This window comes from Cibotium barometz, chromosome 9 (assembly GCF_041138505.1).
Source record: "Cibotium barometz isolate CiBa-2024 chromosome 9, ASM4113850v1, whole genome shotgun sequence".
Lineage (NCBI taxonomy): Eukaryota > Viridiplantae > Streptophyta > Polypodiopsida > Cyatheales > Cibotiaceae > Cibotium > Cibotium barometz.
The window spans coordinates 41,247,703-41,319,791 of NC_141054.1; the positions used below are offsets into that span (position 1 = coordinate 41,247,703).

General features: G+C 40.4%; 1 protein-coding gene across 2 annotated transcripts; it reads left to right on the forward strand.

Moving 5' to 3' along the window:
- Positions 1-30,204: 30,204 nt before the first annotated feature.
- On the forward strand, positions 30,205-47,696 carry LOC147635592 (Acyl-CoA N-acyltransferases (NAT) superfamily protein). 2 transcript variants are annotated; one of them, XM_086802969.1, is made up of 4 exons: positions 30,210-30,723; positions 46,541-46,599; positions 46,728-46,784; positions 46,865-47,696. In XM_086802969.1, the coding sequence occupies exons 1-4, from the start codon at positions 30,265-30,267 to the stop codon at positions 47,052-47,054; spliced, it is 765 nt and encodes a 254-aa protein (XP_086659095.1). In that variant the 5' UTR covers positions 30,210-30,264; the 3' UTR covers positions 47,055-47,696. The 2 variants fall into 2 exon arrangements, with proteins under 2 accessions (XP_086659094.1, XP_086659095.1); XM_086802968.1 differs by lacking the exons at positions 46,541-46,599; positions 46,728-46,784; positions 46,865-47,696 and adding an exon at positions 38,673-40,286 and having other exon boundaries at positions 30,205-30,723.
- The last annotated feature ends 24,393 nt before the right edge of the window (positions 47,697-72,089 follow it).

The window sequence follows — 72,089 nt, forward strand, 5'->3', positions numbered from 1 at the left end:
GTTGGTTGTCACCTCAGATGACAATTTTGAAGCAAATTTATTCACAATCGTAAACATCTACTACTGGCTTTCTACGTCAAAAAAACTTTTGAATTTCTCATCTTTGAGTTGATTTCATGAATCTTTTGATCATTGTAAAGTACTGTATACCATTTTTATTGCATTTGGACCAATTTTTTGGGCGTGGAAAACTCACGATACTCATGGTTGTGAACTTTTACTGGTTTTTCATGTTAAAAAAAGTTAGGAGTTTCTTCCCTTTAAAGTGATTTCCTGATTCATGTGATCTTCCTAACCTATTGGATACAATTTTTACACCTTTTAGAACACTTTTTTTTGGGCATGATAAAATGCCACCTGGGAGAAAGAAGCCGAATTGATGCGGGATTACCCCCACTTTGCGAGATGAGGAAGCACATCCTAGATAGTAGAAGGTTGTCCAGGAGAAGAGTTAAGTCACACGTTATGCACATAAGAGGCCTCAAGGTTGGAAGCATTGCCAATGGACACCTTCAAAAAGAGCTAGGCCAAATATCATGCAGAATGGAGCTGTCATGAGTCGTGTGAGTAGTGCACCCACTATTAACCACTCAATCCATAAGACATGAGGTGGCAAGAACAAATGATGCTATGTGGTGGTGGGAAGCTCCTCAATGCCGATGAAGAAGTCTCCTTGGTGGAAGAGGAACGGTTGTGGGCTTCTTTGCAAAACCACCTTATCTCTTCTTCTTGCAATAGTCAAGCTAAATGTGACCTTTGTTACCACAATAATAACAAGTAAGATTCTTATGTGAGCAAGATTTTTAGCAAGTTTAGAGTCAACTTTGTTGCTATTGTGGAACCCTTAGACTGCCATTTTCCTTTGACCTTGACCTAAAGAAGGGCTTGGCTCATTTCCTGCTCTATCCTGAAGCATGCCAAAAATACACCATACCTATTGATACTGGAATAAAGTCCATCTACAAAGACCAATCAAGGTAGTCAGTATAGATAAAGAGATGAAAGTCAATGTGGAAGCCATGGAATCCTCCTCTTGAATTCACAGCGGGAAAGGCTACAAGTAGGTACCCGGAGGCTACAAGTAGGTACCCAGAGGCTACCCACTCCTCCCTAAATGCTACTATCTATACTGACTACCCAATCAAGGTAGTCAGTATAGATAAAGAGATGAAAGTCAATGTGGAAGCCATGGAATCCTCCTCTTGAATTCACAGCGAGAAAGGCTACAAGTAGGTACTCGGAGGCTACAAGTAGGTACCCGGAGGCTACAAGTAGGTACCCGGAGGCTACCCACTCCTCCCTAAATGCTACTATGAGGTGAAAGAAAGATTTAGAGCTATACTCCTACTAGAGGTCAAGGCACACAGGTGAAGATGAAAGCTGACCCAATGCGCAATGAAGTAAGGGAGAGAAAGGCTAATGGAGCAAGTGCACGGTGCTACCACTAGTCCAAGGTAGGGATAGAATACAAACCGCAAAAAAAAAATGCGATTTGCATTAAGCTGCAGGGAGAGAGAGTTTGCATTAAGCTATAAGGAGAGAGAATTTGCATAAGCTATAGGGAGAGAGGGCTAGAAAAAAAAACAATGATTATAGTCTACTTGTAGAATGTAGAAGCAAAAACCTAAGAATCTCACCAATCTGATACCATGAGAGAATAGTTGAAGGCACCTCTTCTTTGGCTTGAGCTTGGCTTTTTGGATTGACTCTCTATGGCCACCCTAGAGTAAGCAATAGAATCATTGCATGGTCATGGTTCCTCTTATGAAAGCCAGCCCATGATCACACATCAATAGGCATAATCCGATAAGGCAGTTAGCCAAGCAATGCAGTCGTGGCTTCCTCCAAAAATCATAAACAAGATGATGGCCACATGTTGAGAAGCAGCAAACTTAAACTGTCTTTGATCACGAAAGATTAACATTGTAGGAGACAAGGGTAAACTAGGGAAAGCACACTAGGGAGAGGATAAACCTAGGAAGGAAACTAGGGAGGACAGGATAAACTAGGGAGAGGATAAACCCAGGAAGGAAACTATGTAAGAGAGGGTCTCGAGAGGGTAAACTAGGAAAAACTAAGTAAAGTAGAGAGGAGAGAGTAAACTAGGGGAAAAAAAGTGAACTAGAGACACGGGTGGCCGTGGTTGTCCCTAGTTTACTTCTTTTCAATCTAATGCACAAAAAATGGCAATGAGCGTAGAGCCATTGATACCGTTTGGCAGGAGCCTTAAAGACCCTGTGTGATATAGTGCTGAGGAGGTGCTACCAGATAATGCAGCCTACACACATGAGCTCGTGGTTTGATGCTGGCATCAAAGCCACTTATCTTAACAATTTCATTCCAATGGCCCATTAACAGCACGTGGATGGCATCTATAGACTTTTTGCAAAGGATGTGTTCACTATACGAAGGCTACTATTGCCATGTTTTTAATAGTAGAGTAGTGCAAGTTTAGCTTGCATAATTTTGATGACGTTTATAAATTTTGGCTAAGTTAGGGTGCTAATAGGATAGTGTGGTAATAGGGACAATAGGCTTGATCCTCCATGGCCCCGAGAACATGACAACAAACCACCAAGTAGTTTGCAAAAAACCACATCCCCTCCTTTAGATTGAGAAAAAGGTAAGGGACCTAAAGCACAATCGGCGCGCAGGTGAAGATGCATGCTCATTCCTTGCATGCAAAAGAATTGCCCTTCAAGTTGAGGAGAGGGATCAATCCGCACATGCATGCATTGTACAATCTAAGAAGGGTTCTCCTCATGTTAAAAGCCCCATGTCAAACTCGGATATGATTGCCAACAACAACTTTACTAGGCCCAAAGGAACATTCAACGTAAGATGAAAATTTGTCATCCTCACCATGAAAGAAAAGCCTAGGACAAGGCTACACCGTTGCCTACATAGGCATAGATACCCCAAAGAAAACCTCAAGGCACAGTCGTGGAAAGTGAGTGCATCCCCCCCAAGCCCAAATGCACTCACTTTCCAAAGAAAACCTCAAGGCACAACCCTAGGAAAGTGAGTGCATCCCCCCCAAGCCCAAATGCATTGCAAGGCAAGGAACTAGAGGCTCCACCAAGCTTGAAAAAAAGGACTAAGAAGAGGCTCATTTCCATGGCGTATGATGCCAAAAATGATGTGGGCCTAAGCATACATCTACCACCTTAAATAACATGGGTTGCATGTGTATATCCCGTTGCAAAAGAAAGGTCAATCTCCTAAGGAGGGCAAGGATCAAGCAGATGGGAGGATGCTCCCAAATCCTGATAAGTAGGCTTGGCATAAGCAAGTTATGTGTTGGTTTGGTGATAGAGAAGGGAAATTTCAGTGCAGCTTTAAGACATATCAAACAAGGCAACACGCTTGAGTAGAACTCCTTCAAGAATACGGCGGTCATAAGGTTAGAAGTATGATAAAAGAAGAATTTGTTGCCGATTACATGAAGACAGTGACAGGTAATTACGTGTCTAAGAAGGTAAAACCTTTAGACTGCATATAATTGCATATTGATGAGGGTTATGAAAAACATAGAAGTCACCTTGTCTCTTGCTCCTCTTCATTTGAGCCTAAGGGCCCTTTAATTATTTGTTAAGATAAAACATACTACTTTCTATGTGCAAAGTTGAAAAACATATAAGTCACCTTGTCTCTTGCTCCTCTTCATTTGAGCCTAAGGTCCCTTTAATTATTTGTTAAGATAAAACATACTACTTTCTATGTGCAAAGTTGAACTCGGGGACTACCGCCTTGGGTCCAACTTGTCATGGAAAAAATTGAAGAAGAAGAGTTTGAGGATGCTAATTCTTGGTGCATGCAGGACCATCCACCATTGCATATACATGATGTGCAAGAGGATGAGGCTCTTCATTGCATGGCAACTTTGAATGTTGGGCAATCTAGCAAGGTATGTACATGCTATGCATACTTTTGTTCATGTCTCATAATGACGGGGAAGAGGTTGGTCTATGCTGCATGAGGTAATATGATCATCATCCTTTTGCTTGTATATTAAAAGGAACACAAAAACCCTCTAAGGATGAAACTGCCCAATCAAGCGAGCATGCATGGTTAATGCATCACACCCATTTGCGTATCATATCACAACTCGGATCAGAAGTGGGTGACATTCATCATTATGTGTTTTGAATTTCAAATGGACGCGTTAATGTGGAACATATGGGAAATAATCATGTGAAAAACAGGGGTTCCATTGCTTAATGCAAGTAAGAGAGACTCTAAATTTCAGCCCTTCTCTTGATGGATTGCTTTCTTTCTTTTAATTGGTCTTAGTTTAATTCTTGAGCTAGTTTAGTCGTCATGATTTTACTTGGGAGAGACTAAAATGAACTGATTGTTAAGCTTTTTCTTCACCATCCATTATAGCTTGGATTAAGAGTTTGTGCACTTCTATTTGATTAGCATTTGTCCTAAGTTCCAAGCTTCTCTAAGTTGTAGGCTTCATTGTGGCTGGATTATGGTTGTCCTTGCCCTACGTTGATGGGTTTTTTTGTCTAGACTCTAGTTCCCAAGATACGTGCCCGCCCACACCTTAGGAATGAGAGTAAGCTCGTCAGGTATGGTTAGAACCTTAGAAATAAGGAGGCTTTTGCATGGCCACCTTCTAAAATAGAACTAGCTATTGTCAATTCCAGTTAAGTGAAGGAGGAGATTTTGCATAGGGGAATCAGGAGTAGTCAATGAAGACAGCTGAGGGAGAGGAGATAAGAGCCAGAGAAGTGGAGAGAAGTTGAGAGAGAGACAGGGGAATTGTGAAGAAGACATAAGAATAGAGTGAGGAAACTTGGGTCTGTCCAGAGCAGAGGGTGCAAAGGAAACAAAGGATCTTGTAGGAGGTTGAGATGCCCTAGGATCTCTAGGAGTGCAGCTCTATTAGAACTTGGATAAATCCAATGTGTTGCTCAATTATTTTTTGGTATGTTTGAAGGTGGAGACTTGCAAAAGGTGGTTGCAGTTTCTTTTGTGATTTGAAGAGTTGTTGTTGGGATATATTTGTGGAGGATCCCTCTGTTATCTTGGTGCTTTCTCTTTTTTGTTTGAACCTCATGTATCAGGGTTGTTGACATTAGCTCAGTTTCAACTATATGCAAAAGGCTTCAACCATACGAGTTCGAATTGTTGAGTTTTTTATACTCTAGTATGTGTTGTTTTGTTTGAGATTGTTGAGAGGAAACATGTGTGAATCAAGATCTAAAGTCTGTTGAGTCAGGTCTAAGTCAGATAGCATCAAGGTCAACTGAGTATCATAAGAAGTCAGCTGAGGGTGTAGAAGGGTAGATATGATTTTTTTTTGGTTGAAGGGATATGGTTTAGGGTTTGGTCAGACTGTCAGAGGTTAGTCAGCAGCAACAGTCAGTTTTGCATAGTAGAAGGGGAAGGTAATCTTGGTGGGATCTAAGGTATTTGAAGGGGTGGAAGTGTCAAAGAACACTGGAGTGGCGAGATCTGATTCAGAACTGAGCTAGCTGAGGTAGATAGGCTAGATTTCAGTTAGCATGAGGTCAGTAGGGGGTGCTAATAGGTTCAGTGAAGTTCTATGTGTGGCAAGTATTTGAAGGTAGCTGATGCTGAAGGACATTTTGGGAGCCTAGAGGACACATATCTGATTGGGGTTACCAGCAAGTATTTGATTTAGGTTACAGTCAGCAAATCAGTTGAGAGCCTTTTTGGTCACCTGGGTGTCAGAGGAGGTTAGCTGAAGAGTTAGGAGTGATCAAAGTTGTGGGAGGTCAAGTATGACCTGGGAGGATAGCTAGAGGAGTCAGTTGAATCAGTTTGAGGGGTTTTTAGGTGTCCGATTGTGTCAAGTGAAGGACACAGGATATCAATTGAGTAGATTGGTACTCTAGATTTGTGTTTTGTTGGTGTTGTGGTGCTAGTTTATAGTGTCCCTCCTACGATGGTGTGTTCGGACAAGCTATAGAGGGCAAACTCCCCCGACACATCATTGTTTTGGTGCCCCCATTGAGGAGGGCTTTAAAAGCACCCTTCAAATTACTTGTAGGCTTGGAAATTTCTATGCAGTTGAGATGGTTGCTATGATGACATATCCCGTGTTTTATGGCCATGCCGGTGAAGATCCAGAAGAATTCTTGACAGGGATGAAACTTACAACCTTCACCTTTGGTAAGGAGAGGGATGATGATAAGCTGACTTTGCTAACTATGCTGCTAAAAGGTGATGCCAAAAGATGGTTATAGACATGGAGAGCCCAGCCAAACAACCCAGGGGCAGACATATGAGGATATTAAGGTTTCTTTGTGGTGCAGCACTACAAGCAGAGTGAATCCCCTGATGCCTTATGGCATCAGTGAATCCCCTGATGCCTTATGGCATGAAATTCAAAACATAAAGCATAATTTATCTGATGTTTTTGACAGGTTTGTAGATCATTTTGAAGATTTGTGGGGAAGGTGGGACACTTCCTTGGGAGTAGAGAACCCACCAGTTCTTCTAAAGAAGGAAATGTTTATTCAATCTCTCTATGTAGGCTCGAGGGAGAAGATGGAACTAAAGAGACTAGGGACTTTTGAAGAAGCTTTGAGAATTGCCAGGGAAAAAGAATGGAAGTTGCAGAGGATGGATCAGAAGAAAAGGGAGGTCCAAGCTGGAGGAAGACCAGTCATACCCAGGGATAGAAGAGAAGAAGAAGGGAGAGTTGCTCTAGTGGTTCTAGTAGTAGTCACAGACCAGCTCATGTAGGGAATCACCTATCTAACTCAGTAGTAGTCTCACAGACCAGCTCTAGTGGTTCTAGTAGTCACAGACTAGCTCAACAGGGGAATCACCCACCATCTGACTCAGCAGATGGAGAACCTGAATTTGAATCTTATGCAAAGGGATGCTCCAAGGGTAGGAGATAGGGATGGTCCAAGAGGCAGGGAAAGAGGAGGACCTAATATGAATGTACAATGTTTCAACTGCATGGAGAAAGGCCATATTTCTTCTCACTGTCCTTATCTCAGGAGGATGGGAGGTGATATCTACCCTTATCCTAGGAGGATGGGAGGTGATATCTACCCTTTGCCACCTAGGAGAGAAGACATGTAGGATGCTAGGAGGGAAGAGGAGATACCAAACCAACAGGTACCACAGCCTCAACAACAGCCAAGAAATGGTCCCAGAGACAGGGAGAGATGAACTTGATTGGAGTGGATGAAGAGGCAGATATCTAAGCCAATAAGAGGACTAGAGGGACATAGGTTGAGGATGAGCCGAGACCTTCTAGAAGGAAGAAGGGAAAGCAGGTGGAAGATCATCTCAAGAAGGGTAAGAAAAAGACCAGATCCAAGAGACATAGTGGCATGCAGGACTTCCCCCTAGGTGCTCATGAGAGGAGGCTTATGATCTGATGAGAGATCTTTAGTAGAAAGGACCTAATTTGACTTGGCCCCAACTCTTACAATTATGCCCCAGAATTAGGAGAATGTGGAGTAAATTGGTCAGCACACCAGAAGCTCTAGGAAAGAGAAGAAGGATGGATGCCAGATTAATGTGGTGAAAGTGAAAGGGGATAAAGACTATTTGTAAATCATGGATGCTTTGGTGAATAACCACAGAGTTCCAAAAGTGTATATGGATGGTGGTGCATAGGTATGTGTGATGACATAGCAGACAATGGAAGCCTCGAGATTGAAGGTAGGTGCACCCTTTGAATTCAGAGTCAGAATGGCCAACATTTGAATTCAGAGTCAGAATGCACCCTTTGAATTCAGAGTCAGAATGGCCAACATTGCAAAGGTCAGATGTCTTGGGATTATGAGAAAACTATAGGTGAATGTACTCGGACAAGAGGCTGAAATGGATGTACATATGATGCCAACCAAGTCAGAAGCTTACCCACTTATCCTTGGGAGGCCATGGCTGATTGTTCTATGAGGGCAAGACAAGACTGCTGGGAGAGAACATTTGATTCTAGGGCTGGACCAACCTATAAGGAGGGAGATTAGGTATCATATGGCCAAGGGAAGGGAGCTGATTCAGGATAGAAATACATCACAGGAAGGGGATGATGCAACAAGCTCTATAGATGACTCAGAAAACTGAGAAAATTGAGGAAATTAGCTCAAAAAATGATTGGGGCGAGGTCCAATTGTTAGAGCTAGATTCATACCTTTGGTGCATGTCTGTGCAGCTATGTGTAGAGGAAGGAAAGAGGCTAAAGTCTGAAACTGAAGTGCAGCCAAGTAGGGAAGAGGCTTTGCAAAGGATGTTGACCGAGGACTTGTCTGAGACGGCGGAGAAGGGAGAGTATATGGGCATGCTACATAAATTTCCATATTTGTTTCTCTCTTCTTACAGATGGACTAGAGGAGTACCTGTAGTACAAAATCAAATCCAATTGAAGCCAGGAGCCAAGCTAGTTGTCTAGAGGCTAAGGAGGTTTGGGAATCATACAGCAACAAGTGCTAAAAGAAGAGGTAATCTGTTAAAGGCAGGGTTTAATTTCCATGTGGGCTTCCCCGATGGTCATTTCTCTAAAGAAGAATGGCAAATGGAGGGTGTGTGTGGATTTCAAACCCTTGAATGCTGTGACTAAAAGAGATCATTGTCCATTACCTTTCCAAGATGAGATTTTGGACAATGTTGTTAGACATGAGAGATACATTGTGTGGGATGGGTATTCAAGGTATTTTCAGATTTCTATTACTCTAGAGGACCAACAAAAAACAACTTTCATCTCCCCATGGGGATGCATGCCCTTTGGGCTGACAAATGCTCTAGCAACCTTTTAAAGATTCATGAACCTAGTGTTTGAGCCTTATCTAGGATCTTTCATCAGGGTTTTTATTGATGACTTTTTCATCTATAGTGGCAGGTGGATCCATTGTGAGAAGCTGGAACAAGCTCTCAAGAGAATTGATGATTTGGGAGGTCAATTGAATCCTGACAAGTGTGATTTGGCCCAAGTTAAGGTTTCTCTTATTGGCCATGTAGTATCTGAGAACGGGATTGAGGCTGATCCATAAAAAGTTAAAGTTTTTTGCTACTATTGGAGCCTCCCCAAGATGTGAAGCAGTTGCTAACCTTCACCCATAAGATGAGGTATCTTGCCAAGTTTATCTTCCTTTTGTCCCAAGGTCTGTACCCTGTGTAGTAGTATGCATCCCAAAGGGATCCTTTTAGTTGGCAGAACAAGGAGGAAGAGGCTTTCATGCAAGTGAAAGAAATTCTGAGTACCCTAACAGTGATTATGCCTCCTAAAATTGGGAGAGAGAGTTTTTGTGAACCCAAGTGTGGGTGAAGATGATGAGGGTGCAGTATTGTTGCAACAAGGGAAAGAGAATTCATACATGAGGCATGTGTACTTTTCTAGCACTAAGCACAAGGGGAGAGGACATATTCAGAGGCAAAGCAGGTCATGGTGGCTGTTATTTTTGCTCTTAAAAGATTTAGGTCCTATTTGCTCCCTAAGCCATTCACCATCCTGACCCATTATCGCCCTCATCTTATCCAATTTGATATCCCTTCCAGGAGGTTATCCAAAATGGTTGATAGAATTACAGGAGGTTCAGTTTACCTGTATGGTGGAGGACAACACCAGAGCTACATTGGCTGACATCTTGACATATAGGTAGAACCTGGTGGTATTAAAGGAGGAGACAATGTAGAGAAAAAAGTGACTAGATGGAAGGACCCAGAAGTTGGGCTACCAAATGCTTATACTTTGTTCTTCGATGAGGCTTTCAAGAGGAGCTCAGGAATGGCAAGCGGAGGCATTGTTCTACTAGATCCAAAGAGCAAAGAGGTATTTAAGGAGGGGATTAAACTGTAGGTACATACCAGCAATGAAGCTAAGTATGCAACTTTGGAATATGGACTTTAGCATTCCATAAAGAAGGGGAGGATCAGTAGGCTCATCATCAAATGGGATAGCCTACTGGTTATTAGGCAGCTTCAAGATGTTTGGAAGGCCAAAACCCCAAACTGAAGGAGTGGAATTTCTAGATAAAAAGGATGCTACATAGATTTCAAGAAGTGAAAATTCAGCATGTAAAGATGGAGTTGAATGAGGCTGCATGGGAGTTGGTGGGCAAGGACTTAGATGTACATGCCATTATTGTTGCCCACCCCAGTTATGTTGGAAGAGAAAACTCGCATGAGATAGATTTTTTACAGACAGGCCATGCACCTTTAGGTATATCCAAGAGACAGAAGTATGGATTCATAAGGAAAGCCTTGCAGTACATCATTATGAATGATCACTTGTACAGAAAGGGAAAGGATTTGATTTTGAGGAGAGTTCCTAGCAAGGAGGAGATTTTTGCCATTTTGGCCTCTTGCCATGAAGGTGTGTGTGGGGGCCATTTTTCCCTAAAGCTAACACTTAGGAAAATCTTAACAGCTGGATATGTTTGGCCTAGCTTAAGGAGGGATGTATATCATTGGTGCAGGAGCAGTGAGCCCTGTCAGAAGCAAGGCAAAATAGTTTTGCAGTATGAGCTGAGGAAGAGTATTGTGTCCTATGGAGCTTTTGAGAAGTGGGGATTGGATGCCATTGGTCCTTCGCCCACTATTGCTAGGGGGAAGACTTACATACTAACTGGAGTGGATTATCTCACAAGATGGGCTGATCACTGCTAAGGAGGTAGCCAAGTTTGTGTTTGAGGACATATGTGCTAGGTTTGGCATGCCTTTGGAGCTACTAGGGACCAGGATTTAGGGGAGAGATAGTACAAGAGCTAATGCAAAGATTACATATTACATATTACCCTCAGTGCAATGGACTAGTGGAGAGGTTTAATGGAGAGCTGTGCGCTATGCTAACCAAATGTTTGGAGGAGCATCCCAAATAGTGGGATCTGCATGTATCTTTAGCTTTGTGGGCTTATAGGACAGCAATCAGATCAGCCAACTAATTTCTCACCTTATCATCTTGTATTTGGGGAAAAAAGCCATGATCCCTACTGAGGTAGAGATACCTAGTTTGTAGTTACTTTTGAAGCATCAAGAAAGTGGCCAGGATCAGTATGTAGAGAGGTTGTTGGATCTTCAAGAATTGCAGTTGGCTAGAGAGGAAGCTCTAGATCATTACATTCAGCTAAGCAATCAGAGGGCTGAACATTTCAATCAAACTGTCTAGGTTGGATAATACCTTCCATACTAAGTTTCAGATCAAATGGGAGAGCCCCTTCAAGGTAGTGCACACATATGAGAATTTTACCTATCAATTGGCTAATTTGGATGATCAGTGGCATTCCAGGAGAGTAAATGGCTATAGGCTCAAGCCATACTGGTGCAAGATCATGACTATCCAGAAGGATTCAGTGGTGATGGACACCAGCTCGCATATTGATGCAGATGTTCCAGTTGATTTTGAAGATACTTCTTAGGATCTAGATATATTCTTCTCTGAGGAACAGCAGAATGTGGTTGAGCATTGAAAACGAAATCGTTCTCTAGGACAGCTTGTGGAACACTTGAGAAATTCAACACATAAATTCAACCATGAAAACACATGCTTTGCAGGTTTCAACAAAATCAAATAAATTGAACAAAAGCATAACAAACATAATACTTAGCTCAAGACAAACATGCTGGGTGCAATCTCCCCCCCCCTTGTGCGTGGCCTTCCACCCACACAAGAGTATTTTTATTAACTTCCAATCAAAAATAGGCCATAGCCCCCAAAAATATACAAAGTGTGCTTTTAGAGAGCACGACACTCTTCCACAACAAAAATAGAGTGTCCCGAAAATTAGGGCTAGGGTAAAGCCTTTAAGCTTTAATAAATTCACCATTATAAATGTATTTTTTCCAATGTATCAAAATGGAAAAATCAACTACTAAGGTTACAAGCTATGCTTGTAAAAATAAATATGATGTGCATAAGAAACATTCTCCTCAACATTATTCATCAATCCTCGTAATCTTCATCACCTGAAAATATAAGCCCAATTAATAATTAAATTAATCCCACAAATATTAAACAGGCACAAACCATCACCAACTCATGACTACCAGGCGTAAGTACCCCAGGAATCACCCTGCCATACAAACCTAACTGAAATAATCATAGACGGCCCTAAGCATACATCATATACCGCACGTATTAATATTTATAGTGGTGTCACCCACAATATTAACCTAGCCGGCATGACGCAAGAGTAACCTAGGCGTCCCCAAATTACTCAAGAGGGAAAAATAATATTCTTAAAGAGGACTTAAAATATATTCTCATGACATCCCTCTTGCTTGAGTTTGCAATTGCCCTCAATTGCGGGTTTGCTGGGTTTGAAAAGAACAAAGGATCTCAGGATAAGCTCGGAAAAATTTCTCGGGCATCCATTTTGCATCTTCTTGAGGATGGTTTTTGAATGTCAAAAGATATTTGATGTATTGGTTCCCAGTTCTTGTTGTTGTCGTCTCTTGATCAATAATAGCATCAGGAACTAAGACTTCTTCCTCTCCTTCAACAAGAGGTGGTTCCTCATAAATTGGGTGAGAAGGAAGTGTTCCTCGAAAGGGTTTCAAAAGATGAATATGGAAAGAGGTGTGGATATTCCAATTAGATGGCAACTCTAGTCTATAGGCCACATCGTTAATCTTTTCAATAATTTTAAATGGTCCATAGTATCTAGGTGCAAGTTTAACTGCAGGGAATTTTTCCACACTCTTCAATCGTCTCTTCTCAATTCTCAAAAGTACATAATCACCTTCTTGGAATGAAAAATCTTTACGCTTCCTATTTGCTTGAAATGTATACTTCTCTTGAGCTCTTGCAATACAATCATGCACTTCAGATAAAATGCGATCAAAGTCTCGAGTATATTGGTCAGTAGCTTCAATCTTATGGGAGAGTCTAGTAGTCGGAATAGGCAAAGCTCTACCATAGATAATCTCAAATGGTGCTCGATCATATAAGCAAATTGGAGTAGATGTATGTACTTATCCCATGAACTAGGTTGCTGGGAAACATAGGCTCTAATAAGCATATCCAAGATAGTGCTATTCGTGACTTCGGTCTGTCCATTTGATTCAGGATGAAAAGCCATAGAAAAATCTAACTTAGTGCCTAAGTTTGAGAAAAGAGCAATCCAAAAGTGACTACAAAATTTGGAATCTCTATCAGAAACTATCACTTTGGGTAGACCATGATGAACAAAGATTTGCTTGACAAATATGGTCGCAGCTTGCTAAGAAGTCAGTGTCTTTTTACATGGAATGAAATAGGCTTACTTACTAACCTGTCCACTATTGTCCAAATCATGTCATGATGACTGGAAGTAGTAGGAAAGCTTGTAATGAAGTCCATAGACACTTGTTCCCATGGTCGGTCTGGAATGGGTAAAGGCATAAGCAATCCCAAAGCTTTGCCTTTGTAGCTTTTAATTGATTGACAAATGTTACACTTAGCTACAAATTTTGCTACATCATTTTTCAAATGAGGCCAAAATAATTCTCGAGAAACTACTTGAAGTGTTGCGGAAACTCCTCTATGTCCCATGAATGGTGGTTGGTGCATCTCTTCCAAGACAAGTTGTCTATAGGGTTGAGTAACACATAATCTTTTCTCAAAGAAAAGATAGCCATCATTATGAGAATAATTTCCTTGAGGTGTCCAATTGTTTTCATGCAATTTGATCCATATCTCAGAAAAATCTGGATCTACTTCATAAGTTTCTTTCATAAGTACAAATGGTTCACTTTCAATAGCGAAAATGTTGTTGATATGTGGTCTTCTACTTAAAGCATCGGCAACAACATTTTCCTTTCTAGGTTTGTATTGAATCATGGGTTGGAAACTTTGTATGAAAGATGCCCATTTGATGTGCCTATCTGAAATAAGGGGTTGCGAAAGCAAATGCCTAATGCTTTGTTGATCAGTCTTGATAAGAAATTCTGAACCCATTAGGTAATGCTTCCAAATCTTCAAGGCATGCACAACTGCTGCTAATTCCTTGTCATATGTACTATAATTTGTTTCAGCAGGTTTTAGCTTTCGACTTTCATAGGCAATAGGAAGGTTGTCTTGCATAAGCACAGCACCAAAACCTTTGCCACTAGCATCAGTTACTACCACAAAGAATGGTCTTTGAAAGTCAGGTAGTGTAAGAACTGGTGCATGAGTTAATGCATCCTTGAGTACTAGAAAAGATTTATCTTGACTTTCGGTCCAATGGAAAAATGTAGTTTTCTTGAGAAGTTCCGTCAAAGGATGTGCAATATAAGCGAAATTCTTGACAAACTTTCTATAGTAACTACATAGACCTAGAAAAGATCTAAGGTCATAAATGTCTCGAGGTGTAGGCCAAGAGGCTATACACTCAATCTTCTTAGGATCCACATGGATTCCTTCAGCTGACACTATATGGCCTAAGTATTCAATCTCTTTTTGAAAGAAAGAACTCTTTTCAGGATTGACATACAATTCATTTTCTCTCAAAAGGTTAAACACTTGCTCCAAGTGTTGCTCATGCTCTTGACGATTCTCACTGAAAACAAGAATATCATCAAAGAACACCACAACAAAGCTTTGAAACTTTAGGAAAATGCGATTCATCATACGACTGAATGTAGCTGGAGCATTGTTCAAACCAAATGGCACAACCAAAAACTCATAATGGCCAGTCTGGGTTCTAAATGTAGTCTTGAATATGTCTGACTCAGTCATGCGTACTTGATGATAACCAGACTTTAAGTCAATCTTGCTATAGACCTTTGAACCTCTAAGCTTATCAAGTAAGTCATCTACCCTAGGGATAGGGTATATGTTCTTGATAGTGATTTTGTTCAATGCTCGGTAGTCAACACACATTCGGAAAGTTCCATTCTTCTTCTTAACAAGAAGGACTAGAGCTCCAAAGGGTGAACTACTAGGTCTAATAAGGCCTCTTTCTAACAAATCCTCGATTTGTTTTTGGATTTCTTTTTGCTCTGAACTGTTGACTCTATAAGGAGCTTTACAAGGTGGAGAGTTGCCTGGCAATAAGTCAATACTATGGTCTTCAGGCCTAGACTTAGGTAATCCTGGAGGTAAATCTTCCATAAAACAATCCCTGAATTTGGAGATATAAGGATCAAGTTTTGGACTTTTGGATGTGTTAAACTCAGCGCTAAGCTGGTTAACCCAAACCATATAAGTCTTCTCCCTTTTTCTAAGAGCTCGTTTTGCTTGAGTATGACTCAATAAAGGGCTCGTCTCTCCTTGAGTAGACATTGGAGGAAAATATTTTCATTGTCCTTCCTTACACAAATGCTATGTGTATCATAGTCTATAATAGGGTTGTACATATGTCTCCAAGGCATACCCAATATTACATCTACGCCTTGTAAAGGTGCAACTAAGAAATCCCTTTTTTCTGTTAAGGAATTGATGCTTAAAGTTAAACCTTTCACCTCTTGCATACAATTATACTTGGTTCCAGTAAATGCAACTTTAACTCTATAATGTGTAGGTGAAGGTTGAATGTTTAAAGCTCTAATTGCCTTTTCAGAAATAAAGTCATGAGTGCTACCATCGTCATGCAAAACAATGACTTCATGCTCATTAATGTTTCCTTTTATTTTGAGTAGCAAATGAGCTTGAGGCTTACCTTCTGCTTCATTGTCGTCCCCTTCAAGCATATTTACTCGTGCCGCAGGTGTCGGATTCTTTGTACGTTTTGGGCAATTTGGTGCTATATGTCCTTCTTTATGACATCAAAAACATTTGATTGGAGGACCTTTGGGCTTGCCACCATTGACTTTCTTTGAATTTGATTCACCTTTGACCATCTCCTTGCCTTTGTCAAACCCTAGCTTATGAAAATTTCTTGAAGCATGAAAAGGTTTAGAAAAAGGTTTAGAGTGGTTACTCTCAAATGACTTGGCCTCTCTAGGAAAACCATTTTTGCATTCGAAATTTGTTGCCAAAGATATAGTTATAGAAAGTGAATGAGGTTTAAACATATTCACATCGGCCCTAATTGTAGGCTTAAGGCCCGAAATGAATTTCCTCTTTTGGTCCTTCTCATTGACTTTCTCCACAACCTGTACCTGTAGTAATGTATTCCAAAACTTCTCCACATACTGAGACATGCTTTCTTTTTCAAGTTGATGCAATGTATCCCATTGATGCCTAACTTTAGATTTAAATTGTGAAGGTAAGAAATGCTTTTTCACTAGCCTTTGAAACCTTTTCCATGAATCCGGTTTGTCACGTCCTTGCTTGATGACGCTCCACCATAAAGCTGCGCTATCCACCATGTGATTAGCCGCACATTTGATCTTGTTCTTCTCGGAAAATTTCTCCCCCGAAAAGTAGTCATCCAATTGACTAAGCCATGCCAAAAGAACTCGAGCATCTTTCTTGCCATCATAATTCTGAAATGAAAAAGCTTTACGACTGATTTTAGAATCTTTCCGTGAATTTTGTGCTTGAAGTGTAGTATTGACAGCTCTTTGGATGATGTCGTCTTCGTCATCATAAGACGGCAAAGAATCACGCTTACGCCTTCGACTCGTGAGCTCTCGCTCCAATTCAATTCGCATCTCTCTCTCTTCTACAATTTGTTGTTGTAGAGATTGGAGTTGCTCTTGAATTGAAGGTAAAATAGGAAAATTTGCCATAGTGCTCATGTAAACAATGTAAATAAATAAAATTGATATTATTTGATGTATGTAAATAAAGCAAATGATTGTACTTATCTCAATTCTCCCGTAATTTGATTTGTGTTGAAACTGAACAAAGACTTTGGTTCAATGGTTGGGTCGAATTCCCTTCGTTTCGCACAAGTCCCGAGCAATTCCGAGTGATTTAGGAGACTTGGGCTAGTCGAAATGCTAAAGAAATAATTTTTTGCACCTTGAACACTGCTCAAACAGTTCTAAAAACTTGGCCAAACCTCTGTAATAATTTCTGAGAATTTTTAGAATTTTTCAGAAATTATTTTGGAATTTTTTGGTATTTATTTGGCCTTTTTAAGCCTCTTTGAGCCTTGAAAAATCAATTTTCTGCACCCAAAAATCTGAAAATTGCACTTCTTTGGAATTTTCCTTGAAATAGGAAAATAGGTAGTGTGAAAGCTCCAAAAGTTTATGTGACATGCATTGGGCTTGGGAAAAGTAGAATTGGGTTAAGATGAGGATTTGGGCTTAATTGAGATTAAGTAGTAGCTTAATTGATTTTTTTTTGTAATCTTCTTCTCACGTTTTTCGCCCGTGAGGCTACAAATCGGCGCCTCATATTTTGCTTGATTTTGGTTATTTTTCATGGCTAAATCTCACACAGCATGCAATCCGTCCATTATAGGTTGCTTCTACCAAAAACTGAGCAAATCACATGAGGTTTTTGGCTATGGGGAATCTATCTATACGGTTGGATTTGAAATTCATGAAGCTTTGAGGAAAACCACTTTTTGATAAAGAAGAATGGTTTTGGGAAGAGGTAAGTGGGTTTGAGAAGTAGAGCTAGTTTGAGAATTTGAATTTTTGGTTAAAGACCACAAACCCTTCTTTTGCCCATCGGTTAAAAGCCTGCAACTTTCTTGAGAGTTGTGTTGATGAAGACCTTTCCCACCTTTCCACAAATCTCCTAGCCCAAGCTCTGATACCACTGAAAACGGAATCGTTCTCTAGGATAGCTTGTGGAACACTTGAGAAATTCAACACATAAATTCAACCATGAAAACACACGCTTTGCAGGTTTCAACAAAATCAAATAAATTGAACAAAAGCATAACAAACATAATACTTAGCTCAAGACAAACATGCTGGGTGCAATCTTCCCCCCCTTGTGCGTGAGCTTCCCCCCACACAAGAGTATTTTTATTAGCTTCCAATCAAAAATAGGCCATAGCCCCCAAAAATATACAAAGTGTGCTTTTAGAGAGCACGACACTCTTCCACAACAAAAATAGAGTGTCCCAAAAATTGGGGCTAGGGTAAAGCCTTTAAGCTTTAATAAATTCACCATTATAAATGTATTTTTTCCAATGTATCAAAATGGAAAAATCAACTACTAAGGTTACAAGCTATGCTTGTAAAAATAAATATGATGCGCATAAGAAACATTCTCCTCAACATTATTCATCAATCCTCGTAATCTTCATCACCACCTGAAAATATAAGCCTAATTAATAATTAAATTAATCCCACAAATATTAAACAGGCACAAACCATCACCAACTCATGACTACCAGGCGGAAGTACCCCAGGAATCACCCTGCCATACAAACCTAACTGAAATAATCATAGACGGCCCCAAGCATACGTCATATACCGCACGTATTAATATTTATAGTGGTGTCACCCACGATATTAACCTAGCCGGCATGACGTAAGAGTAACCTAGGCGTCCCCAAATTACTCAAGAGGGAAAAATAATATTCTTAAAGAGGACTTAAAATATATTCTCATGACAAGCATGAACACTCTAACCAAGGAGAGTTGGGCAAATAATGATGTGTTTTTTGGTGTCTAGACTCTAGTGTCCAAGAAACATGCCCGCCCACATTTTAGGAATGAGAATAAGCCCATCAGGTATGGTTAGGACCTTAGAAATAAGGAGGCTTTTGCATGGCCACCTTCTAAAATAGAACTAGCTGTTCAATTCTAGTTAAGTGAAGGAGGCTTTTGCATGGCCACCTTCTAAAATAGAACTAGCTGTTCAATTCTAGTTAAGTGAAGGAGGAGCTTTTGCATGTGTAGGGGAATCAAGAGTAGTTGATGAAGACAGTTGAGGGAGAGGATGGGAGAGCCAGAGAAGTGGAGAGAAGTTGAGAGAGAGATGGGGGGATTCTGAACAAGCTATGTGGAAGCTTGTGAGAGTACATTTTTTGTTTGGGAAGAAGACACAGGAATAGAGTGAGGAAACTTGGGTCTATCGAGAGTAGAGGATGTAAAGGAAACATAGGATCTTGTAGGAGGTTTAGATTCCCTTGGATCTCTGGGAGCGCAACTCTATTAGAACTTGGATAAATCCAAGTTGTTAGCACTGCCTTTCTTGTTTGCCCTAGTTTACTTTTTGGGTTGGTTTTCTTGTTTACCTTGGTTTCTTGTCTTCCTTAGTTTACTTTCCAGGTTGGTTTACTTTTTTGCCCTGTTTTACTTCATCTAGGTATATAATATTTCTTCCTAGGCTAATTTACTTGTGGATGATTACCATGAGGTTATAAATTGCACTTTCTTAAATGCAAAATGTGGGCATGTCCCTAGATTCTGAATAGGTTAGCTAAGTTCACCCTGCATCTCCAAAGCTTTGATAGAAACTTAGACATAGACCTTTGTATGAATGTATGCTCTTATGTGCATGACTGGTGTGGGGTGTGGTGTGTGAGAGAGAGCAAGAATTCACTATTGTGCACTGATGACATTAGTGGGGATGTCATAGTAGTTTGTTTGCGCTGGTTGATTTTCCAGGCTAGTTTACTTTTTTGCCCTGATTTACTTCATCTAGGTATATAATATTGCTTTCTAGGCTAATTTACTTTTTCCGGGTTAGTTTACTTTTTTGCCCTGATTTACTTCATCTAGGTATATAATATTGCTTTCTAGGCTAATTTACTTGTGGATGACTACCATAAGGTTATAGATTGCACTTTGTTTTATGCGAAATGTGGTCATGTCCCTAGATTTTGAATTGGTTGACTAAGTTTACACTGCATCTCTAGAGCTTTGATAGAAACTTAGGCATAGAATTTTGTATGAAAGTATGCTCCTATGTGCATGATTGGCATGGGGTGTGTGTGAGAGAGAGAGCAAGAATTCACTATTGTCCACACCACTGATGACATTAGTGGGGATGTCATAGTAGCTTGTTTGCACTAGCTTACTTTCTAGGGCTAGTTTACTTTTTTGCCGTGGTTTACTTTATCTAGGTATATAATATTGCTTCTACTTTGGATGACTATCATGAGGTTATAAATTTCATTATCTTGGATGCAGAATGTGGGCATGTCCTTAGATTCTAAATAGGTTGGTTGAGTTTGCCCTGCATCTCTAGAGCTTTGATAGAAACTCAACCATAGACCTTTGTATGAATGTATGCTCTTATGTGCATGACCAGTGTATAGTGTGTGTGTGTGTGTGTGTGTGTGTGTGTGTGTGTGTGTGAGAGAGAGAGAGAGAGAGAGAGAGAGAGAGAGAGAGAGCAAGAATTCACAATTGGGCATTGATGACATTAGTGGGGATGTCATAGTAGCTTGTTTACCCTAGTTTACTTGTTTGCCTTGGTTTACTTTTTGGGCTGGTTTACTTTTTTGCCTTGGTTTACTTCATCTAGGTATATATAATATTGCTTCCTAGGCTAATCTACTTATGGATGGCTACCATGAGGTTATAAACTACACTTTATATGTAGAATGTGGGCATGTCCCTTGGTTTACTTCATCTAGGTATATATAATATTTCTTCCTGGGCTAGTTTACTTGTGGGGATGACTACCATAAGGTTATAAAATACACTTTCCTATATGGGGAATGTGGGCATGTCCCTAGATTCTGAATAGATTGGTTAAGTTTGCCATGCATCTCCGGAGCTTTGATAGAAACACAGACAGACCTTGTGTGCATGAGCAGTGTGAGGTCTGTGCATGTGAGCGCAAGAATTCACTAATGTGCATTGATGGCATTAGTGGCTATGGATATCATAGTAGCTAGTTTTCCCTAGTCTACTTGTTTGCGTTGGTTTACTTGTTTGCCCTACATCTTTAGAGCTTTGATAGAAACTCATACATATATAAATGTATTCTCTTGTGTGCGTGATCAGCGTGGATTGTGTGTGTTTGTGGGAGTATTGATTCCAGGGCTGCTGATTTACTTGTGAATGACTACCATGAGGTTATGTACTATACTTTCTTATATGCTAAATGTGGGCAGTTACATTTTTGGAAATTTTTACCAAGTTGTCCTGGTTTATGATTTTTTCTATGTTTGCACTTGCTAGCCATGTTTACAAGTGTGCCCTAGTTTATGTTTGTGGTTCACCTTTTTGTTGACAAGTATGGTGCCAAAGAGCACAAGAAAGGTAGGGAGTGAGTCACATGAACAAGAGAAGAAGCATGCACATTAGAAAAGGAATAGAGTAAGGGTACATTGGCAAAGGTTGATTTGTTTGGTCATTTGTAAAAGGTGAAGTCAAAGGTCAAAAAGGTAGCCCATGGAAAGTGGAAGGAAGGACATGTAGTGTGAACATTTATGGGGACAGATGGTTGGTACTAGGGTGCACGCATCTTGTGAGTTGGGAGCTCCATGAAGAATGTATTTTGATTAACTCTAATGGATGACACTGTGTGGTTTTCTTATGAGCATTACCATTGTGTTGTTTATATCTTGATTATCTTTTTGATCATCTTATTAGTCCTTAAACATGAGTTTAATCACGTCCTATGAGCCGCCCTAGATTTTTAACATGGTAGCAGAGCTTGGTTAGGCTAGCTCACTAGCAAGTGATTAAGAAGATTAGGATTCATTATTATAGGCCTAAGTGGTGCATGACCTTCCAACTTTAGCCCCTTGACCTTTCATTAGCTAACATTGCCTTTTCTTTAGCCAATGTCTCTTCATCTACCCCTAGACAAGGCGCCCTCTTCTGTGTCCCTTGGGCTTCCATTGTGCACCATTTAGTTCCCCTTTTACTTTAACTTTTATGCCTATGCCTCAATGCAAATTCATCAAGATATACAATTTCCTGCAAACCAATAAAATTGATGTTAGTATCAATCATGCAATGCATGGGAGAGGATGATTTTTTTTAATAATGGCCCCAAATTTGATATTTAGGGCCTCTAGGGCATGTAGACCCCACATGTATGAACCCATGTCCACCAGAGGCTAGGAAGTGCACTGTCCGAAGGCTCGCATGGGGAAGCCCTCATTTTTGCAAATTCAGGGCTTCCCACGCGAGCCTTTAGACAGTGCACTTCCCAGCCTTTGATGGGCATAGGATCATACATGTGGGGTCTACATACCCTAAAGGCCTTAAATATCAAATCTAGGGAGTAACTAGTAAAAAAAGATATCTTTTCTGCTTCGTCGAGCTCCTTCTGCGCAAGGGTGCCTCCAGATCTACTCCTGGAATGGGTCAACCATCGTTCGGCTGGACCACAGGTATCGCATGATGTGGTCAAGGTCCGAAGAGTTCATTCTGTAAGCGCTCGAACTCATCATATGAGATTTCATATTGAGGAGTTGCATCCTCAATCTGCTTCTGGATGGCAATGATAGCAGAGATATCATCTATACTACTTTCATAATATCTTCCTACCTCTTCAACCTGTGGTAGGGCTTCTGGTAATCAAAGTCCAAGAAATCATCTCACTGGCATCTCGCACAAGTATACTTTATAGTTCCTCCTCCCTCAAGTCCAATATCTCCAACACATCCTGCATGAGGAGGTACTCCACCCCTTTTAGTGTGTCATGTCAGTATCATAACATTTCTTCCTCCTTGAAAGAAAAGTTTTTGTCCTCGAAAACAAACTCAAGAAACCTTTTCTTCAATGTAGCCACTCTTTCCAAAGTTGATCCTTCTTTTGGTCTATCTTTCCACTTTACTAAACATTCTTTAAACATAGAATGTCTAGTTTTCTTTTCTCGATATGCGAGAATCTTTTCAAGATCATGTGGAAGAATAGGTGGTTCTATAAAATCCACTATTGCTTCTTTTCTAATGATATTGTCATTGTTTTCCATCTTGCGTTTCAGTCTACTCGCATGAAACACATGATATACTTTGGAGCCTTTAGGTAAAGCTACCTTGTAAGCTACACTTCCAAAAATTTTTAAGTATTGTATAAGTACCACAATACCTTGGACTTAATTTTGGAACTTTTTCACTTTTTAAAGTTTTCCATTTATTCAAAACTTATACATAGACTAAGTCACCTTCCTCAAAGCTAATTTGTCTTCCTTTATCTTTCTCATAAAAAATAGCACGATCTTGTGCTCTTTTAATATTAAATTTTACAATGTTTAGCATGTCTTGCATGTCTTTGAGAAAGTCTACAAATTTTTTTTTTGCTTATAACAAACATATGCTTTATTGATTTCTCAAAGACATAGGGAACTTAGCTTTATTGATTTGGCACTTAGGGCATTTTATAACATAATTTTGGATGTTCTTTAAACCTGCCCAATAAAACTATCTTTTAACAAGTGCATAGGTCTTAGAAATTCTCGGGTGCCCTATACTTGGATTGTCATGATGATAACAAGTACCCATTTACTGATGGAAAAAGAAATTTCCAACGATCTTTTTCACGTATTGACCCTTCTTTAAGTGATTCCTTTGAACTACTATCTATTTTAAGCGACACCCTTATATCACTAGCAGTGGTTGCATTTTCTTTACTCTCTATTGGAGAGTTATCTTTTTTAATCAAGTAATTCCAAACTACTTGATAGCTAGGGTCATTAGTAAATTTTCCTTTTAAGTGAGCCAACAACTCAAGTAAAACTTAACTCATTTATTATGGGTGCTTGACTTAGAGTATCTGCCACAACATTAAATTTTCCTTTTCTATATCCAATTTGAAAATCAATTTCTTGTAGGATTTCAGCCCATCTAGCTTTCCTACCTCTTAACTCCTTTTGAGTATTTAACCATTTAAGACTTTCATGGTCAAACAATATTTAAAAGTTAGCAGCATACAAATAATGACGCCACTTTTTAAGAGCATGCACAATTGCAAATAGTTCTTTTTCATAAGTTGAATAGTTACTTTAAGCTTTGTTCAATTTTACTTTCAAATAATTTAGAATTTTTAGCAAATAATTTTTTCCTCAATAATTGAAATACTTTTCTAAGGTGCTCAATATGTTCATAAATAAAAACCACCACAAATTTTCCTAAATAAGGATGAAGTATAGTGTTCATCATGGTCATAGAAATAACGGGAGCATTAGTTAGACCAAAAGGCATAACTAAAAACTCATAGTGCCTAAAATATGTCCTAAATGTTATTTTTGGCACATCTTCAATTCTAATTCTTACTTGATTTTCAATTCTAATTCTTACTTGATGATATCCATACCTTAAATCTAGCATAACTAAAAACTCATAATGCCCAAAAAAAAAAGTTATAAATGTTGTTTTTGGCGCATCTTCAATTCTAATTCTTACTTGATGATATCTAAACCTTAAATCTATCTTACTAAATATTTAGTACCTTTGAGTTGATCAAACAACTTATCTATCCTAGGAATAGGAAATTTATTTATTATTGCATTTAATCCATGAGATAATCTATGCACAAGCGCATAGATCCATCTTTTGTCTTCACCAATAATATTAGTGAAGTCTAGGGAGTCTTACTTGGCCTAATAAAGCCTTGTTCTAAATATTCAGCCAACTTCTTTTCAACTTCTTGTCTTCCAGTCAAACTTACTCTATAAGGTGACTTACTAATTGGCTTTGAATTCTTTAAAACTTCTATGGGATGATTTATTCCTCTATCCAAAGGTAAACCTTTTGGCAATGTTTTCAAAAAAACATCTTTAAATTCTTCTAATAAATTCTTCAAAGAAAAACTATCTACTTCACAAATACTTGAATCAAACTTTTCACAATGGTTTTGAAATCGAGGTATTGCATAATACAAAAAACGTTTGTTCTATTTCATTATCTTGATGAAGCTTTTGGAGCTTAATATTACATATCAAAAGAGAAGAGGGTACATTGTGCTCTCCTTGCAATGTAATAAATTTTCCTTTATGCTCAAATGTTAGCGTATTATGCTCAAATGTTAGTGTATTATGCAAATAGCTTCTCGAAAGTGTTTTCCCCAATGAAAACAATTCAAGTGTGCCCTATTTTTCCTTTAAGCTTATCATTACCATTCCCAGAAAGCTCTTGTCCTTGGGACTTAGAACAATTCCTTTTATCATGTCCCAGCTCAAGAGACAAGAGAAACAAAGTTTTTCTTTAACCGCTCTCTCAAAATCTTTCTTTTTTAGAAACTTTTAGGATTGGATTTTTGCTTTTTTGGAGGTTCTTACTTTTTAAAGAAAAACCCTGTCTTTTCTCAGAGCCAATTTTTTTTTTCACGAGGTTTATAAATTTTTTTAAATCTTTTTCTTTACAATTACAATTACCTATGGTATCGTCTATTTTTCTTTATAAATTTTATAGCCTCATCTAAGTTTTTAAACTCTTTGGAGCGAACTTCCTTCTTGTACTCCCTTTTTAGGCCTCTACTGAAGTGTCTTACTTTTTAAAAATTATGCATGCCCTTACGCTTTAAGATAATTTCTCTATAGCAAGCCATATATTGAGTGAGATTTAAATTTCTTTGTTTCATAGGACAATTATCCCACTCCTCCCAATTTTGATCTTCTTCATTTTCATGAAAATATTCCTTTAAGAATAATTCCTTGAATGAATCCCAAGAATGAATTATTTCTTTAAGAATAATTCCTTGAATGAATTATTCCTTTAAGAATAATTCCTTGAATGAATCCCAAGAATCAGGTACTTGCCTAAACTCATCCCCACTTATAAGATTTGCCTTGTAAGGATAGGCTAGCTTCAATGGGGCAGTTATAATCATGCACATTTCTTAAAAGATTCAAATCTTGCCATTTTTGTAAAAAAATATTGTCTGTATCTTTATTTCTTTTCTTCTCTTCTCCACTAAAAGTGGGTGTCTTTCAATCTTTGAATACCAGACCTTGGTCTCTGGTTTTGGCACCCTCTTGAAATATGGTTTCATTCAATCCTTTGTCTAAAGTTTTTTTCTTTCCCTCACCAATGTTACTTTTAAATGTTTCTTTCTCCTAATCCTTCCCCTCCCATCAAGGAGCTAAGAAGACCCATCATTTTCTCAAGTTTATTTTTTCTTTCATCTCCTTCATTTCCATATCCTCATAAACATTAAAGTCTAAATCTTGCATATCTATTTCATTTGGTTTTGTAATATCCTCTTACATGTGGAAATAGCACATTAGGTTTTCTCCCTTCTCACCATTTTCATCCTTCCCACTTTCAAAAGCCATTTACTCTAACACTAAGCAAAATGGAAAATTTATTACAAAACAAAAAAATGCATCACAATGACCTTGGTTGGGTAATTATGAATTGTCCCTAATGATGTGAAGAACAATTTTGTTGATTCCTCCTTGTTAATATTTTCTTCAATGATCCTTCAAGGTTGTCTTGTACTCCATTTGCTCCGTGTAGAACTCCAAAGTATGCCCAATTTATTAGGCAAGATGTTTTTTTGTATGGAGAAAAATTTGAGAAATATAGGGATTAGCTTATGAAAACGAATGGAAAAGAGATCAAGGTGCGAGATTAATGGGTATAAGAATAATTAGAGTTAGCAATGAGTGGTTCAATGGAAACATGGAAGAGAAAGAACGTGGCTCTGATACCAATGTAATGCTCCTTGCATTATAAGCTTGAGGAACTATAAGACTAGTGCTATGATTCTCCACCCAACCATATACCAAATGGACCCCAAACTCATGGTTATATAGACCTAAGTGGTGCATGACCTTCCAAGTTTAGCCCCTTGACCTTTCATTGGGGGCTAACATTTCTTTTTCATTAGCCAGTGTCTCTTCAGCTACCCCTAGAAGGGGGCACCCTCTTCTATGTCCCTTGGGCTCCCATTTGGGCTTCCATTGTGCACCATTTACTTCCCCTTTTACTTTAACTTTTATGCGTATTAACCATTGCTTAGGTATTTCCTATTTGAAATCCCTTGAACCTTATTTATATGCAAACCTTTTACATATAAATAATATTTCCTAGTCTTACCTTTTAGTGTTTCCTATCAGTCTCATAACAGGTAAATGCTCACTTTGCTGGCTGAAAAGAGCATGGCTCTACATGTACATTGTTGTGTGTAGAAGGTCATATCCCATGCCCAATTCATGTATGCGTGACATTAAATTAAGCCTGCCTAATACCTCCTTTTGTTGGCAAGTCAATCTCATTCGGAGTTAGCACATTCAAGAGATTATCCTTGGATATTTTTTAGTTTTGCTGAAGGGTTGCTTCCTTGACCATGGAGTTGAATGTGGGGATATCCTCCGTCAAGGACCTTCTTGAAATCCTTAATGGAGGCAAGTAGATCCGCATCATTGACAAATTGTTGAGATGAGGTAGCATGAACTTATAACTCCAGTCATTGCGTATATCTTCTAAACCAGGCATTCTGGCCATTGCATGCACAAGGTCAACAATGGGCAAAATGGAATGTAGGTGTCCTTGAGTATAAGCCAAATTCCGTACATGTGCTTACAATTAGTTGTCCAATTCGAAGACTCACAATAGCTTGACTGCATGCTAACCAAGTACCAATGGGATAATGTACTCACACATTGAATCCTAAAAAGCATCGAGGCCTCATTCACAACTAAAAGAGTGGAAGGATCAACCTTGAACCTTTGAATTATCTTTTCTCTTGTAGAGATACAACCAACTTAGCTATATCTCTCTTGCTTTTGCCATATGTATTGAACTGACCACAATCAGATGAAAAGAGGCAAACCATTAAGTGAAGCAAGAAGACACAAGTACCGTAAGAGAGAAGTACAAAGAAGACAATAAAATGAATATAGAAAGTAGGGCAAGAAACCATACCTAGTTCTTACCTTTGTTTGAAAAATTCGAGCAACATCCCTGCCATCCGAGTATCGGTGAGAGAATTCCCTACAAGTATATGTAGTAATTCAAGGATAGATCTATTTATCCTAGCATCTAAGAGTGTGTACTTAATGTACTACCACAATCTCACCACACCACCAAATTAGTCGTGTGTCAACATTTCCATGTGGAAATAAGTGTCCAAACTTTGGCCACCTTTCTTGCCATATGCATGTCTTTGCACACCAGTGTTGCATATTCACATGCAAGGAATAGCTTAGCATCGGAAGTTGATACCTTGCTTCGAACTCTTCCTCAGTAGAAGGTGTGTGCATAAGTTTCGATAAGGCATTATATAGATATGATGTCCCTTGTCTTATGGGACTCGAGGGAGAAGATTCTCTACCCATGACTTCTTCGTGTGAAACCAGCACACTAAAAGATGGCATGCACTTTGTATTAGATGCCCTTCATGGTCTTCAGTCCAGCAATGAGGATCCTCGTCGACCACTTTCAAAATAGCCTAAAGATCTTGTATGGACTTGTCTATGACAATAGCCTTTGGTCGAATAGCACTCATCCTTGAGAAGATGACCCTCATGGTGGTTAGCTGAAGCACGATGCTCTCTTGGTTGGTGCCAGGGTCATTCGTGCACATCATGAACCATGTAGGCAAGTCAACACCATGCTAGTTTGGCAAGATAGCAGCATACAATGGCAAGCTAAAAACGTTTGTTTTGAATATAATGTCCAAGGCCCAGGAGTTGTGGAGGGAATAACAAAGAGCATTTTCTAACATCCACTCATCCTGGATGACAATGACAAAAGGCCTTTTTGTCTCCTCCGGCACACTTGGCTAGATGTACAACACCAACAAAAGACAATACAAGCTTTATGTGCACAAATTCACCGTCCATCAGAGGTTTATATTCTCACCACAACAAAGAAGGCACGTATACCAGGCAAAGCAAAGAAAGTGACTTAAAATCAAGTCGTTGTAGTCCTCGAAATGGAGATCACTCAGTGATCAACGCTACACTTGACGTCATCAAATCAATGTGGTGCATTGACAAGCAAAAGCATGGTACACTTGTTTCTTATGTCAAAAACGTGACCAAGTCATGTGAACTCTGCAAGAGCATCAACAAGCAGGTTGCTTTTGATACTTTCCCTGACTTGCACAACAAGAAGGATTAGAAAAGTTTGTCCAAGGAAGTTATATTCTCACAGATAGGTCTAATGTGGAGGATGCCTTAGCTGACATCATGATTAAGCATAAGGTGAGGCTAGTCTTACTTCGCTCTATGTAGAAATACGGGCCATCTAAAATGCATGTTGAGTATATTTGTCATCAAGGTGGTAGAGTTGGCCAAAAGGGAGCTCACATGTGAAGATTACGATTGTTGAAGAAATGCAAATGCCCCTTCAAGGTGCAAGTTAAGTATGTTGATGGGCTGGATAATGTGTCTATCATCTTGCATGCACATCACGAGGGTCATCTTTCGAGCTCTTGTAATAATGATTTGTATCATTTGCCTACGCATCCACAAGTGCTTCAATCTTACATGGATGATCTGTTTGATGTCGGTACATGTTGGCATGTAGCAAGGATGTCCACGTCGAAAGAAAGCTTCCACATGCAAATTGCCTCACCGTTGGATCATGTCACCTTCAGGTTCTTCATGATCCCTAAGGAAGTTCATTGCGCATATACAAGGTAAATAATGCAAGCATTGCTTTTACCTTTCACAGACTTTCAAAGGATGACTGGGCATAAATGTTTGTGGAGTCATTGAAGCTAAGGGCCCAAAACAAGGCATTTTTCATCATAACCTTCATCACCTTAAACCAATCCACTGGCATCCTTCATCCTTCACCATTTTTTCAAGTCATGAATCCCTTTGTTATCACATGCTTTCAATGTCTCCACAGTCATATGGACAAGGTTATATCTCTCCCTATCAAAAGCGAAATAGGTGGATGAGACGTAATCTGAAGGATTTGGTAGAGAACACACTGCATCTGAAAAACTCTCCCCAGAATCTTTGTCGAGGTCCGGGACGTCTAGATCATCACTACTTGGATCTAAGCTTTGCACATCATGATCCAAGCATTCATCAAACTCGAAGGCATTTGGTTCCATCCAGTGCGTGAGTAAACATTTGCTCTAGGTGCGCTGAGGCAAACATGGGACTTTCTTTGCTTCTCTCTTGGTCGAATGATCCTCTCTCTCTCTCTCTCCTCCTTGACATGGGGCTTTCTCTACTTGTCTCTCTCGCTCGAACGATCCTCTCTCTCTCTCTCTCTCTCTCTCTCTCTCTGGGTTGGGCCCTACTCCTCCTCTATAAACTTCCTCCTGCTCCCTTGCTCTTGCCTTTGAGGTTGCTCTTGGGCTGCACACAATTGTTTGGCCGTATCCAAAGCTGGCTGCTGGTGGCCGAGATTACTTTTTTTGCCCATGTTCACTTTTTTGGCCGAGTTTACAAAAGAAGGGACATTAATACCACGTCAGCATCCCATGTGAACGACGGTGCCAGTCACCCTTCTCTTCTTCGGGCGGATCATCCAACGGCCAGCATCAGTTCAATAACTGTGCCGAGTTCCCCCACCGTGGATCCCATGCCCCCTCCACGCCCTTCTTTGCCGCCTGTTGTTGACACTTGACCCGGACGGTCTGAATAGGGCCTACAAGGTATTATTGGTACTGAGATTATTTTGGATAGCATGCAGAGCCATGGCAATGGCCAGTGTGATGCTGCCTTGGAAAGGTGCTCCTCCTCGACTGCCGCCAACCTCCCTAAGCCTGGACAGGGATGCAGTGAACGTTTCGGAGTTAAGCGCGTTGTTGGCGGCAACAGGCCAGAACTGTCTGCAGTTCCCGATTACACACCCGGACGGCTCGCTGGTGCAGGCTGCTCACCCGCCCAAGCTCCGCTTGGCCCTTCGCAACAGCACGGTGGTGGTGTCCATCCACATGAGAGGGGAGATCCCAGGAGGCGACTACATGAAGAGGGAGGAGTCGGACCCTGCTGAAGAAACCTCCCTTCCACCACTAGCACAGGATTTGAACTTTAGCTGGCTCAAAAATCCCCTCTTTCCCGCCCTTTATCGCTCCCCGGCCCGCAGAAGACTCATCGCCTTCGGCCGCGCCACCTCCGACCACACTCTCACGGCTTCCATCTACGATCTGGCGGTGAGGTCTGCTCTCTCTCTCTCTCTCTCTCTCTCTCTCTCTCACACACACACACACACACACACACACACACACACACATTTCAAGTTTAGGGTTTTTAAATCTTGGTTTCAAATTAAAGTGGAAGGAAAACAGGGGGTCTTCCTGTTTTGGGCATGCATTTTCTTATCTGTCTGTCCGAGTAGGGTCCTTCTTGTTTTGGGCAAGATATGGCAATAAAAGCAGCTCTTGTGTTGGCTATGTTTGTGGTGATTATGTCTTTGTCTCTGAGCGGTGTCCATTATGCTAGCTATGACCCCAAGGCTAGATACTTCTTGCATTCAGAATGCAGATGGTACCCAACTTCGAAGCCAAGGTTAACAGAAAGTTCAAGCTGACTTTAGGTAGTTTTCTTTACTGAACATACCGGGCATAGTCAAAACAGCAAAACGTACTCATGGACATTGCAATATGCAAGGCAGGAGATATGAATACGGAGCATAACACCATGTCACAATGCCATGCCATTTTAATATTCATAGATGGCAAAATTTAGGCTGGTTACACACAGCCCAAGTGCAAAACCCATCCTGCCATCATATGGATAGGGATTAGTGGGATGGTGGCTCTGTTAGAAAAAGTGATCTATGTCATATCATAGACAAGGTCAAAGGGATGTGGATGAATGTGGTGAAGGCTAGGAGTTATCCCACATGCAAAGGCAAAGCCCATATGGTACTTGGACCTATATAAAGGGTCATTTCAATGTAATGTAACACAACAACTCATTCTCAAGTACACAATCTCTTGGTCAAGTAAGTGCATCTTGTGTTGCTTTGTATTGCTTTTTGTCATTTGTTTATAATCATGTTTAGCATTATGTTTGAGCCTCCATAGGCTAGTCTAGCCCTAGATCCATGATTTCCAACATGGTATCAGAGCCTGGCAGGCTATGGCTTAGCTGAGATTAGTTGTTTTGCCATTTCTCTTCAATATGGTGCCCGCAAAAGGAAGTGCCATTGAGAAGAAGGAATAACAAAATTATTGCATTAGTCTTTGCACCATTAGGGATCTGGTAGGTTCAGCTCTCCAATAGCTTAGGTCTATCTCTTTTAGCTTAACTTAGTATTTTTCACATCATTAGCACTAATCTCTTTCATTAGGATTATTGTGTTAGTCTCTTTAGTTTAGAGCCCTTTATCACTCTTTAGACTCTCAAAGGGAGATATTTCTTGTTCTTCTTATTTGATTGAGAGAGAGTAAAGAAGAGAAAGTGGATATGCACAAGCTTAGAACCCAATAGTTCATCCTTGGAACAACCAGTAAGCAGCAGTCGAGGCCTCATTGAGTGGTCGTCTCTCAAGACCAGCACCAAAGAAGAGGCTACAAAGGCCATAGTAAGAAGGGAGCACTGCGCAAGTAGCTGGCCATGAAGGTAGCTTGAAAGCTGGCACCACAAGTGGGGTGAAGGAGCTGCACCACTTCACAAGTTGGGAACCATGCCCCTTCGTGAATTGCTTTGTAGCAGCAACGAATGCGCCAAAAGCTTAGATACAGCCAAAGCCAAAACTGCAGGCGGTAAGGAGGAAGTGGAGCTCACCATTTTTCAAGTGGCAACGAGCAAATCCAAAGTAGTGAGCATCTAAAGAATAGACAGTAGTGTAAGCAGCAGATAGCAGCGTAGACAACAACAACGGGAGAAGCTGACGGCAGCGAGGAGGTGATGATCAGCAAGCAAACACGATTCAACTCAGCATTCATCAGCACCCACAACAGCCGGAAGAGGGAGTGCTTGAAGAGAAGCAGGCGATGGAGTTGACCAGATCAGAGTAGCGCAGTGTGGAGCTCCTGACAAATCCGAAATCAGCGCAGCAATAAACGGGCGGTGCCGGTGGAGCCGTTTTTCTCACTTGAAATAAAGGATTTATTCTTTATTTTGAGACTAAGGTTTGAAAAACCTTTAAGAGGTTGTTCATATGGTACTTAAGGAAGGATGTTCTTTTACATCTTTTTGGAAAATTCTCTGCATTATGAAGATGCCTCAAGGATGGGAATGCACGTACGTCCAGTCTATGAGCAATGTCAGGACGAAGAAGATGCTATGCAAAATGAAGATGCAGATGAAGATGGAGACAGAGATGCAAAAATGGATGAAGACAAAGACGAAGATATCAATGAAGATGAACAAGATGCTGTCTATGTTGATTATTATGTCATGGCAAACATGTCATAATGACGAATGAATCATGTCCTCTCTTACCCAAATGTTTATGTATGGACACCTCTAACCACCGATGATGTAGGTTATGTGTTATTATGATGCCCACAATATCTCTCAGTAGGCCATGTAGCCCTCAAGGGGGGATTGATGGGGAGTTGGGTCTCCATGACCAACAAATGATGACAAATGATGATGATGCTATGATGATGATAGGGTATGGGAGAGGAATGTTTTCATGTAGGAATGTTTTCATGTCATGCTATTTTCTTTTCGTAATGTAGAAGCTATGCTCCCTATGAGCGATGCTAATTTCTTTTATGTACTGTAGAGCTATACTCCTTATGAGTTAAGCTTTTTCTTTCATGTAATGTTAGAAGCAAGGAAGGGCATTATGATATGCCATGATCAAGGAAGGGTGTTAGAAAAAGTGATCTATGTCATATCATAGACAAGGTCAAAGGGATGTGGATGAATGTGGTGAAGGCTAGGAGTTATCCCACATGCAAAGGCAAAGCCCATATGGTACTTGGACCTATATAAAGGGTCATTTCAATGTAATGTAACACAACAACTCATTCTCAAGTACACAATCTCTTGGTCAAGTAAGTGCATCTTGTGTTGCTTTGTATTGCTTTTTGTCATTTGTTTATAATCATGTTTAGCATTATGTTTGAGCCTCCATAGGCTAGTCTAGCCCTAGATCCATGATTTCCAACAGGCTCACCCCTTCACACACAGGAGTTATGGGAAAAAGGGTGGGCAGTCCTCTTTCGAGTGAAAATGAATGCGTGGTGGGCATAGTTACCAGGTTTTTATGCATTTTGTAAACATTTCAGAAATGTTTTATACAAATGCTAGAAGTTTAACAATCATTAAAGGAGGGGGGGGAGGGGGGGGGAATTCCTTTATATGCTACATGTTTCATGCCATAGTGTTGTACAAAGCATGGAAACTATGAAAAACATTTTAGATAAGTTAGAGGCAGCTACTGGTGCTTGCGTGCCAATTTGTCATAAATTTGATACTCCCAGCCACTGTGGGGGAGGAGGGTCCGGCATCGGGGCCAGTCACTCCGGAGCGATGGAGGAGTCCATGTCGAGGCTAAGTTCGTCTCTGCCCTGGATCTCGATAAGGCCCCTCTCGTGAGCCTCTTGGGGCAACTGTTTGAATGTAAGCCAATCTCCAAGTGACCTAGCAAGGTTCGTGCTCAAAGCTCCCCATGATACGTGCGGGCGAGCCTTGATCATGTGATCGCTGGGTAGATAGACCATGGGCTTCTAGAGGCAACTGTTTGAATGTAAGCCAATCTCCAAGTGACCTAGTAGGGTGAAACCGGACGGGAACCCGGATAGATGGACAGACACTTCAGATGCCAAACAAAGATGTGAACGTAGCGGAAATAACCATAAACAATGCTAAAAGGAACACAACACTGAGCCGGAACGGCCGGCCCCCCCATAGGAACTTCTTTATTGATTGAGAAGCTTTACAGAATACCAAGGTGTGGGTGTGAACAACACCAGATCTTTCCACAATCTTCCTTAGCAAACACTTGCACAGGAATCAAAGCACAAATCTCTCCAAGAACCAATAAGAATCAACAGCCCGGATTGGTGTCAAACCCAACGTTGCCAAAACAGCCTTGAAGAGACTCTCAAACAGGTACTTTGTCTCTCCAAAAACAATCCGTGATTTGGCACAGCTGCTGTACCACTGTACAACCTGAGCAAAAAGGGAGAGAAGTCTTGCCTGGCCACTGTACCACTGTACGGCCTGCCACAGTCCTTCGACAAGTCCACGGTCTACAAAGATCTCCCAAGATCTGTGCAAAGATAGTTCAAAAACAGCCCTCAAAATTGTCCTCAAAATCTGGTCCAAATCTGCCCTCAAGGCTGGCCGGTTAAGCTTCACATGTGTGTCATGTGCATCATAGATGCCATGGACATTCTCCAGGCTAGATCCTGAAGAGGCAGCCAGATAAAGAGCAGAACCAGGTTAATAGAGCACAGAGCAACTGTTGGCAGTGTAGATTGGAGCTGAAGGACAGGTGGCTGTCGGCTGCTCATGGACATGGTCGGCTGAACCAGAAATAGGGGCAGCAGCAGGCGCCAGCAAGAGGACCAGTTGGCTGCGCATCATGAACAGGAAGGAGGACCAGTCGGCTGCGCATCATGAACAAGGAGGAGTCGGATGTATTAAATGACATTTTATGCATTTATTACTGGCCGCCCAGTTCCACATGGATTTCAAAGGCTATAAATAGCCCAAGTGCTCATTGTGTTTAATCATTCAATCCCACTAGGGGTTTGGATCCTTAGAGGTCCCACAGGGGACAGATTTAGGTGTAATCACCTTTTATGTAAGGCAGCCCATGGTTGCAGATTCAGATACCTTTTTGTATCATAGAAGAATATACTGAATTTCCAGCACAACTCTCTCTCTCTCTACTCTCTCTCTATACCTGCGTTTTTGCATCAGATGGTTCTCAAGAGTGTTTAGGGCTGAAAGAAGACTACCTAGAGCTTCCGCGCGTTACATTGGTATCAGAGCATCAGGCTCAGCCAAGCTAAATACTGAATCAGTCCCAGATGATGGTGTACAGGTCCAAGGTACAGGAAAGTACACGGATTCGAAGCCCAAGGCGGGAACACATATCAGGAAGAACTCCCAGGAGGTTTGTTGGCGGTGTTCCACAGTGCCAGATGGGGATGGCAGTGTCGTGAGCCAGATAGGTTCTCAGGCAACGGTCCCAAGGGAGGTTTATCCTCCAAGGGTGATGTGAGAGTGCCAGACTCAGTTCCAGGAAAGAAGACCAAGACAGTGTTCAGAGTCAGGGTAGGAATGGATGGTGGACTAGAGGAAAACCGGATGCATAGATCTTCATCAGAGGCAGAGTGGTTTGGAGAACAGGCCGGGTTTTCAGAGAAAAAGGGTTGCCAGGGATGGATGGATGACAGAGGGACTTCGGGAAAAGGATTGGGATGATGACAGTCATCCAAGAGCAGGTTGGATTCCCGTCATCAAGTTTAGCAGAGGGGGATGTCATGTGCATCATAGATGCCATGGACATTCTCCAGGCTAGATCCTGAAGAGGCAGCCAGATAAAGAGCAGAACCAGGTTAATAGAGCATAGAGCAACTGTTGGCAGTGTAGACTGGAGCTGAAGGACAGGTGGCTGTCGGCTGCTCATGGACATGGTCGGCTGAACCAGAAATAGGGGCAGCAGCAGGCGCCAGCAAGAGGACTAGTTGGCTGTGCATCATGAACAGGAAGGAGGACCAGTCGGCTGCGCATCATGAACAAGGAGGAGTCGGATGTATTAAATGACATTTTATGCATTTATTACTGGCCGCCCAGTTCCACATGGATTTCAAAGGCTATAAATAGCCCAAGTGCTCATTGTGTTTAAGCATTCAATCCCACTAGGGGTTTGGATCCTTAGAGGTCCCACAGGGGACAGATTTAGGTGTAATTACCTTTTATGTAAGGCAGCCCATGGCTGCAGATTCAGATACCTTTTTGTATCATAGAAGAATATATTGAATTTCCAGCACAACTCTCTCTCTATACCTGCGTTTTTGCATCAGATGGTTCCCAAGAGTGTTTAGGGCTGAAAGAAGACTACCTAGAGCTTCCGCACGTTACAATGTGTGACCTGTACTGTCCCTGTACGACTGTACGGACAGGCCCCGTCGGCGGCTGAATCTTTGTACGACCAGTGTAGAGGGAGAGGAGAGAGTATGTTGTGTCACTTGCAGCCCCTTCTGCTGCGTACGGATAGCAAAAGAGAGGAGAGTCTGCCTGCTGCCCCCTGTACGGCCAACAAACTGATCAGCCTGCTACCCCCTTCTGTACGGCCAGCAAACTGAGGAGAAGGCGAGGAAAATCTGCTGCCTGCTGAAGACTGGGCGAAGAGGAAGCAAACAGAACCTGTACGGCCAGTGCATGTGCTGCTGAAGGTCCTGTATGGCCAATGAAACCAGAGGAAAATCTGCCCGTCTACTCTCGCCTAGGAGAGAAGGAACTGCTGCCCTCCTCCTTGTACGGACAGCGCTTGGGAGAGAAGGAGAGGGAGAGAACCATATAGAGCTAGTTGCCTCCTCCTCTTATCTGCGCATCACTTCCCCTTTTATAAAGTCGACCCCCCCCCCCCCCCCCCCCTCTATTTCCAGCATATGCTTGCTTTTTCCATAGTTAAAAGTGGCAGCCCCTCCAAAAATGCCAAAAATGTCTCTTTTTGGGAGTTAAAAACAGGCGCCCACTTAATGTGTGCACACTTGGTTTAAAAGATTAGGTCCACCTCATATATATATATTCCTTGACCAAAACCCCACATGTCCACCCACTTATAAGTGTGAACATGTATCCTTATAAACCATAAAAGTGAGTAAAATCCTGTAAACTCATGTCCTGTAATCCGCCTTCAAATAGAAATATGCCAGATAAGCCTTTACACACGTTCTGCGACAAGACTTGGCTTTACACAGGCGTCTTCCATCCTGTGGCTTTGCTGCTTCTGTGGAAAAATCCCCGTTCACACCTTGGTTCCACCTAGTGTATAAAACACTATTCGAGACGGGTGAGGGACCAAATGGTGACACAGGGTTCGTGCTCAAAGCTCCCCATGATATGTGCGGGCGAGCCTTGATCATGTGGCCGTTGGGTAGACGGACCATGGGCTTCTAGAGTAGAGGCTATTGGAGCTAACTGCGAAAGGCCGGCTTGAGATGATCCCAAGCATGCAAGAGACTAGCTACAAATCTGTCCTCAAATGCTGGGCTAAAGCCACGTGCCGGCATCTCTGTGAAAATCCATCTTGTGCACTGAGGCCAAGGCTCTCCTAGGTGTGGTGCGGATGGAGATCTGAGCAAGGAGGAAGTCCTTCCAAGGCATAGTCACTAGAAACGAGAAACGGGAACGGAAATGTTGGAGGAATGGAAATGGGGAAACACATTTTTAGGGGTGGAAACGGCCGTTTCTTGTGACTATCACTTGGGAAAGGAGAAGCGGCCATGGAAACGGATGGGTGATTGGCCGATTGGAGCTGGTCGATAGGTCATGAAGGACCTGACCTAGGAAAAATGCCACGAAGATGGGGGAAAAATAGGGTGGCCAGCCCACAATCAAGGGCCTTAAAAAGGGAACAAATATGGGCTAAAATATGGACAGCATACAAGGATGAAATGCTAACACTCCCTGTCAGCATCGGATGCTGAACAAACTCCAAGAAGCGGAAGATTTGGAGCCAAGGAAGTCTAAGACACCGGCTTGGTGAACAAATCTGTTGCATTCTTTGCCGAAGGACAATACTCCAAACACGAATCTCCCGCAAGAACCCATTCATGAACATAGTGATATTGGATCTCAATGTGTTTCGTACGAGCATGAAACACATGGTTCTTGGCGATGGTGATGCAACTATGATTGTCACACCAAAGAAGAGTAGATCCGGTAGGAGGAATGTTACAGGACTGAGCCTCTATCATAAGCATTGTAATCATGTTTTAAGCATGTTAAAACATTCACTAATCATGTCTGGATCTATGTATGCATATGTAAGTTTGTACATGTGTGAGGATACAGATACATGTTTAGTGTGTGTGTGAGTACATGTTATTACATGCCCATTTGTATGTACATGTGTATGCATCGTCATATGTTTGTACATCTGTATGTATGTGTTTTGGGTATCTCTCTCTTATTGTGTTTCAGGTACAACAGCTGAGAACTCCTTTTCTTTTGGGGGCAGCCGGGTAACAAACCCTGCAACAGCCGTCTAGGTGACGTGGCGTTGCCACGTGGCACCCGACTGCAGCCAGCACAGAGGCGTCAGCAGCCAGCGCAGCATGCACGGCTGACGTGGCAGAGGCGACTTGGATTGCAAGCGAAGCTTGATGGCGAGCAGGCGCACGTGAGGCGACTGATATGGCAGAGGCGGCCGATTGCAGTACAAAACGGTGAATTGGCGAACTGGCGAATCCCCGAAAAGCAAAAGCATCGGGCTGCAAATCGCGAAGAGAGAGAAACAACGTGGAATCAAACACAAATTGCCATGTATTTTAAAAAAAAAACAAGAAGAGAGGGAAAAGCTATTCGAAGAAGAGTTTAATAAAATCAAAAGCTCTTGTATTAGTTTTTTTTTCTCTAAGGGGAAAAGCTATGCTTATGCTTTTCCCCCAAAATTGTATAAAAAGGGGGCCAAGGCTCTTGTTTCAACACAACACATCTTGGGTGAAAGCTTGAAGGAGATTTCCTCCCCGTGGATCAAGGAGGAATCTTCTCGGGAGTTGTGCAAGGGCTATGCCGACTTTGAATTATAAATAAATACTTGCGGGGGCGCCACGCTTTGGGGCCAATTGGTCCTTTGTGCAGGAGCACTCTAGCTCCACTTAAATATTTTCTTTTTCTTCCAAATTTATTATTCCAGTTCATAAAGTGATTAAAGTGTGATTAAGTGTGTTCACCGCCCGTCAAGTTGCTGAAGGCCGGTTTCAAGGAAAGCCAAGTTCTCCCAATAATCTCCGCAACCACATGGCCTCACATGCAGCATAGCAAGCTGCTCGATACTTTGCCTCTGTAGAGGAAAGCGCCACAGTAGGTTGCTTTTCATTGCTCCATGAAAGGGCTCCCGACCCAAGTGAGAAAACACAATCAGTGGTTGAACGTCGAGTATCCGGATCTCCAGCCCAATCAGAATTAGTCCATCCAACAAGAGTGTACCTCTGGCCATAAAAGATGCCAAAATCCAAAGTACCACTCCAGTATTGAAGCACCCTGATAGCACATTGCCAATGCTGCTGACGGGGCTTGGATGTGAAAGAACTCAATACGTTGACTGTGAAACAAATGTCCAATCGGGAGTAGGTCAACCATACCAAACAACCGATGAGAACCTGATACTATCCCAAATCAATCCTTGGAGAAGCATCAAGAAGAGAACATATCTATGTTGGTATTAGGGCACCACTTATGATTCATGGGTTTCCTTGTCTGGAGGGGATTTTGCCCATCTTAATGCTGAATTCAGGACTGCTCCTATGGCTCATGGTTCGGGCTTGTCTGGAGGGGATTTTGGACATCTTAATGCTGAATTCAGGACTGCTCCTATGGCTCATCTTGTCTTTAAAGCTGATATGTTTGACGGGGAAGGGTGCCTATGTGTGTTAAGCGGGTTGCCATTGAACTAGGGAATTTCTGTTGGGTTTTATGCTGTGTATGCACCCAGAGGAGTGCTAGTGATCATCAGTAGATTACTGGGGCACTTTTTACTTCAGTTAGTGGAGGTTTTTTCCCCCAGTTTAGGTTAGTTTCACTTATATGCAGTTTATAAGTGTTTTGGTCCACCCGGCACATTTATGGCCGGACATGTGAACACTTATCTTTTAGGGTCACTATCATGTGGCTATTGTACTTCACTTTTCTATCATTGAAGCATACTGGAAGTCGTGTTCATCTCTCATCTTGGTTTCCACGCTTGCTTGAACCTGTGTAAACCCTAACCCTAACCCTTGAGTCACTTCAATTGGTATCAGAGCCATTGAAGCTCTGCCTTGCACTGCCCGTACTTTGCCATTGTTGTGTGCCATATTGAGGTCTCAGAACCTGCTGCCCGTACACCCACTGTGCGCCGCCTTCAGCTACAGTTGTGCGCCTGCTGCCCGTACACCCTTAAGCTACAGTCGTGCGCCGTACAGCATTCTGTTCAGTCAGCGCTCGTGTACCAGCCAGTCTGCGCCGCCTGCAAATAGCCGACTTCAGTACTTGTACTGTACCTGCAGCGCACTTGTTTACTGCAACCTGCATCGCCTTCAGCGTACGTGTACCAGCCCGTACAGTCAAGCGCAGCCATACAGCTGTGCGCCGCCTTCTGTAACTTGGTCGCCTTCAGTCGGGTACTGCAACAGTCAAGCGCCGCCTACTGTACCTGATTCGAAGACTGCGCCAGGACAGTACTGTGGAACTGGTAGTACACTACTGCATTAGTACAGTCAAAGTACATGAACAGTACAGCACCTCGACTGAGTTGCTGAGTACCTGCACAATACAGAAGTGGTAAGCATTACATATTTTGAATATTGGGCATTTTTATTTTCTCTGTGAAAATATACAGGCACAATAGGCAGATTTTCTAGCAAGAAAATATACAGGTTTTTTGCACAGTTTGGGTGCAGCAAATTTGGGCATTTTTGGGGCATTTTGGCATTGTGTACGCCATTTGCTGCTCTACTCAGTCATTGGTGCATTGAGCTGCACATTCAGAGGATTGAGAGTGCAGGCAGATTTGGGTGAACTGTATTCAGTGGAGTACAGTTGTTATTAGGGTTTTTGCTATTGGGTTTTTTTTTGGTAAACAGGTACAACATTGTGCGTAAAGCATAATGACAAATCAACAGCAAAGTGATGTATTCACATATTTGTCTAAGGAAGACAAATTGGATGGCACGAACTACTCCTTGTGGAGTTTTATGTTGAAAAATGTGCTTGTGGCAAAAGGTCTTTGGGATTTTGTTAGTGGTGATGAACCACGTCCAGGTCCATTGGCTCCAGAGACTCCTCCCCAAGGGGGTGCTCGTGGACGAGGACAACAGGTACAGGCTCCAGGACAGCCATTGCCTGTTCAGAGAACAAATGCTCAAAAGACATGGGATGCCAGGGATGCACAAGCTTTGTCACTCATTGCATTGTCAGTACAGAGGTCCATTATACCTCATATTCGTTCAGCTGGCTCTTCACATGCATGGGTGACTTTGGAGCAGATGTATGCTGCTCGTAATGAGGCTAGGATCTCATTTTTGAAAAGAGAGCTGGAAAATCAGAAAATGAATGAAGGAGATGATATGTCTAGCCACTTAAACAAGCTGCAGGATTTGAGAGAGCAACTCATCAATGTGGATGAGATTATTCCTGAGACACAGCTTGTGTCCACCATCTTGCACTCTTTGCCAAGATCTTACTTGGCTTTCCATACCTCTTTGAACCTCAGCATGAGGAATGCTGTTGAACCCCTCAAGTATCGGGAACTTGTTGCTCTCTTACTACAAGAGGAGCAAATGAGGAAGAATATGAATATGAACACAAATGCTGAACAAGCATTTACTACAGGTCAAAAGGGGAAAGGAAAAACTCAGCCAAAGAGTGCAAATCAAAATTCAGGTGATGGTGGTTCTTCACAGGATACCAAGAAAGGTGATGGACAGCCCAAGAAGAAGGGCAAATGTCATTACTGTAAGAAGCCAGGTCACTACATCACGGAATGTAGGAAGAGGATTGCCAAAGAGAAGGCAAAGGAAGCTGGGATGTCAGTTAATGATACTCCTAAAGCTCCTCCAGAGACTGCTTCTTTTGTTGAGGACAGGGATTACTGTTTTTATACATGCAGCTATGATGCCTCTTGGTCTTCACAGGCACTTAGTTTGACAGAGCATGCATGTACTTGGTATTTTGATAGTGGTGCCTCAAAGCATATCACATCTCGCAGGGATTTGTTTAGTCATGTTGGCCCTGCCCCTGTTGGCAAAACTGTTCAGTGTGCCAACAATGCTTCATATCCAGTTTGTGGCATTGGGGAGATTCAGCTTACAGCCATTGATGGCTCCATTCTCCGCCTTACAGATGCCTTATATGTACCAGGGATAAAGAAGAATTTGTTGTCCATTTCTTCTTTAGCACATTGTGGAATGCAGGTCTACTTTGATGATGATAAATGCATGGTCAGAGACAAAGCAAATGCCTTGACCTTGATGCTTATTGGTACATTATGTCATGGACTTTATGAGTTGGATGCATTTCAGCCAGTGGATCAGTCTGCTTATCATGCATTCACTCTTACTCCAGCTATGGTTGATGCGGAGTTATGGCATGCTCGCATGGGGCATGTAAATTTTGGTAGTCTTATGCTTATGCAGCGACATAATATGTTTACAGATCTACCTCTCATGGAGAAGCCTCCAGATCACATTTGTGAAGGATGTATTTTGGGAAAAATGCACAGGTTTTCCTTCCCACGTGATCAGGCTCTAAGAGCAACTACAAAGTTGCAACTTATACACAGTGATCTTTGTGGTCCCATGCAGACAAAGTCATTAGGTGGTTGCTTTTATTTTGCAACATTTATTGATGACTTCTCTCGTATATGCTGGGTCTATCCTTTGACACAGAAATCACAGGTATATGATGCATTTTTGGCCTTTGTAGCACTTGCTGAGACAGAGTTAGGATGCAAGGTGAAGACTCTCCGTTCTGACCGAGGGGGGGAATATATGTCATATGTGCTGAATTCCTTTCTTGGGAGTAGAGGTATAAAACATCAGTATACTACTTCTTACACTCCACAGCAGAATGGGGTTGCAGAAAGAAAGAATCGGTCACTCATGGAGATGGCCAGATGTATGCTAAAGGCAAAAAGACTACCACATATCTTTTGGGTGGAAGCAGTAATGTGTGCTTGTCATATTTTGAATCGATGTCCCACAAAGGCATTATGACCCACTATCCAGGAAGATATTCATCAGTCGGGATGTGATTTTTGATGAAAAATCAGAGATATCCATGGCTGGTTATGAGGCAAATCAGGCTGAAAATGATGTGTTTGAAGGTCTACTACCCATGGAGTTTCATTCCACAGTTGGTGATCCAACTCATGAGGGTACTGGACAGCCAGCAAATGATGTAGGTGGTGCAGAAATTCAGCAGCCAAATCAGCCAGAAGCTGAACCAAATATGGGACAGCAGGCACCACAGGTCAGACATATACCTAGATGGTATTTGAGGACATTACAGGACAGCCACTTAGAGGGTCCTCTTGCTGGTCGTACTCGTAGGGAAACAAGGACCAATGAGCATGCACACATCATGGATTTGAATCTGGTTATGGCAGCCAGTTTACAGGATGATGATGAGCCTGATTCATTTGTGGATGCACGAGATAATGTGCATTGGAACAAAGCCATGCAGGATGAGATTGATTCTATTAAAAAGAATCAAACATGGGATTTGGTTGATCTGCCCAAAGGCAAGAAAGCCATTGGTACTAAATGGGTCTACAAGTTGAAAAGACATGCAGATGGATCCATTGACAGGTACAAAGCCCGTCTAGTTGCAAAGGGCTATGCATAGAAGAAGGGCATTGATTATGAGGAGACATTTGCTCCTACATCCCGTATGTCGACACTTAGGTGTGTCATTGCATTGGCTGCACATTGTGGTTGGGTTGTTCACCAGTTGGACATAAAGACTGCATTCCTACATGGGGACCTCGAGGAGGAAGTTTATGTGTTTCAGCCCATGGGATTTGCAGAACATGGTCATGAGGGGAAAGTATGCAGGCTGAAAAAGGCCTTGTATGGTTTGAAACAAGCTCCACGAGCTTGGTATGCAAAAATAGATGCTTTTCTACTCACTGAGGGATTTGTGAACAGTCCATCAGAGGCCACTTTGTATGTGAAGAAAGAAGAGACAGATCTGCTGGTCATCAGTCTTTATGTGGATGATCTCTTGCTCATGGGATCAAATGATGACAAAATTGCAGCTTTTAAGGAGATACTGCAACAGACATTTGACATGTCTGACTTGGGCCTTGTACATTACTATTTGGGCATACAGTTTGTGCAGGATAACAGAGGCATTGGGTTGTTGCAATCACGTTATGTTGCTAAACTTCTGGAGAAGTTTAAATTTCAGGATTGCAAGCCTATTAGTACTCTTATGGAGCCTGGGATGAAACTGTCACTACAAGATGACAGTGTTTCCTTTGATGCCACTACATATGCTCAAGCTGTTGGGTACCTCATTTACTTGTGTAATACAAGGCCAGATATTCAGTATGCAGTCTCTCATTTGAGCAGATTCATGCATAGCCCACGGTTGTCACATTGGCAAGCTGTGAAGCGTGTATTCCGTTATTTGCAGGGTACCTCGTCTCTTGGTTTGCTTTATCCTGAGGGGGGTGACATGCAGTTACATGCTTACAGTGATTCAGATTGGGCTGGTGACTTTGATACCAGACATTCCACTAGTGGAAATTGTTTCTTCCTTGGCGCTTCATGCATTTCTTGGCTAAGCAAGAAACAGACCACAGTGGCCACTTCGTCTTGTGAGGCAGAGTACAGAGCAGCCTACACTACTACTGTTGAGTGTGTTTGGCTGCGTCGTCTCATGACTGATATGGATATTTCAGTGGAGGAGCCTACACCTATCTATACTGATAGTCAGAGTGCCATTGCTGTGGCCAGGAATCCTGTGTTTCATGCTCGCACGAAAGACATTGAGATTCACTATCATTTTGTTCGGGAGAGACTCCAGGCAGTAGATATCAGTCTGATCTACTGTCCTACAGATCAGAATGTGGCAGACATCTTCACCAAGGCATTACCACGTCCGAAATTTGAAGCATTCCGCAATGCTTTGAATTTGTTTCCTTTTGGTGGATGATGTACAGTGATCACATATCACTCCAGGGGGGTTTGTTGGGTTTTATGCTGTGTATGCACCCAGAGGAGTGCTAGTGATCATCAGTAGATTACTGGGGCACTTTTTACTTCAGTTAGTGGAGGTTTTTTCCCCCAGTTTAGGTTAGTTTCACTTATATGCAGTTTATAAGTGTTTTGGTCCACCCGGCACATTTATGGCCGGACATGTGAACACTTATCTTTTAGGGTCACTATCATGTGGCTATTGTACTTCACTTTTCTATCATTGAAGCATACTGGAAGTCGTGTTCATCTCTCATCTTGGTTTCCACGCTTGCTTGAACCTGTGTAAACCCTAACCCTAACCCTTGAGTCACTTCAATTTCAAGAACGAATATTTCTTGTGGTTGACAATGCTGTTTGGAGTGCCTTGTTTTATGCACGTTTCTTGGCAATGGAGGGCATGAAGGGACCAATGGGGTATTTATGTGATGATAATTCAACGGAATGTGGTGCTTGGATTGTGGACTAGTTTGTGGTGATGTAGATTGATGCATAGGCATTTGTTTATAGTTGTGACTGGTTCATAAGGACCTTAGTGAAGAAAAGGTATGTGTGATGTTGGTGGCTTGTTTGTATGATGAGGATCTATGCAATGGAATAAGGGTCGATGACTGATGGGAGATTAGTGGATTTGATGAATGTGTATAGAAGATAACTTGATGGTGGAGATCTGTACAAGGATGATGCTCATAAAAGGCCAAGATCAATGCTGATAGGAAATTAACCATCATCCACTTGATGCCCAAGGGCCTACAAGGTCAATATTTTAAGATGAGCACTTAGTGATAAACTCTCCTACAATAGACAAAAGAGTTTATTGTTAACTAAGATGAGGTGATTTAAAAAAATCAGTACACCAAAAACACACACACGAAACTATCCACTTGCAAATTTATATAAGGAGTTTTGATTTTCAATTGACGCAACCATGACATGGGTTTATGAGAAGACATCCGCCCCCCAAGTGATGTAGGAGGTACCTCTGTCCACCCTTGCCATGAGCAACGCCATCTACTGCCGCATCTTGAATGGTTGTATTTTTATGTCTGATGCTAGCAACTCTAGTCATCAACTGGCTCTGAGATCGACATGCTAGTGCTTTGGGCATGTCCTTTTGAGTTAATCTGGAAAGCAAATCTGGTTGCAGGTGTCTCCATCTCTACAAAGGCGAGGTTTTGGTCGGCAAGTATTGCAGCGAATAGTTAGGTGAAACTTCTTGTTTCCTTCCATTTTAAAGCAGCCAGTAGTACTGATATTCGTTTACCTTTTCTGTAGTTCCATATTTTCCTTTAAAGCTCTATACATTGTAGATGTGACTTATACCAACCATGCAGAGAGCTTGGACGGCGCGGAATAACTGACATTGCTGCAGTTACTTCACCTGAGCAACAGTAAGTTATTTCTCTCCTTCACGGAGGCCGTGTTCACATGAGAGATTTAAGTCGCATATTGAATTTTTGGATTGCTGCAGGCCTTTCTTTGTTGCCTGCGGATTTGCAGAGGATGAGCTTAATTCTACAACCATGCTGTACACAAGAAGCTCCATGCTCACCACCAAGGATTGTGTGAAACAGTTTGGGAGAAAGTACCTTATTGTACCTGCTGCTCTAAAGTCAGCATACATGCCTGCTTTAGAGCACCACCATATAGATAAGAGCTAGCAAAAGAGTTGGAGTGTTGAATTTCAATATGCAGCTTTAGGAATAGATGCATTGATTCTTCCAACTTCTTATTCTAAAGATCAAAGTTAAATTGAAATGGGTGGTGACTAAGGGTTTCTTTGGTAATGGTGGAGGTTGGGAATGATCTCTTCACATGCATTAACCTGTAAGCCATTAGGTCCATGATGGGTAAGAAACTGAGAAGATACGTAAGCAAAACCAATAAGATAGCCTTCTGCTTGGTGAAATTTAGAGGAATTAATTGAATCTTGACGTTCGTTGAAGATAGCCTACTAGAAATGACCTTTAATGTAGCAGAGTCTAGGTCTCTAAGGATCCATGCCGACCACCACATAGGGTGGCTGAATGAGCAACAAACCTGACCTGTGAAAATTTGCAACACTATTCTAGGTGTTCGTGAGACCCTAAATTGCCTTTGGTTTGTGTGGAACACATTGCATTAATTCCTTTATTGGATGAGTTCATCTCATGAAATTAGACTATTTTCTATCTTTCAACACCTTAGGCCATTGACATGAAACCCGACACTTCGAAATCAAACGCAAATGTGTTAAATCACTTCAATAATTTCAAATGGTCCATTATTTATATCTTTAGGAAACTCTACATCTTTCACGTACCATTTGAACAACCTGGCTACACCAACAATGAAGGATTGAACCTACAACAAGTCCCTAGTATTGAAGGGGAGAGCTTGCTCATTATGTGTGTAGGTGTGTGTATTTGTAGAAACACACACCTTTAACTGATTCCTTCTTGTTTCCTTAAACTGAGATCCATCTTAAGTTGTACAAATATTCTCTTGAAAATGAACATGCAACATTTATGTAAAAAAAAATGTAGTTTGATTGCACCTTATTATTTTGTAAATTATCCTTCATTCAAACCTGGGATAGTTTCTTTACGTAAACATGAGCTGTGTCAATTGATTAGTTGCATGCTTGGCATTGTTTAATTCTCCTTATCAAAATCTTCCTCGTAAAACATATGTTTGTAGAATGTAGTGTCAGGGTGATTAGTTGAACTTACATCTAGGAAGGTTTTCAACGATTTAACCTCTTGCTTGGAATACTCGTGAGCTTGGTAGCACAATCACTAAGTAGTAGCACTAGTCTTCATATGAATGAGCCTAGCCATCTTTGCTATGCTATTCACGAATACTTAAATAGCATCATACCCATGGCTAACCATGGGTATGAGCTTGGTAGCACAATCACTAACCATGCTCTCTTGTAAACCATGCATGCTAAACAAATTCTCCACAAATATTTGAGCTAATTGGAGTTGTAGCACTAGTCTTCATATGAATGAACCTAGCCATGTTTGCTATGCTATTCACAAACACCCAAATAGCATCCCAAATAGCATCATACCCTTGGCTAACCATGGGTATGAGCTTGGTAGCACAATTACTAACCATGTTCTTTGGTAAACCACACATTCTAAACAAATTCTCCACAAATATTTGAGCTAATTGGAGTAGTAGCACTAGTATTCATATGAATGAACCTAGCCATTTTTGCTATGCTACTCAATATCATACCCATGGCTAACCATGGGTATGAGCTTGGTAGCACAATCACTAACCATGTTCCCTTGTAAACCACACATGCCAAACAAATTCTCCACAAATATTTGAGCTAATTGGAGTAGTAGCACCAATCTTCATATGAATGAACCCAGCCATCTTTGCTATGCTATTCACAAACACCCAAATAGCATCATACCCATGTCTAACCATGGGTATGAGCTTTGTAGCACAATCATTAACCATGTTCTTTGGTAAACCACACATGCTAAACAAATTCTCCACAAATATTTGCGCTAATTGGAGTAGAAGCGTCAATCTTCACATACAAACACCCAAATAGCATCATACCCATGGCTAACCATAGGTATTAGCTTGGTAGCACAATAACTAACCATGTTCTCTTGTAAACCACACATGCGAAACAAATTCTCCACAAATATTTGAGCTAATTGGAGTAGTAGCACCAGTCTCCACAAATATTTGAGCTAATTGGAGTAGTAGCACTAGTCTTCATAATATGAATGAACCTACTAGCTATCTTTGCTATGCTATTCACACAAACACCCAAATAGCATCATACCCATGGCTAACCATGGGTATGAACTTGGTAGCACAATCACTAACCATGTTCTTTGGTAAACAAATTCTCCACAGATATTTGAGCTAATTGTAGTAGTAGCACTAGTCTTCATACGAATGAACCTAGCCATCTTTGCTATGCTATTCACAAACACCCAAATAGCATGATACCCATGGCTAACCATGGGTAGGCTAACCATGATATCCATAGAGATAACTCTCCCAGTTCTTCTCGAGGATTGTCCAAACGGATGACCTATTTCTTAATATTAACCCATGTGTAGGACTTCTTTGTGACTATTCCAAAAATATTTGGCACAAGGGGTATGCCAATCAAGATTTTTTTTTGATTGGTAACATAAAGGCCTTGCATAGAATGACAAAAACCATATTGATATAAGCTATATATAAGACTATCGATGAAGCTATAGAATACAAAGACAAAAAAAGTTATTTCAAGATAGAGGTCATATCTCGTACAAGAAAACAAGCTACCATTGCCTCAAAATCATCATCATCTCTCCCAAAGCAATTGCCCTCATTCGTCTTCACCTTGAGTAGGTTGTCTACACTCATCCTAAGCTAGCTCCTCAAATCACCCTTGGCTTCCTACTACGCAACATGATTAGTGAGTATTTCTTGGGATGATTGAGATTTCGCTTTCCCCATATGTTGTTGCTTCTTCTTCTTCTTCTTCTAAAAAGTGTGCTTGAGAAGAAGAAGAAGCAAGGGTTCACAGTCTACTTGTTATAATCACGGGCCAAATACAGTCTACTCAGTATAATTATGGGTCCAAATAGGTACCTGATGTGTAAAGAGTCCACACTTTCCTTGGCTAATCTCTTGCTGTGTGGGTTGTCTTTTGTGTGCTTTTAAAGGAACTATAAAATGAATACAAAAATATTACTGAAGTATTTTCCTTAAAATTTCATACTTGAGATATAATGTGGAGAGAGGAGTAAGTTACTTTTAGCAAAAATCCTTGTTGAATACCATTCTTGTTCAGAGTTGTTTTTTAAATTAAAATTTTAGTCCTTTAAAGCTTTGGGATCAGGGCTTATTGATTATTGATGTCAAGTTTACTAGCTCTTGCAATATCTTTAAAAAAAATCAAGAACAACTAGTGAAGGTTTACTTTTGATGATACTTTTTTTTTCGTGTGGGAAAATATATCATAAGAAAGCTTTGTTTTTTTCCCCCGACCATAAGGAACTTTAAAGCCATACTGACAACTCTAGCACATATCTTTCTAGTTCTTTGATGTCTCTTTCATATCATGCTTTATATCATGCACCTACTGTGGGGTGGGATTTTCTTCAACAATCTCTAGCACCTATGATGAACTCCCAATATCCTTTTCCCATAAGGAAATTGATCATCCGAAATTTCCAAGCCTGAAAATTATTCTTATCTAGCTTCCACTCATAATTTGTAATAAACTATCTGATATGCTTACATGCAGCAACTTACAAAATAGTGCTTGCAAAACTTCTGCACTTACAGCACACCTGCAATCTCCAACACAATAATAATGTAAACCTATTGTACTATAATTGTATATGAAACAATCACACAAACATACATCTACTTACAACTTACAAATCTCAAAATATCTTTATAGATTGTCTTGTAACCAAATTTATGTCACAACTTTGTACCAAACCAGAAATTGGGCATACAAAGTTAAAATCTACACTTTCACATTGTGCCTGCGAAAAACTTGTGGAGCTAAAACATGCCCCAAGTCCTAATTTTGAAAGCACTATGGCCCTATGGACCGTGCCTGCACAATATAATGCCCCTTTACTTCACCCATTGACTAGCAAAGAGTACCTCAAGATATGATAGTACACCTTACTATTATGCTTGCCTATTGCTCTTGCTTCGCCCGCGAATGAAGAGCACCTCAAGATGTGAGAGTACACCTTATTGTTGTGCTCAACTCTTTTGCTCTTGCCTAGCAGCTTCCTTTAGATATTTTCTTCCAAATCAAAGGGAAAGAGATGAAGTTACCCTCACCCATGTACCGCTTCTTTCGCGTGAATGCGAGGGAGAGGTTGAGCTTGAGCTCCTTAAGCAAACATACACACGAAAGAATAGACAAGCACAAACAAAGATGGATAGCTAAATTTTTTTCTCTTCTCTACAACCATAACATAAAGCGATAAGAGAACATATTATATGGGAAAGTACCCTCCTACGATAACTTACAAAGTTCGCCCCCCCATAGTATGAACCTGACTACTACATGAGCTAGCGCTAACTATGCCATAACTCTAATACACCAAAGTGGCTATCACACAGCTTGTAAACCACTGGTAACATATCACCCATAATCTCATTAGCCATGTCAGTGGTGTAAGCGAAAAAGCTATCACCCAGGTGGGTCATCAATGTCTGCAACATTTGTTGAGCTTGATATCTCAACATATTATGCCTAAGGTTGTTGAAGAGCTAGCCTTCATGAAGGCTCTTGTTTAAAGCTCATTGGATTAGATAGAGCATGTTCTAATGGACAATGATGGTGGTGGTGTGGACAAACTAGTCTTGCTTCTCTAGATAAATGGGCTCCTAGTAAGCACATCCAGCATGCAAAAATCTAATGTGAATGATACAAGTGTAGTGACGACATTGTTTCAAGTTTTAAAGTTGGGCATTGGGTATACAAAGTCAAACGATGTCATCACATGCTCGAGTTTCCTATTTATACAAAGAAAATATACCCTCCCATTCACCACGTTTGCTTCCTGAAGCTTTATAAGATTAGTTCACCTAATTTATCTTTTTTTCCACACCCACAAATGAGCACACATTTGTGTCAATACACACACATTATTTTAATGGTATTTCTAGTGTTGTTTCCAAATAACCACACTTTCTATTTAGATTTCACATTAAGAGAGTAGTGCACAACCAACGATGCCCTACATTGAGGACTAAGCTAGACAATGGGCATTAGAAAAAGTAGCGACATCTGAGCTAGGCAATATCAAAGGCTTGGCATCAAAGAAAGAAAGTTATAGTAATGTTTGTGGAAGGTCTATGTGGAAGGTCTATGCCAAAGTGGCACCTTTCACTTAACGATAGTTTTCTCCATATAGGCAAAAAAAGAGGATTCTCCATCTCATTTACTAGATCAAAATGAACATAATCAAAAAGTGTGCAAATTAGAGAAAATGAAACACTTCCTAGTTCAACTATCTAGGGAATCTCAAGGAAATTTTCCTATGTAGGAAATTTTATTACATAGGCAAATTTCCCTACATAGGAAAATATTTTCCTATGCAAGAAATTTTCCCAACCATTCCCTAAATAGTCTAACTAGGAAGTATTCCATTTTCTCCAGTTTGCACACTTCCTAGTTATGTTCATTTTGAACTAGTAAATGAGATGGAGAATCCTCTTTTTTTTTTCCTATATAGGGGGCTATAAATTTATCCTATTACATGGACATTTCTTTATTAGGGAAGATGGGTATGTTACATCCTTCCCCCCTTAAAGAAATCGAGATGTCCTCATCTCATCATGAATTGGGGATAATCCTTTAAGAGTGTAGCTTCATCTTCAGTTGCATCCTCTTTAGGGTAATCTTTCCACTGTACTAGATGTTCTACAAGAGTTCTATTTCGGAGTTGCCTTTCCCTAGAATCTATGATGCTACTGGGCTGTAATGCAAGGACTCCTTGAGTAGGGATTACAACTTGTTCATCATCAAGAATATGATCGAGATTGGGTACATAAGGTTTTAACAAACTTACATGAAATACATTGTGGACTTTGATATGGGCTGGGAGTTGGAGTTTATAGGCACTTTTACCTAGACACTTGATAACTGTATAGGGACCACAATACCTAGGGCTGAGCTTCTTTCATTTCCCAAGTGATAGAGAACTTCGTTTGGGTCGCACTCGTAGAAGAACTTTGTCTCCTTCCTTGAAGATCCTTTCAAACCTCTTGGTGTCAGCATAATGCTTTTGTCGATCTTGGGCAGCTTTAATATCCTTTTGGATTGCTTGGTTTATTCCTCCATCTCTTCGAGCATTTTCCTGGATGCCTCAACTCTTATGGGCGGATCAGAGAAATTTAGAGGAGACAAGCATTCTTGCCCATAGAGTGCTTTGAATGGTGACATTCCTATGCTCTGATGTGATAAGATGCATAGGCAAATTCTACCAGAGGAAGGATTGAATCCACCTTCTTGGTTCCCGTCCACAATATGCTATGAGAATGTCTTCAATTACTTGATTGACTCTCTCAGGTCTGGCCATCGGTCTCTGGATGATAAGCTGTGCTAAAGCAAAGTTGAGTTCCCAGGGCTTGAAATAAGGACTGCCAGAACTTTGAAGTGAAGTCAGAATCACGGTCACTTACTATCCTTTTTGGGAGACCATGAAGTTTGAGGACTTCCTTGATGAATATTCGAGCAACATCAAAAGCTTTGAAGGTCTTCTTTGCTAAGTCCAATACTACCAGAATTGAGTCATATCCTCCTTGAATAGTGGGGAGACTTGACTCTATGATTATGCATATACAAGATGCAAAAATGCCAAAGGAGATTGGGATAAATACTCAAGCTCAGAAGATGCAACTAAAGCAAGGGCTGCATAATGTAATGAGAGAGAAGCTGAGTATAAATGATTACTCGATGAAGGTTAAAGGGCTTGCAGATGCCCTTGCTTCTATTGGATCACTAGTCGATGACGATGATATGGTATCGATGACCTTAAATGGTCTTGGGCAAGGAATACAGTCAGTTTGTCACTTTCAAACTTCCATTGGAGTCCGAGAGAACTTTCTAGAATTTCAGGAATTGATTGCTTTCCTCATTTGTGAGAAGATGAATCTTGGGGGAGGTTTATCCTCTGAAAATTCATGTGAGTAAGCCTTCTACTCTAGACGTAGAGGCAAATTGTCATCTAGAGGAGGACATGATGGTGGTCCATAAGGAAATCAAAACCAGAGGCAATAACAACAACAAAATCAGTCTCATGTAGGTGTAAGAGGCCACTATAGAGGCAGAGGGGGAGCCATAGAGGAGGCCGAGATAGTTGGCAAAGAAATCAAAATGCAAATAGTATGTAGTCCTATTATTGTGGCAAACTAGGGCACATTGCAAAGGGTTTCTATAAAAAGGAGAATGATATCAAAAGTGAAAAGTTACAGCAAGGCAACTACGTATCATCAAGTAAATTGGGTGATGACAAAATTGAGTAGTTGTTTTTTTTATATAGCACATGCTTAGTTCCATGACAGGAGATGTATCAGGATTGGAAGATATTTGATATGTGGATTTTAGCACCTCTAACCATATGACCAATCACGGTGGGTGGTGAGTGGTTTAGAGATATGAAGAAAATGGAAAAACTAAGGTATGTGGAAACATATGATGATACTATGTACCCCATTACACATGTTAGTAAAGTGTCATTGTCTGTGCAGGATGGCAAAATGAAGTACTTCTAGAAGATGTACTTCATGTTTCTAATATTACAAAAAACCTAGTTTTTGTTAGACAAATGGTTGAGCAAGGTATGTAAGTGAGGTTCAATCCTCAAGGTTACTTTGTGGAAGATTTTAAAAATCAGTGCCATGCTTGGTTACAAAGGGTAACATAAATGGTAGGATGTTTACTTTAGATATTAACATACGTGAGGTGAAAGTAACCATATTTGCATGTGCGACAAGTGTCATTGTAGATATTGACATATGGCACAAGCACATTAGTCATGCATGGCCAAAATATTTATGTAGGTTTACATGATGGTATGCACAAAGTATGTGAAGTATGCCCAAAATATTATTGCAGGTCTATCGAAGTTTAAGGTTGATGATATGCACAAAGTTTGTGAAGTATGCTAGCTTGGTAAATTGGCCAAACATGCTTTGTTACTTGAAAATCACATCTATGCAAGGCCATTAGTGGATGTTATACATTATGATGTATGGGGGTTGAGCAAGACTGTAACAATAGTAGGCTGCAGGTACTATGTTACATTCATTCATTGATCACACTAGGAAAGTGTGGGTTTATTTCATGAAGGAAAAAAGTTAGGTGTTTGATCATTTTTAGAGATTTAAAGCCTTGGTTGAGAAGAACAAAATTATGCAAATCAAATGCTCTCACATGAACCATGCTCTAATACCATAAAGAGAATGTGGGGGAGAGGGAGATCTTCAAACCCTAGCAAAACACACACACACACACAAGAGAGAGCAAGACACAAGAGAGATAGATAGCTGAATTTTCTTCTATCTTCTTATTCTCAACTCAACCAACATAACATAAAGATAAGAGTAGACACTATATGGGTTAGTACTCAACTACAACATACAAGGGTCGGTCCATAATGTGAACCCGACTAAATGAGCTGGCGCTATAACTATGCCAGTCTCTAGTAATCCAAAATGGCTAGTCACACAGCCTGTCATCCCACTGGCCGCATATCACCCATAATCTCACCAACCATGCCAGTGGTGTAGATGCGAAATCTATCACCCAGGCGGGTCATCAATGTTCGTAGCACTAGTTGAGGTCAATATCTCAACATGTAGGTCGGTGGAGAATAGAACACTAATAAGTTTCCAATGGTGGTTAATGATGCCCCAACATTAAAAAAAAGGACCTACACTTTCATAAATAGAATTCCAAAAGAGAGAGCACCACCAACTTACAATTTTTATGTGTCAGTTGAATTAGTACAAAGGGTTTCCACTATTGATTGCTATCAGAGTAAATGTTGTCAGCTTGCAGACCGTGACATGGTACTGAGATGGTACTGAGAATACACCAAGAGTTTTGGGGGTAGTATCAAGAAACTCGTACACATTATGTATATAATGTGGTCTCCATATCTTGGTTTCAAGACTCAAAAACTCAAAAGATTAAATATGAATTTAAGATCAATGGGATGATTGTCTGTTGTCGAGGATGGTATGAAGTGCGTGGAATCCCAAAGACATTCTCTTACCGCTACACATAAAAGTTTGAGGGTGGTGTGCATCAACATGTGTATGGAAACACATGAATAATGAGAAGAAGCCTAGAGCATGCTAGTGTGGCTAGAGCCCTAGTTCAAGACTTTGTGGACATGAACTCAGAGAGGATACCTAAAAAGAGTAGAACTATGTTGGATGGTTGAAGGGAGACTCGGTTAAAGATACCAGAAATATATAAGCAAGTGGACATATTAGATGAGATCAACACAACACTTGATCAACTTGGCTATGACAAAAAGCTATCCAAGTCTTCTTTTGGGAGAATTTAGAATAAAGAGTTCCCACACATGGCCTTGACAAAGGCAAGTGAGTTCTCCAAGCGTAGCTTATGTAGTGTGGGAGCCAAGCCAAGTCTACAAGAAAGAGAAAAGATTAGGGAGGAAAGAAACATTCACATGAATCAACAACAAAGTTGAAGAAGCTTGTATTATGAATGGTGTATATTTTCAAAAACACAACCAAACAAATATTTGTGCATCATCCATGATAATATGTATCAAACCAACCATCTACAAATGAGGGTGCTAGTGGGGCTTCCTCATTCTGTAATTTGTTAGAGAACTTACTTCTGCAGCGAGATAATTATGCACGTGAAAATAAAATTTGTTAGAGAACTTACTTCTACAGAGCAGCTAGATAATTATGCACGTGAAAATAAAATTTGGTACTTGTTTGCATGTTTGTCTCTTCTTGTGCAAGGTGTGTTTTCAAGGTTGCCCAATTAGGATTTTTAATGGTTGGGCACACACATGAGGACATAGATGCAATGTTTAGTAGGTTTTATGAGAAATTGAGAGTTGGCGAGACCTTCACTTTACCACATTTGATGGATACGTTAAGGACTAGCTCAACTTCCTCTCCAACACCCTTCTTGCTTTTAAAGATGTCCCCGACTTCAAGAGATATTATTATGGCTACCTTTGTGATGGGAAAGAAGCACTTATAGGCCACTCAAAACTACTTCGATTTCCATTCCTCATGAAGAGGGACACACCGGTAATGCAATATAAAAAGCATCTGGCGAGATAATTGATTGAAGACCTAGTGAGGGAGGTATCCCACTATGGAAGAAAGACAGTGAATGCAAATCGATGCTACCATTGGGCAATCCACCTCTATTTCCAATGGCAAAGTATGTAAAGGGGCATGAAGATGTGATATCAAGAATAAAATCTTACATAAAGTTTTGGCAGAATCTTAGAAATGGTTCATGTGTGCCAAGATATTATAGGCCTGGGATAAATTATTTGAATAATGTAATCCAAGAGCTTGAGAAAGCAATAGCATCAGAGGCTAGATTGTACACAAACTTTTGGCCAAAATCTTCCCAAAAGTTGGATGATGTGGATGCTGAAATATTCACGAAGAGCACAATCATCATTATTGTGGCCCTCAATAGGAAAAACCAAGGAAAGAATTCAACCCAATGCATGATGTTAAGCAAGGGGACTTTATATTGTTGCACCCAGATAATAGAGACATCTATCCCATTTGGCTTGCTATGGCTGAACCAGAGATTGATATGGACACAACATCACCAAAATAAAAGAAGCTTTTGATACATTATTGGGGATCTTGAGCAAGGAAGAATGGTATGACAGATGTAGAGGCCTACACTGATTGTTGGAAGGGGTTTTGGATGGAGAACAAGGCAGATCCATGAGTGTGGGAAAAGGCTGATGCAATTGTTTTGTCATGGAGACCAAAAAAACCAGGGCCATTTACAAGAATCAAGATACCAGGTAGGGAAGCCAAAAAAAGCACAAGAAGGCTCGTCTCACTAGCATGCATGATCCAAATGGGGTTGATGGTGCCCCCATTGAGCAGTAGTAGAATCGGGACTCAATTTCGTGGTGCTACAATTATGGTTTTTGTATCTTTTTTTGCACTTAATACTACGAACCATCATTTGTGCCTATGATGTTCTTTTTGTCTTGACAGTGTTGATATTTGGTTGTTTTACATTTTTCAATGTTGAATCTAATTGATGCATGTCTATGCACAAGAGAAAAACACCACTTCCTTGTTATGGTGTTTTTCAACTCCACCTTCTTACATGATCTATCAATCAACTTACAAATATGGATCTTTATACCTATGTATGTTTTCCCAAATTAAGTAGGAAATTCCCAAAATTATACAAAATCTCTCGATTTTAAAATTTTCAAAATGTGAAAATTTTTCCATATTATCTAATATGGTGTTACATGCATCATTATGTATATTTTACTTGAAAGTTCATTGCATTGCCAAATTGTATGCAATTAGACATTGCCAAACTGAAGCAAAGTAAGCTCAGTTGGTAAGACCTTTACAAAATGGCAACAAATATCACAAATGTTGAGAAGTTTTCTAGGGAAGGATTTCACACGTGGGCCACACAAATGAAGTATCTTCTCATGCACAAAAAGATATGGAAATTAATTAAGGAGAATGCAATTGCTAATTCAACAAAGGATTTGACTGAAAAAGATGAACAAGCACTATCAATTATTGGATTTCACTTGGACACCAATCTTATGTATCACATTGATTCCAAAACCATGACAAAACAAGCATGGAATGAGTTAAATTTAATATTTGATTCTATGGCCAAAAATCAAGAAGAAATCCATTTGAAAATAGAAATTTATGGAATTTCACGAGTCACTAGCACAATTCATAAGAAAAATGAAAAGTATCATGACCTAGTTAGATGGCATTGATGCAAAGATAGGTGAAAAGGATGCATTTGTCATAATTATAAAAAGCATGCCAGAGGAATATGGTGCACTAGTGACCACTCTAAAGAATTTACCTAAACCAACATTTGAGGGTTGTATTTCATAACTACTTGAAGAAGGGAAGGCACAATATAAAAAATCGAACACAAAGTACAAGAAGGGAACAAGCATTCTACACCAACAAGGGAATACAAGAATGCTACCACTACAGAAGGAAGGGACACTTCAAAAGTGAATGCAAACTTAAACACAATCCCAAATGTGGACACTGAAAAACTCAGGCACAAGGAAGAAGAATGCAGACTGAAGAACTAGGAAGCCAACTATGTGGAGGCTTCATCAAGATTCTCGATGAGCATATCTTTTAAAACCAAAGCTACATCGACAAGCCTCACCACCTTAGCCCAAAAGTTGTAAAAGTTCACCAATGAGTAAACCTAGTCCTTTTTATTGTGTTTGCTTATTGTAGCTCACCACATGAGAGTAGCAACTTATGTACCTAGGGGGGTGATGATAGTTTGTAACACCACAACTGACCACCTTAAGTAGTAGTTATCAATAAGGGGAGGTGATGGATCTTTGTAACTCGCATCCGACCACCTTGTAGTAGCCTATACATCAAGGCACCAAACAGGGGTGTTGACATTTGTGGTGCCTTGAGAACAAGATAGGACAAGGCATGAGTAGAGGACTTTGTAGTCAAGAGTATGCTGCCACATGGGCAAGCTAGAAATTATCCCACATAAGCAACCAAGAAAAAGGGTGTACCTCCTCATATAAAAGGATACCATTTCAAGCAATGAAAACAAGTAGCTCTCAAGCCTCTCTATGAGTACAAGTTTCCATCTTGTAACCTAATTGTGCTTGAGTCAAGCTTGATTAAATCATTAGGATCATCATTATGTTGTTAATTAGGCTACACCCACCATAAGATTAGTGTTATTTAATCACAATAATTAGGGTTAAGCACACCATAGCCATGCATTTTTAAGGGTCCATGTTCAATCTTTTGATAGCACAACCTCAGTAGAGTAGTTCTTTAAATCCAACTTCCTGCTTCAATTAAGCTTACTGGTGGTTGGGATAAGTTGACTGATCTGTCAATGTTGCTTACGTAATTTCCTCCAAATAAGATATTCATACTTCCAAGTTTGAATAAGACTTTTCACAGCCTGCTCAAAGAGGTTGTGGTGTCCTGTTTGTATCTCTCACTGGTGGACAAAGTAGAAGCTTCTAGCTCTGTGGCACACACACAAAACCCACCATGAAAGAAGTGAGTCAGGTTCTCACAACATGTACATCACTACCATGCCTATTGCCTCTTAGATGTGTTGATATCCATCTCCATGAAATTAGAGTAATAAAAAATTATAGATCTCAGGTCAATGCCCTATGGGGCTTCATTGGTGCTAGATTTATAGGGTAAAACAAGGGTAGCTCTTTTGCTAACGTTGTCTGGTTTGCACCGTAAAACGTGGGTAGCTCTTTTAGCCAACGGATGGTGGGGGAGAATATTTCTCCAATGAGTTTAGTGCTTTCTTAAGAAAGCAGAGAATCAAGTGGCAATTCACATGTGGGTATAGTTTGCAATAAAATGATGTTGTAGAAAGGAAAAAACGTACACATGTATCATGCAAAGGGAAGGAAAAGATAGATTAACCTTTTGTGCTGCTTCAATAGGTCACTCTTATGTGGATGATAACTCTAGTGGCTCCAAGCAGAGCATTGTTGTTGATAAGGAGCTTGGCATTCTATCAGTGGTGCACGGAGAACCAAGGATGTTTTGAGAGAACACACGAGAGTGATACATGTGTATGTAGATCTGCTCAAGTTATATACCCTATTAAGATATGGTGGATAGACAACCCATCACTATGCTTACATGGGTAAAGTAATACAGGAGATAGAGCCCCCTTGTTTCGAAGCAGGCACTTGGAAATCAGAAATGGGAAGATGCCATGGATGAGGAGATGTCAACATTGGATATAAATGTGACATGGGAATCAGTGCTTTTGCCTAACGATAAGAAGGAAATTGTATGTAAGTGGATGTACAAGGTCAAGTATAACTTAGATGGGTTTGTGAACAAGTATTAAGCAAGACTGGTTGTTGCCAAGGATTATGCGTAGACATATGGCATTGACCATAAGGAGACACTTTTCCTAATTGTGAGAATGGAAAATGTGAGAGCTATCATTGCTATGGATGTAGTGAAGGGTTGGTCTTTACATCAGATGGCTCTAAGGAATGAGTTCTTGCATGGTGATTTGCAAGAAAAATTTTACATGATGCCGAGCGATGCACACCTAGATTTTGTGTGCAAGTTACATAAAGCCTTGTATAGCTTGAAGCAAGCACCCAGAGCATGGTCAAACAGACTAGGGAATATCTTGTCACCATTGGATTTCAGATATCCCCAATGTAGAATTTTCACTTTATGTGAAAAAGACAGATAGAGGGATCATGTTATTATTTATGTGGATGACATGATTATCACTGGTCATATACATGATGAAAAAAATTCGAGATGAAAGATTTGGGTGAGTTACAATATTTTCTTGGTATAGAGGTGGTGAGATCACCTAATGGCATTTTGCTATTACAGAGCTAGTATGACTTGGACATATCGTCCAAGTATGGTATGACAGGCTATAAGTCTATTTCAAGACCATTGGAGTAGAACACTAAGCTTTCCACAGATGCATGTGAGCTTTTGGAGGACCCCACTATGTACAAGTGCATAGTGGGTAGCTTGATCTACGTGACCATTACTAGGCTAGAAATGAGATGGGGAATCCTCTTATTTTCCTATATGGAGAAAACTAGGGTTATGTGAAACATTCCTAAATTTTCCAATTAAAAAAGTGAACTAGTAATACATAGGTAGAACTGAATAGGACACATTTTGGTCTTGTTTATAATATCTCTAAGGTATGCCACTTCAACAAACATTACTATAACTTTATTTCTATGATGCCCGAGCATTTGATATTGCCTAGCTCAGATGTTGCTACTTTTTCTAATGCCAAGCATCTGATATTGCCTAGCTCAGATGTCACTACTTTTTCTAATGCCAAGCATCTGATATTGCCGAGGTTAGTCCTAAATGTAGAGCATTGGTTATACACTCTCTTAATAAGAAATTTGTATATAAAGTGTGGCTATTTGGAAACTATAAGACTAGAATTACCATTAAAATGATGTGTATATACTGACACAAATGTGTGCTCATGTGTGGGTGCGGAAAAAACCGTATAAGTCACGTGAACTACTCTTGCTTTCAGGAAGTAAACCCGGTGAATGGGAGGGTACGTTTTCTTTGTAGAAATATGACACTCGAGCAGGTGATGGACATCATTTGACTTTATGTGCCCATTTTCCAACTTTAAAACTTGAAACAACGTCGTTAGCTCACTTGTATCATTCACATCAATTTTTGCATCATTCACATCATATTTTTGTATGCTAGATGTGCTTTGCTACTAGAAGCCCATTTATCCAAAGCAATAGACTAGTCCATCACATCACCACCATTATTGTCCATTAGGACATGCTCTACTTAAACCAATGAGGTTCAAACAAAGGCCTTCATTAAGGCTAGCTCTTAAATAAGCTTAGGCAAAATATGTTGAGATATCAAGCTCAACTAGTGTTGCGGACATTGATGACCCACCTAGGTAATAGCTTCTACACTTATGCCACTAGCATGGTTGGTGAGATTATGGGTGATATGCCGCTAGCCATGTGACAACCACTTTGGTGTATTAGAGTTACGGTGGCATAGTTATAGCACCAGCTCATGTAGTAGTCGAGTTGTTCCACTATGGACAGAGCTTTGTAAGTTATAGTAGGAGAGTACTTTCCCATATAGTATGTACTCTTATCTCTTTATGTTATACTTATAGAGAAGAAAATTCAGCCATCCATATCTTTTATATGCTTGTCTATTCTTTTGTGTGTGTGTGCTTGCGAGGAGCTTAAGCTCATCCTCTCCCTGACATTCTTCTCATCGTATGAGAGCATCGGTTCATGTGAAGAGCTCAATAGAATAGCAAGAGTCAAGCAAAAGAAGAAATACATGGGTAAGGGTGACTTCATCTCTTTCCCTTTGATTTAGAAGCAAATCTCTGTAAGAAGCGAGCAAAGGTGTGGCGGGAGGGCATACTAGTAAGGTGCACTATCACATCTTGAGGTGCCCTTCATCTCACATGATGAAGAAAAGGGGAATTATATTGTGCATTAATGGTCCAGAGAACAATAGTGATTTCAGAATTAGGATTTGGGCTCCATTTTAGCTCCATAAATTTTTTGGTAAGCACTATGTGAAAGTGTTAATTTTAACTGTGTATGTCCAATTTCTAGTATGGTACAAAGTTGCGCGACGGACGACATAAATTCGGCTGCATGATAGTTTGTGTAGGGATTCTGAGATTTGTAAGCTATTGGTGGACATGTGTTTGTGTGACTATTTCATATGCAATTTTACAATACAATAGACTTACATTATTATTATGTTGGAGACTATAGGAAGTGTATAAGTTTTTGCATAAGCACTTTTTGTAAGTTGTAAGTTGCTACAGGTAATCATGTCAGATAGTCTATCACAAATTGTGAGTGAGAAGCTGGACAAGAATAATTTCTAGGCTTGGAATTCTAGGATGATAAATTTCCTTATGAGAAAAGGATATTGAAAGTTCATCATTGGTGATGAAAAGGAGCCAGAGTGCTAAAGAAAATCCCACTCCATAGTAGGTACATATAAAGCATGACATGAAAAAGCCAAAAAGGTAATGTATTAGTTGTCTGTCAATGTGATAGACTCTATGATTGTGCATATACAAGATACACAAATGCCTAAGGAGACTTGGGACGCCTTAGTGAAGGTGTATGGTACAAACACTCATTGAAAGATACAGCTAAAGCATGAGAATGTCATGAGAGGAAAGCTGAGTATAATGATTACTCAGTGAAGGTTAAAAGGCTTGCAGATACCCTTGCTTCTATTGGAGCACCAGTGGATAATGATGATATGGTACCAACAATGAACTTGAATGGTCTTGGCAAGGAATATACTGAGTTTCAGACCTCCATTAGAGTTTGAGAGGACTTTTCAAATTTTTAAGAACTAATTACTTTCCTCATTTGTGAGAGGAGATAAATCTTGGAGGAGGTTTATCCTTTAGAAATTCACACAAGCAAGCCTTCTACAAAGATATAGACAGAGGTAGAGGTAGATCATCATCTAGAGGATGCGTTGGTGGCCGATTTAGAAATCAAAACCAAAGGCAACAACAACAATAAGAAAATAAGTCTCATACAAGTGGAAGAGGTCACTCTACATGCAAGGGGAGCCATAGAGGCTAACGTGATTATTGGCAAAGAAATTAAAATAGAAATAGCATGTTGTGCCATTATTGTGGTAAACTTGGGCACATTATAAAGGGTTGCTATAAAATGCAAATGGCAGCATGTAGTGCCAGTACTGTGGCAAACCAGTCCACATTACAAAGGGTTGCTATAAAAAGGAGAATGATATCCAAAGTGGAAAGCTGCAGCAAGGCAACTATGCATCATTAAGCAAACTAGGTGATGACAAAAGTGAGCAGCTATTTTTTAGTTCCATGATAGGAGATGTATTAGGATTGGGAGATATTTGGTTTGTGGATTATAGTGTCTCTAACCACATGACCCATCATGGTGAGCGGTCTAGAGAGATGGAGAAAATGGAAAAACTAGGGTATGTGGACATATGTAATAATACTGTGCACCACTCACCATGACCAGTCATGGGGTGGTGAGTGGTTTAGAGATATGGAGAAAATGGAAAAACCAGTGTATGTGGAAACATGTGATGATACCGTGCACCCCATTACACATGCTGGTAGATGCACTTCATGTTCCTAGTATTACAAAAACCTAGTTTCTATATTGGGCAGATGGTTGAGCAGGGTCTACAAGTGAGGTTCAAGTCATTGTAGTCATGTTTACATATGGGACGTGTCATTGAATATATTAACATATGGCACAAGCACATTGGTCATGCATGCCGCCCACATCATCATTGTAGGTTTCTCAAAGTTTAAGGTTGATGGTATGCAGCACAAAAATCATGTGAAGCATGCTAGCTTGATAAAGCACGCTATACATGCTTTTCTACATGAAAAGTAAGTCAGTGTAAGGCCATTGGATGCCATTGGATGTTAAAGGCTGCAACAATTGCAGGTTGCAGATACTATGTTACATTCATGATCACACTAGGAAAGTGTGGGTTTACTTCATGAGAAGGAGAAAAGTGAGGTGTTAACAACTTTTAGATATTTAAGGCCTTAGTTGAGAAGGAAACATGTATGCAAATCAAATGCCTAAGAATTGATGGTGGGGGAGAATATTTAAAGCTTTGTTGTGAGAAGGAAAAAGCCTTGGTTTAAGAAGAAAAAAGGTATGCATATCAAATGCCTAAGATCAGATGGTGGGGAGAATATTTCTCCAATGAGTTCAATAATTTGTGAGAAAGCAAGGAATCAAGAGGCATTCCACAAGCAGGTAAATAGAATAGTATTGTAGAAAGAAAAAATATGCACCTTGTAGGAGTTGCACGTGGCTTGATGTCTGGAAATAATTATTTTTGGACTGAGGCAGTAGCAACTACTTCAATGTTTACATTATGAACATGACCCCACTATAGCAGTTGCTTATGGCATGATGCCTAAAGAGAAGTTTACAGGTGTAAAAATCGAGATATGTCTCACTTGAAAATGTTTAGATGTATTGTATATATACATGTTCTTGATGAAGTGAGAACCAAGTTGGATTTAAAGGCAAAGAAATGCATCTTCATTGGTTATGCTTTAGATCAGAAAGGTTCATGCTATAACCCTACCACTTGTGAGATGCAAGACCAGTATGTCGACTCCCGTGAGTTTGGTACTCAATACAATTTGGCCCTCCTATTAGTGATGATGTGAATATATACAAGGATTATGCCACTGCTCCAATGCCCTAATGACAATAAGCCAAAAGCTTTGCAAAAAGCTTCAAACTTCTCTCATGAGAGAGCCTTTGTGAACTTATCTGCCATAGGGATCATGTCATTAAGCAATGCCCAAACAATAAGAATACCAACACTTTACGAAAAGCTTCAAACTTCTCTCACATGAGAGAGCCTTTGTGAACATATGTGCCAAATTATCATGTGTAGAGACATAAGATAGGAGGCTAATCTCTCCTACAATGAGCCTCTCTCTATGACATAATGATAATTAATGCACCTTAATGTGCATTATCAAGCATGAAACATTGGGTTCCTCATAATCGTTAATACACTCTAGCTCTCAATGAAGATGGAGGTGGGGGGCTGTTGTCATCAAGATCTGCCAAAAGGCATCTAACCTATACACACTTCATAATCGTTATCGTAGCTTCATAGCTCGAAGTGGCCACACACTTCACAACAACGATTATGATGTATAAAATTTACCCTATTTCTTAGCTTAACAGCTCAAAGAGGCCACCATTGTCTTTCTTGCTACACCATGATATACATGAATCACCAAGATGAAAGAAAAATTCACTAGACACGCGCATGGTGTCATAACATCCAGCCCAATCTAAATCACTAAAATCATGTAATTGAACATCACCCCCCTTAGCATAGAATAAGCCAAGGGATTGAGTGCCCTGTAAGTATCTAAATACTCCCTTAGCAGCCTACCAATGCTTACTTTTGGGACTGTTCATGAACCTACTCAACTAGGAGATCCTAGAGAAAATGCGTGGCCTCGTATTACATAGATAGATCAGGCACCCAACAACTTGCTGTGATAAAGTGATGTGTCAAATGGTTCACCTACATCCTGGAGACAGCCTGTCTCTCTACTGGCGTAGCAATAGGCTTACAGTCTCAAGACCAAACCATGTAAGTAGCCTGTGTATGTACTTTGACTGCAACATCACAATACTATCATCACGTTGCATAAATTGCATATCCAAATAATAATATAATGAGCCCAAATCTTTCATCTCAAATGACACATGTAAAATTTATCCTGAAAGGCTACAGTCTTCTCCTCATTAGGGCTTGTGAGCAGCATGTAATTAACGTATAAAAATGATAACCAAAAAAAAAAATTTACTCCTCTTTACATAGAGGGTACTCTAAGTTAGATTGTTGCAAAAACCATTTGCACCCATGTCATCTATGTGTAAAATGATGACCAAAAAATAATCTTTACTCCTCTTTACATAGAGGATACTCTCAGTTGGATTATTACAAAAACCATTTGCACACAAGTATGTGTTTATCTTCTCAAACCATGGGTGTGTTTATAAGATTTTGTAATTTACCACTTAAGTAATTTAAATCTTCAAAAGATTTGAGTTTTCTTTCAATCTCAGTAAGATGTGTTTGAGAATTTGTCAAAGAAGTGTTTAAGTTCAAAATATGATGCGCTTGTTCATTCCTAGATTAGCATAACCTTGTACAGTACCCTAAAAGATCATTTACACCATCTCCTACAGACCGGATAAGATCATGAACATAATAAAAAGAAGGACACCTTCCGGTTGAGGGATCTTTTGGGTAGAGATTGCCATCAACCTGTAAGTCGATGTGTTTCCTCCCTTCCATCTGAAGTCGGTTTGCTTCATTTGCATCTTTCCAAGACATCTGATTTCTCTCTGATTTGCCCTGCATCAAGTTGCATATTCAAGACATAGCTTAATATTCATATGAAACTTTATTTGGGAGCGACTATCCGAATTAGACATATCCCAAGCTAAACTTCCAAAAGATGTAAATGAAAGTTGCAGAATATTAGAATAGGTTGTCAACAAAACTTGCAGGTTTTTAAAAAGTTAGAAAAAATTGTGCCATAAGACGCTATGAAAGATTGTATTAAGTCTAGGCTATGAGTAGGAAAAGCTCAAAAAACATCTTGGAGCGAAATCCATAAATGTCAGTGATGAGCGATTCAAAATATTCAAATTACAAAGGGAGTTATGGCACGAAAAAGTGACTTTTGAGTTATATTCAAAGATATGCTTTAAAGATAACAACAAATAGCCATGAATCTAGTCTAGATCGTTATATTTGGAGACATTTGACCTCTAAAACCTTTACTAAATTAACATCTTAATCACTTTCTTATAGGGCCCAAAATTTTTCATTTTTCCCCATGCTAGTGTACACCCATCTTGGGGTATACTTATCATCTTTGTATAGCACACATTCATTATCTATCTATCATCTCATTGTGTGCTCCCTTGTGCTTCTCCACTATGTGTATTGTGTGTGCATTCCTACAACCCTGTTTCCAACATGTTCCTTAAAACACACACAACATCAAGTGCACATAGTGCAGACATGAGTCCCCCTTTTCACAAGAGCTCATTATAGAAGTGTGTTTACCATAGAACCAAGTTCCAATTTCTCCATTCAAACGAGGAACATGGAATGTGGGGAAGGGTAAAGAGCCAATGTCCAGGAGTACCTCAAACCAAAATGGATCCACAAGGGCATTCGTATAACATTTCCTTAACCGAGCCTGCAACCTCAAAGAGTAAAGAGCCAATGTCCAGGACTACCTCAAATGAAAATGGATCCACAAGGGCATTCATATAATGTGTCCTTAGCCAAGCGTGCAACCTCAAAGCCAGGTGGAGTACAAGTGCCATTAGAAACCATACAGCCCAACCCCATGGGGCAAGAAATCCCAAACTCTAAAACAAAGAGCTTGTGTAACCACTCCCTTAAGTTCCACGACACCGTTAATATGTACAAGACATGCTTAGGATGGTGTTTGAAATGGGAAGGGGGTTGCCACAAACATATTACCTAGAGAGAAGGGGGTTCCCACAAACATATTACCTAGAGGCTTAAAGTTGGGCTCCATATCTCAACGATGGTGTTTGAAATGGGAAAGAAGGTGCCATAAACATATTTCCTAGAGGCTTAAAGTTGGAAAAACTAAGCCAACCATATCTCAAAGATGTTGAAAAAACTTGAGGCCATGGGAAATATTGATGATCCCACCAAGATTCATTCATTCAGACTTTGCCTTGAAGGCAAAGTAGGCCAATGGTTCAGGTCTCTAAACCCACATGAAAGGCCAGATCTACAAGAACTTGAGGCACATATTCATTATGAGATTATCTCCTAACGAAGCAAAATGAAGCCCCATCACACAAGTCTATAACCTCAAGCAAGAGGAGGGTGAAACAATACGGGACTACATTGCTAGAACCAATTATCTCCACATGAGATGCATCCCCTGCATGAGAGACTAGACAGCTTATTGCTCATTGATCAATTTATGATCAGTCTCAAGATCAAAAGGCTTTATGATAATTTCTACAAGTCTAAATTCTACTTGAGTGTTACCCCCCACCCCACGAGGAAATAAACTAGTAGATAACCTGCAAGATAACCACCTGAATAAAGTGATAGGGGACACATCATCCAAAGCGTTAGTGAGATAGGGTGCCCAACTGACACAAGCTAGAGTCCTAGTTAAGAACATGATTGTGGATAAGTTGGCAGAAAATCTACTCAACCATTGTTAATGCCATTAAAAATGTTGTAATTATGAGAACAGCTGGCCATGCCCAAGCCTATGTATCTTGTATTCATTTAGTCTATCTCTTTTCAAGTTTTGGGTGTCCAAGTGTGAATAATTCCAATTGTATAAATATCAAATTATCATAATGCGAGAAATAATCTCCCTTTTTGATAATTAAGTTTAGTCTTACCTCTTTTCTCTCGTGTGTCTATGGTGAGAAAGAGAGAGAGTTGAAAGGAGAGAGAGCTTCATTCTTGGTGCATGTTCCTCTTATGCTTATGTTCTTGTATTCATGAGTATGGGAGTAGAGAGGAGTGAGTGTCCTTGTATGAGGAGAGACAACCAGCTTGAGGAAGGAGACAAAGGAGTGGAGCTAGTCACCACTAGCATAACTTGGAGTCTCCACAGATATGAGCTTGGATGCCGAAAAGTTCCCAACAATGTGTTATGGTAAGCATTATCCATTGTAGTCCCTATAACATTTTTGGCACTGTTTCCCAAGCTTATGTATCTTGTAGTCATTATCCATTGCATTTAGAGAGGGGTAATGTAGCGTGTAACATTTTTGGCATTATTGCTCAAGCCTATGTATCCCCACAAAGTGTTATGGTAAGCATTATACATTGCATTTAGAGAGGTGTAGTGTAGCATGTAATGTTTTCGGCACCATTGCCCAAGCCTATGTATCTTATAGTCATTTAGTCTATCTCTTTTCAATTTTTGAATGACCAAGTGTGAATAAGGGCTAGTTGTATAAATAATAAATTCTCATAATGCAAAGACACAATCTTCCTTTTTGTGCCAATTGCGTTTAGTCTCATGTGTCTGTGGTGTGAGAGAGAGGGTTGAGAGGAGAGAGAGCTCCATCCTTGGTCTCTTGTGTCTGTGGTGTGAGAGAAAGGGTTGAGAGAAGAGAGAGTTGTGTAATAACAAATTCTCATAATGTAAGACACAATCTCCATTTTTGTGCCAATTGAGTTTAGTCTTATGTGTCTATGGTGTGAGAGAGGGTTGAGAGGAGCTCCATCCTTGGTCTCTTGTGTCTATGGAGAGAGAGAGAGAGAGAGAGAGAGAGAGAGAGAGAGAGAGAGAGAGAGAGAGAGCTTCATTTTTGGTGCATGTTCCTCTTATGCTTGTTTTCTTGTGCTTATGAGTGTGTGAGTAGATAGGAGTGAGTAAGGAAGAAAAAAGAGAAAAAGAAGGACTATTTTTTATTGTTTTAGCATTTGAAACGGTTGTTTATATTTTTTAAGAGTTAGAAAAGCCAAAAATGAAGCACTTCTATCTGTACTTACATCATCAGAACTCAATAATCATGCCGTGTGATTGTGTAGTGAACACTCATCTTTTGTATTTTCAAATTCTTAAAAAGTTAAAAAAGTGAACTCAAAAAATTAAGATTTGGACCCCAAACCACTAATTTGTGGTCGAAACCTACAGAATCATATCGCCCGTGATTCTACAATTTATAACATCATGCCCATGATTTTCGATCACACTGTGATTCTCTAACAATTCTAGCTCTCCCACTAATCTTGAGATTACAAATTAAATGCACCTTATCTATGGCAGATTTCATCTTACCTTATCTAATTGTGATCACAAATCATAGTCCGTGATAATCATGCCCGTGACACGTTGAGACAGGGTAAATTGAAATCCCCCATGAATAATTTTTTTCTCATAGGGCTTGGAAAAAATGCACAAAATCTTGCCCCCTATCTCCCTTCTACCTTTTCAAAAATCCCTTACGTACTATATCTACTACATTATAAGTATGCATATTTCTACCACCTACTATTTGCCATATTTTTTCTCTCATCTTTATATATATATATATACTTATACAAGTAAATAGCACAGAAAGCGGTACGAGGATAAGAGCTTCATCTACTCTTTCCTATTTGTGTTGGCGACTACACCCTTGTCGGGAGCTCTACGGGAGACACCGCGGCAAACGATCTCTGATTGAGGAGCTTTCTTCGCGGAAGTAAAGCTATAGGGTAACTAAATTGTCCTATGGGTATCAGATAGAAATTTTTGGGCCGAAAACGCGTTTCGGGCGCGTTAGGACCTCCGTTTTTCGGAAAGCAAGCGATTTCGAGCACTGCGGATAAGTAATCGGATTCTCTGCAGAACTCTATTTTAAGAATTGCAGGAAGACAGATTGGTTGTGCAGACATTGTGTGTGCTGCAAGGAGGTCAAACAGTTGCCATTGGGTGTATGTATGCACATTGAGGTCACTGGTTGTGACACTTGAGTGTAGTACAGTACCGCTCTGCAGCAAAATACAGCAGTTTGTGCAGGACAAACCAGAGTGCTGGTTCTGGTAAATTTGTGTGTTTGGCAAGATGTCAAATGATGGCATAAACCAGATTGTTGCTGAGAAGCTTGATAAGAACAAATTCCATGCTTGGAGGTTCAGGTTGACAAATTTCTTGATGGAAAAGGGTTACTGGGACTATATAGAAGGTGAGCATGAAGAGGCACTGAGATACCGGAGATCAATCCGACTACTATAGATGTGAAAGAGTTCAAGGATTGGAACCAAGGAGCCAGAAAATATATGTATTGGCTCTCTATCAGTATACAGGACACCATGATTGGGCACATACACAATGCCAAGTC

Coding starts and splice junctions, on each gene's coding strand:
- LOC147635592 (XM_086802968.1), top strand. CDS start 30,265: ATGGCAATGGCCAGTGTGATGCTGCCTTGGAAAGGTGCTCCTCCTCGA. Junction 30,724..38,672: donor CTTCCATCTACGATCTGGCG/GTGAGGTCTGCT, acceptor TTTTGGGGGCAG/CCGGGTAACAAACCCTGCAA.